This window comes from the organism of the source record quoted next, unplaced genomic scaffold, assembly GCF_019419815.1.
Source record: "Pyrus x bretschneideri cultivar Hongxiangsu unplaced genomic scaffold, Pyrus_bretschneideri_v1 Contig9, whole genome shotgun sequence".
NCBI classification, from domain to species: domain Eukaryota; kingdom Viridiplantae; phylum Streptophyta; class Magnoliopsida; order Rosales; family Rosaceae; genus Pyrus; species Pyrus x bretschneideri.
This window is the reverse complement of record NW_025999831.1, coordinates 7,219,221-7,291,309: the sequence shown is the minus strand read 5'-3', so window position 1 is coordinate 7,291,309 and position 72,089 is coordinate 7,219,221. Positions and strand designations below refer to the sequence as shown.

Below are 72,089 nucleotides of genomic sequence, written 5' to 3'. Positions count from 1 at the left end.
TTTAATTATATTTGATCTCATCCGTTGGATTCAATAAATCCTAGGAGACATGCCCGTGTGGGTGGGGTTCCGCTGGTAGTGCCCACACCATTTTTTGGGATTAGTCATGGGGGGAATTTGACTTTTGTTGGCTTTTAGCTTTTAACCCACACATTTAGCATGGGTTGGGTTGGGTGGGGTTGGGTTTTGGGGGGGGGGGGGGGGGGGAATAAAACCTAAAAAATAGCATTTAGCCAGAGTTGGGTTTGGTCTTAGGAAACACGGGGGATAGGGCGAAAATAGGTTGTGGGTCCCCACATGTCTCACATTTCAAAACAAAAATATCCCTAAACATGGAATTACCAATTTGCCTTTGGTATTCGATGTTTCGTAAAATTTTAATCGTAGCTTCAATTTCGATTCCGCTTGCGCCTACGCGTTCGTATTGTTGAGCACTTCGAGAATATGGTAAAATAGAAGCTTGTACACGTCACGAAATGCCGGTCAACAGAAGTCGACTATTTCGCTTCTAGTTCATTTCCGTCATTTCATTCGTTTAAAATTTATAAAATCGTAAAATTAGGGACGGGTTGTCACAATTCCCTTGAATATATTACATACAAACAACTATAAAATTATATATGTAGACAGAGCCATGGAGATAACTTTTGTTTATCTTGTTATGGATGAAGTCATATAACTCTCATAATTTTAAAATTTTGAAATAGTTTGTTTGCTAAAATGCCGAATTTGGCATGAGTTTATGAAATTTCCGAAATTGGAAATGACATGCATGTTAGAAACTTTTTAGACTGGAATAAGAAGCATGAATTTCCGATCTGATCCGACCGAAAATCAAGCCTATAGGTAAATCATTTGATAATGTATGATTTGTGAGTCCAAAGTTCCTGCTGTTGGTCTTGTGTGTGCGTTATTTTCTCTTTGCTGGTTAGGTAAATCATTTATCTTTCTCTTTATGAAGATATTCAAAGATTGGTAATGACTAAATGGTTCTTTCTGCAATTGTTCAATATGAGGCGCGCTAAAGGCCATCTCCAACCGAGGGTTGGCCAAATGGCTCGTTTTAGCCCTCTGGCCCTCCAAGATTCTCCAAGATATTAATATTTTAATGAACAGTACAAGGCCATATTTACCTCCGTCTCCAACTGAGGGCCAGAGGGCTAGATGGCTCGTGTTAGCCCTGTCACAAAAAACTGTCTCCAACTGAGGGCCAAAGGGCCATAAAGCCAAACATAATTTATTATTTAAAAACTACAACTTAAATTCAAATACAACGGCTAAGTGACGTCAGCTAGCCGTTGGATTTGAATTTTTCTTTTGCTATAAATAGGGTGGATATTGGGCTATAATTCACACAACTTTGAATTCAATCTATTTCAATTCAATCTTTTTCAATTCAAGTTTGCAATGAATTCCAACTTTGGATCCTCTTCGGATTCCAACTGGGGGTCCTCATCCAATTCCAAATTGGAAGCAAAATGGGCCCAAATGAGACGAGAAGATGAGGAGTTTGATGAAGAAGTTCAAGTAAGGCGCAACAAACAAAACATAGCAGCAGCTATGGTTGCGGCCATGATGTGTCAGCCAACTGAGGAACAACCTCAATGGGGTGGCTCTATTGTTGGTCGCTCTTACAAACCACGAAATAGAGCGATGTTGCATGCCAATCTGATGAACAACTACTTCAACCCAAACTCGGTGTACACAGAAGAGGATTTCAGACGCCACTTCCGGATGAAGCGTCATGTCTTCGAGCGTTTACTTCGTGATGTCCAACAAGTTAATCCATACTTTCGACAGAAGCGGGACAGAGCAGACCGCCCTGGTGTCTCACCTCATCAGAAGGTTACTGTTGCACTCTGAATGATGGTCTATGACTCCCCAGCTGATTTGATGGATGAAACCCATAGTATGTCTGAGTCTACATGCATTGATACTCTTCAACAATTCTGTGACACAATTGTTCAGGTTCACAAAGACTAGTACCTCCGTGAGCCAAATCAAGAAGATCTGAATCTGCTCCTTCGCAAAGCTGAAGACCGTGGGTTTCCGGGCATGATAGGGTCATTAGACTACATGCATTGGGATTGGAAGAACTGTCCCACCGGATGGCAATGAGGCTTTAGCGGAAGATCGAGAAAGCCAATTGTTGTGTTAGATGCGGATGCCTCATACGACACAAAGATTTGGCATGCTTTCTTTGGAGTCCCTGGATCCCAAAATGACATTACAGATCTTGGGCGTTCACCCCTCTTCAATAACTTGACGGAAGGTAAAGCACATCAACTTCACTACTACATCAACCATCAATACAATATGGGGTATTACTTGGCAGATGACATCTACCCAAAGTGGGCGACACTTGTCCAAGCAATTCCAAACCCTAGGAATGACGCTGAAAAGTTGTTTACCTTACACCAAGAGGCATACCAAAAAGATGTTGAGAGAGCTTTCGGTATCTACAAGCACGGTGGAAGATTATTAGCGAACTGGCAAGAGGGTGGAGTCGAGAAAATTTGGACTCCATCATGATGTCTTGCATCATATTACACAATCTGATAGTGGATAATGAGCGAGATGGGTATATTGATGGAGAGTCCGATGACGACTAAGAAGATCCAAATAGGTCAAGAAGGGCTCGTGAAAAAATATATGATGGGTCTAATTTGCCTTTCAATCCAAGAATTGGTAGTATCTCTATAAATGAGTACATGAGGTGCCATAGAATGATACGTTCTCGTGCCACAAACAAGTACCTACAACATGATCTTGTTGCACATCTTTGGGCCAAACGAAGCATGGAGTAGGCGTTTAAGTTTTATGTTGTTAAATGTTTTTTAAAATGTTGTTTAAGTTTCATGTTGTTAAATGTTTTTTTTTATGTTGTATAATTTGTATGTTGGTTAATGTTATTTCATATTGTTTAATGTTGTTTCATATTACTTAATTTAATTTAATGTTGTATAATGGCTTAGGAAGTTATAGGAAAAAAAAAATATAATTTAAAAAAAAATATGAAACAAATTTTGTGAAATAGAAGTTATAGGATAAAAATAGAATTTAAAATAAAATAAAGCAAATTTTGTGACATAGAAGTTATAGGAAAAAATGGAATTTAAAAAAAAAATGAAACAAATTTTGTAAAATAAAAGTTATAGGAAAAAAATAGAATTAAAAAAAAATATTAAAAATAGAAGTTATAGGAAAAATTTTGTAAAAAGAAATAATAATAAAACTATATAAAAAAAAAATTTCAAATGCAATGGCTAGCTGACGTCAGGAAAACTGAATTTTCTGGCCATCCCTCTAGCCCTCTCCAATTCCGTGGGACCTTTTCAGATTCCAGAGCCCTCTGGCCTAGCCCTCGGTTGGAGACGGTTTTCGGACTATTTTCGGCCTTCTGGTCCTTTGGACCATTCGGTTGGAGATGGCCGAAGAAACCCAGGTGAGGCTATTCAGTTTCTTTCATGATTTCTTTATTTCTGTTTCTTATTGTTTTTATTTTAATTCAGTATACCACAGCCCCAAACGTTAGTAATGTATCCATCGAGTATTATATTTGAAGGGAAATAATTTGCACACCCCATTTCCTCCATCTGCCTTCATTTCAAAACCAATTCTGTTGTGGGTCACGGGAAAACTATCGATTTTTTGCAAAATCTGCCACGTTTGAAACATTACATTCACACCATTTTAGACTTTAATTCATTTTCACACAACCCCTTAAGTCAAAATTCTGCTAAAAAATTGCTAACTTTACCCTTATGACTAATTACTTAAACAATAAAATGTTTTTGATTGTATAGAAAAATTATTAAAATAAATAAATAAAACATTAAAAATGGTAAAACGACAACACCATGAATTCCCCTCCTTCCACTCCATTGCGACCCCAGCCTACCCTCCTTTGGCTGTTTTCCCAAAACCACCACTCCAACTTCAACAACAAATTAAAAACCTGAAAAAATGACGTCGACGATTCGGTTAATAAATGACCAGCTGTTGCAGGTCAGATCGATTCATTTTAGACATCGTGTTCGCGTCATGGATTCTTGATCTGCTGTGCTCAACTTCATTTATACCCATTTGTTCGACCTGAACTGACAAGTCTAATCTGCTCGAATTAAGCCGCCAACAACCAAATTCAAACCCCCTTCCCAATTTGCACACTTAACACTCTTAACATCTCTAAATTTGGCTCCATCATCCATCTACTCCTGATCTCTGTCTTAATGGAATCTCTCTTTATCTCTCTGTCGGGATCGATGTGGAAGGGGGTCGAGGGAACGAGAGCGACGGAGGGTTGCGTTGTGGGGGAATGAGTATTGAGTTTTCTTTGGTGCAGTGAGGGTGGCACCGAGTTGGTTGTTCCCTATTTTTAAAGTTCAGTTTATTTTTTAAATATTTTCTTTTTTATATAACCAACTTTTGCCTATACACTTTGTGTGTATGAATACATTTTTTTTAGAAAATGAGAAGGAAAAAGGTAGAGAAAGAGAGAGAAAACGTGCGGGGAGTGAGCGGTTTTCGTTTTAGGTTTTTTTTAATTTTTTTATAATTTTAAATATTAGAGATATTTTAACATCACCTGTACGTGAGACTTCAATAAAAAACAGAAAAATTTGGACATGTGAAATTAAATTATTGCCCATCATTTTTTTTTGTATGATAGAAGACTAAGTTATCTTTTCACCCTCTTTTGGTTGACAAAAAGGGTTTCATTAATTAATAGAGATTATAAAGATTTTCTTTATTGTTTAAGTAATTAGTTATAAGGGTAAAGTTGTTAATGTATTAATTAGCTGCCTTTTAACTTAAGGAGTAATGTAAAAGTAAATTAAAATTTATAAGGATGTTAGTGTAATGTCTCAAACGTGAAGAATTTGTGAAAACTCAATAAACGTCATATGGGTGTTAATGTAACTAACCTGATTTTTTCAAAGTGTGTTCAAACTTATCCCGATAAAAAAGTTTCAAACTATTTTGATTTTTATAGTTATTTACTCAATTTATGTATTTTGAATCAACTTTTATATTATATTTTATTTATTATTATTTTTTCATCAAACAATATTATCTACATTAAGAGGAGGGGGTGGCCTCACAATGGGCTAGCAAGAATGTGATTCAAACTCGCATTTGACGAGAATTGAACCTAACACCTCTTATTTCCAAGCGAAGAGGAATACCACTACACCGTAGTACTTTGAATACTATTTGTTCATTGTTTTTATATTCACTTGAGTATTTCATTGTAAAAGATAAACATATTGTTTCCATGCTTCCTTTTTTATAACAATGCATTAAGCATTCTCCATTTGCTTTTCAAGGTCTTAAGAATTGGAAGAGGGTAAGTTGTGAAACGGAATGTTTTCTTCGCAAGCATGTAGGGCATTTTGTTTCTTATGACATCGAAGTTACATATCAAATATCAGTGCATTTAATTGTACAAGGAACATAATATAATCTTGTTTGGGTTAATATTTGAACATTGGGCTGCAAGCGTGAGAAAGCCCAATAGTGCCAATTAAAAGAAGATTTGCCCGAAACCTAGCACCAGGCCCATAGACAAATTGGCGCCTCCCCATTAATGCATAGGTCATGTGCCTATGATTTAAATGTCAAGTGATGGGGACTAACTCACAAGCAGCCAAAAAGTACTTTTTAGTGGCAATACAAGTAAAATGCTAATGACTCACTACCCTCCAAATGCTTTCGGGCAAGAGCAAGGTCACAGCAGTCGAGCTAATTTACCTATAAAAGGAGGAAGAGGCCCTAGAGACAAGGACACTCAAACAAACAAACATACAAACTCTGCTCTCAAGCCAAATTTGCATCCAAAAGCTGAAATCTACCCAGATTCAGTCTTTTTTAGTGACAAGCTATCTTTCTCTCTAGTTTAATAGCTCTGTTATCTCCCTCAATGGCGCATTGTCGATTCCCTTGTGTAAACTTGTTTACCATCCACCCATTTTTAGCATATAAACCCCTGTAAGAGAAGTGACTGCAAGAAGTTCAACCTTGACAGACAAGGTGAAATCTTGCCCGAAGCTCTTTGTTTGTTTTCTGAATTTGTAGATCTATTATGTAATGCATCCTCTAGTATGTATTCAAGTCATATCCACCTATTTTTCTACTTTAAGAGTCTCATTCACATTTGGATCTAGTTAGTTTAATGGATATGTTATCCTTAAAATCAATCAAGAACCAAGCAGACGGCTAAATGGCTTAAAGGGGATCTGGACTCCCTTCATTCAAACATACAAGACTATGAACTAAAAGTCTTTGGTCACAAGGCAAGAAAAAGAACTTAATGTGGACTTAACTCATCCATGACGATCCCTTGATAACAAGAAGTCCAAGTAACTTGGGGCGCAAGTAATCGAGTAAACACACTATTGTTCTACATTTGCTATACTGAGATAGCAGTGGCACGCCTAGCACTCAGTTAGTTTTGATTGCAAGCTTCAAGGCTTACGCCTAAGGCCCCATAAAGGCACTTTTCAAATACGGGCCACCCCAGTGTCTACCAAGATCAAGCATGACAAATCATCCAGAGGACTTTCATTCCCTGCAAGGAACAACTATTCTAGAAAGCACGACTTCATCCGAGAAGTTAGGAAGGAGGGTGACCAATGAAGATTTGCAAGCCACCATGGTGTAAGTGCTGAAAAATATGGAGAAGATTACTTTGGAAACCAAATGAGATGTAAGCAGACTTTTTTCTTTAGGAGGAAGTATGCAAAGAAGATTAGATCTAGAGTACTCTACTCCAAATAATGGTTATGCCAAGAAATGATGAGGGAAAAAAGCCCTGAGAAAGAACCAGTTATTCCCCTGTTTCCTTTGCTTGAAGAAAAGAAGGATAAAGGAAAAAACAAGGAAGGATCTGGAGCTAGTCAGCCAGTGTTGGAGGAAATCCTAGATGCGGAGTTGCCCAACCCCTTATTATTTTCACTATATAGTAGGGGGCAGAGCGGACAAGAAAGAAAGAAGTATGGGATGCCCCAACTAATTGGAGAATCCAGTCGAAAAGGTGAGCCCACCAAGGCAGATAAACCTTCTCCTTACAGGCCCTCACCATTGGCCAGTAAAGGAGGGGATGCCAAGTGGAGACAACTCGACCTAAAGAAGGAAACCTTCTCGGGCAATGATCGCAGCACGAAATGGGAAGCCCCACATACCCCATACAACAATACAACTAACCAGCATCTCAGAGATGAGTTAACTGAGTTAAGAAGAATGATGGCCTAGAATGCTTAGCCCCAAGCTCACCTGCTATTCAGGATCACCTACCAGAAGCCATACCCGGTATACATTGATGAGCAGAATCCGTTTCCACTCAACTTAAAGATGCTAGCGTTTCCCACTTTTAGTAGGGAGGATGACAATGTATCCTCTAGAGATCACATCTTCAAGTTCTCTAACCATTGCGTGGCATTTGAAGACAATTCTAATTATAAGTTAAGATTGTTTGGGAACTCATTGGTTGGCCTAGCATCTCAATGGTATTCTCGGTTACCTCCTAATTCTATTGCTAACTAGGGGCAAATAGAGATGGTTTTTCATGAACAGTTTTATAAGATGAAGCCCAAGATGTCTATTAATGACCTGGTAGAGGTGAAGCAATACGAACATGAGTCTACAGAAGACTTCATGATGAGATTCAAAAAGACAAGGATGGGATGCCAATTCCCTATCAATCATGCCCAACTCATATCTATTGCTTAAAGGGCATTGTGACTGCCTTTGAGGAAGAAGTTTTATGATGTACAGTTGAATAAGTTGCAAGAGTTGGTGATTGCTACCACAAAGTATGAGAAGCTGTTACTTGAAGAACAACAAGTGAAACACTCTTCCAAAACCCTCCATTTCTACAAAAGCAAAGATGCAATTGACCAAGTAGAGTTTGAAGAGGCAGAGCCAGAAGAGAGTGATGGCCATAGAATAGAAAAGATAGACATGTGTGCAACAGAGATGACTACTTCCTTCAAACCTTTAATTGTGAAAGGGTTAATCCAGCCAGTCAAGGACTAGAAAGTGGTGATGAATGATGGTGGATTTATCCCTATGAAGTCCCCCAAATACTAGAGTTATTCGTTTGATTTAACCAAGGCCTCGGAGATTTATGAAGAGTTGGTGCGAGCAAGAGTGATTGTGCCTAACAGCACCAAAAAAATGCCAAAACCAGAAGAACTAAGAGGGAAAAAGTATTGCAAGCTGCATTACACTTTCAATCACTCCATAACTAACTGTGTCTAGTTTAGGGATTGGATACAAGACTTCATAGTGAAAGGAAAGTTGTTGCTAGAGAAGCCATAGGCCAATATGATGATTGATGCAGATCTCTTCCTAAAAGCCTCAATAAACATGATTAATTTGACGTGGGTTGAAAAAGGGAAAATGAAGGCACCCGGGAAGTAAAAGCATAAATGAGGCAAGTTGACAAACTAACAGAAGGAACTATCAAGTTGCCTGAGAAGACCAAAGCAAACATAGTCAAAAGAATGGTGTTATGCAGCAGGTGTCAATGTGAATGTAAGTTGGAAATACCAGCATTAGGAGCTATCATTGATCAGGAGTTGATCAAAAGAAGAGAAAAAAAAGAACAAGAAGCCTGCAGAAGTATCTTGCGGATAACTGAGAGAAACCTCAAGAAATGTTTTCTAAAGGTTAGGAGGAGATTTTCAATCAAATGGCTTATCAAAGGTATTTAAAAATTATGAAGCCTCTGAAGAAGTGGACGACAGATAAGCCAAAGTACCAAAATGGGTAGACATAAAGCCACCCTAACCAAGCTATGCCGGTGGAGATGTTAGAAGAAGGGAAATGATAGTGAATCCAGTAAATGATAATGAATCCAGTAATGAAGAAGAATCCTGCCTAACTCGGGCAAAAATGGCATGTGGTTGGAAATAATGGGAGCTCGTCAAAGAAATAGGAGCCTTTATGATTAAGAGAGTTCAGAGGCAACACAAAGCTCATATGAACTCATTAAAAGTCCCTACTACCTCAGAAATCTCTGAAAATGTGAAGTTTGAGAAGATACCTCAAAGGGGAAGAAATCAACTTCAATGGAGAAGCAAGAATGAGGTAGATAGAGCTAGTAGCAAGACTAAGGGAGAAGGGAATCATGTACCACAAAACCCTCATCCTGGAAAATACAGAATCTTGAAGAAAGCTTAAGAGGATATGGTGATGATGCCAATACCAAGATGGAGCCCAGAACCCATATGTTTTGGAACTATCTTACCTGAGAGGGGGATACCTTAACCTTTGTTGATAGACACTCTTTTTCAAGTTCCAGGACAAATGCCAAACTTTGGCATAACTCAAGAAGAGGTGCTGCCTGAGCAGATGTTACCCGAAGAAGCACAAGCTTGGTTAGATGAATTCATGAGCCACATTGAGGGCAAGAAGAAGGACATACCTGAACCTAGCAACTTCCATGTAAACATGACATATGTTTTATCTGCCATGTTTTATCCCAAGCATGATCAACCTACCGCGATGGAGGGTGATTACTTGGCAACAGAACCTATGATGGCATATGTTAGTATTGAAGATGTAGGAAAAAAGGATTCGGGTAGCATAGGTTTACCTGAGCTTACAAAGAAAGAGCCCAAGAGAGTGTACTCAGATAGAATGATCTTCAGTCGCCCGAGTTTGACCCTAGCCAACCATCTCAAGCCTATTTATGTAACTGTTCATATGGAGGGAGTACCTTTCAAGAGGGTTTTGATTAATGGAGGAGTTGCAGTTAATGTGTTGCCATACAAGCAAATGAAAATAATGTGTAGAAGTAAGGAGGATCTCATCCCTACAGACCTAACAATTTTTAGCTTCTCTAGAACCATCACTAGAACTCATGGGATATTGCCCTTAAAGGTTGACTTGGGTTCCAAGCAAATTATGCTAGCCTTCTTCTTGGTGGACAACACTTCCACATATGAAGCTTTGCTTGGCTGAGATTTGATTCATCAGAGTCTATATGTGCCTTCCACTCTATACCAACAAGTAGCAGTTTACCATGAGGAAGGAGCCATGAGACCAGGATTTTGGGAAATGGTGGGGGTCGAGTCACGACCATTCCTCCTTACTACTAATGTTGCAGAAACCAGCTTTTACAATCCCAGTGTTAAGATTCTCCAATGCTTAGGAGTTGATAAGAACGGCTACCCGACTAAGGTGACGACCCAAAAGCTTCTAGAACAAGGGTTATTCCTCACCAAGGAAGAATAAGATAGACCTCATATTGTCCCAACTCCCTAACACTAGTAATGACAGAACAAAGAAGGAAGGACTAAGTAGTTGCAGTCAGGTTCTTAATCAAAATACTGTTGGTGTATGGAAGAGATAGAAAGCAAGAAAGGGAGAGTTTGGCTGACCAATAAGAGGAAGAAGCTTCTAGCAGCTAGAACAGAGATGAAGAAGAGTTTTTTGAGAAGGAGTTGGAAGCGGCTATACAAATGGCTGAATGTATATATGACCTGGATGGGCCATAAGACTTGCCTGAAAATCCAGAGTTAGTCGAGTTTCTGTGTGCAGAACTTGACAAGCCACCACCAAAGGTGCAATACCCCTTGGAGACCATTGATTTGGGGAATAAGAAAGATCCAAGGTCTATACAGATTAGTGGAGGATTGGGCAAGAGTAGTTAGCCTTCTGCACGAGTTCAAAGATTGTTTTGCTTGGCATCACACTATGATGACAGGTTTAGATTCAACCTTAGTAGAACATAGGATGCCTATTAAGGAAGGATAAAATTTGTAAAGCAAGCATCATGGAGAATGTCAAAGGAGATCGGGGAGAAAGTTAAAGAAGAAATTGAAAGGCTAGTGAATGTGGGATTTATTAGACCTGCTAAATATGTCTAGTGGTTGGCCAACATTGTATTTGTATTGAAAGCTATAACTAGAACAGTTTGATGTTGTGTTGACTATAGAAACATTAATGGAGCCACACCTAAAGATGAATATCCCATGCCTATGGCGGACTTATGTATAAATGCAGTTGCCAGACACAAAGTCCTATCTTTCATAGATGAGAATGCTGGTTATAATCAAATAAAAATGGCTAAAGAAGATATACACAAAATAGCTTTTAGGTGCCCAGGTCATGTTGGAGCATATGAATACTTGGTAATGTCATTCGGGCTAAAAAATATTGGAATAGCCTACCAAAGAGCGACGAATGCCATTTTTCATGACTTGATTGGCCACAACGTGGAAGTATACATTGATGACATCGTGGTAAAGTCTAAAACTGAAGAACAACATTTGGTAGACCTCAGACAAGCCTTAACAAGAATGAGGATCTATAAACTGAAAATGAACCCTAAGAAATGTGCTTTTAAGGTAAGGTCGGGCAACTTTTTGGGTTTCCTTGTTCATCAAAGAGGGGTGGAAGTCGAAAAAAATAAAGCTCGAGCAATAATGGAATCACCTCATTCCACCAATAAAGTACAACTATAGAGGCTACTAGGAAAGATCAACTTCTTGATCATTGCTAACTTGGCGAGCAAGATTTAGTCGCTAACTCCTTTGTTAAGATTGAAAGACAAGGAAGAATTTGAGTGGGGCCCACCACACCAAGAAGCTTTCGACAGAATAAAGGCTTACTTGGCCTCTTCACCAGTGCTCATGCCATTGCAAAGGGGGAAGCCTTTAAAACTTTATATTTCTGCCTCTGAAAAGTTAATGGGAAGCTTGCTAGCCCAAAACAATGAAGGTGAGAAGGAACAAGCAATATACTACCTTAGTAGAATCCTTATTGAGGTAGAGACAAGATATACACAAGTGGAGAAGTTGTGCTTGGCTCTATACTTCACTGCCTGCAAACTAAGGCATTACATGTTGCCTTACCACATCCATATCATCGCCAAGATAAATGTGATCATGTACATGCTGTCAAAACCAATGCTAATTGGGAAAATTGGAAAGTGGATTCTAGCACTATTGGAGTTCGGCTTTCAATATGTGCCTCAAAAAGCAATCAAGGGACAAGCAATTGTAGACTTCTTGGCTGAGCACCAAGAGTCTTAAGAGGAAATTATCCACATCCCAGGAATTTTGGAGGTAGTTAGTGTGTAAATCCTGCCAAGCAAAGCCTCCTCGGGCAGAGAAGAATGGATCCAGCAAGAGATAAAAAGAATAACTAGCCTCTGGATCATTCATTGGAGATTGTATTTCGATGGTTCTTGCACTCAAAACGCTGCTGGAGCTGGGATTATCATCATTGATCCCAAAGGTACTCACCACTGTTATTCATTCCTCCTTGATTATCAAGAAACTACCAACAATTGGGCAGAGTATGAGGCATTGATAATTGGTCTGGAGATCTTAATAGAGTTGGGGGCATATGAGGTTGAGGTGTTAGGTGATTCAGAATTGGTGATCAATTAGCTAAATGGAGAATACAAGTGCAGACACATCACCATGGTAGGTTACTATTTGGCATCTACACAGCTATTGAGCTATTTAGGCACTGAGATATCAATCAGCCATATCCTCAAAGAATTAAATGCAATTGCCAATGAGATGGCACAATTGGCTTCTAAAGCACAGATCCAAGAAAGGAAGTTTAAAGGGATATAGAAGTTCAGAAAAGACATCTCTCTTCTATCTTCGAAAGGGATTCAGTTTAGATGTGATGACTAAAGAAATAAAGATAGAAGATTGGAGGACACCTATTGTTCAGTATTTGAAAGATTTGTCCTTCCCTACAAGTAAGAAAAATAAACAACAAACAACTAAGTATGTTTTGTGGGAGAAAAATCTTTTAAAAAAGACTCTAAATGGACTTCTGCTAAAGTGCTTAGGCCAAGAAGAACCGATGAGGGTAATGGCCGAAGTACATGAAGGAATTTGTAAGGCACATCAGGCTTGAACTAAGATGAGATGGTTGCTTAGAAGATATGGCTATTTCTGGCTCGAGATGGAGAAAGACTACAAGGTTTATGCCCGAAGGTGTGAAGAATGCCAAAGACATTGACCTCTCCAACATATGCCCTCGATACCCTTGAATCTCGTGGTCAAACCATGGCCCTTCAGAGGATGGGCAATGGACTTCATTGGGAAAATTCACCCAGCCTTTAGCAAAGTACACACGTTTGTAATTGTAGCAATGGATTACTTCACAAAGTAGGTGGAAGCTTCAGTTGTGAAGACTCTCACTTCAACCGCAGTCAAGAAGTTCGTTGAAACCAAGATCTTACACAGATTTGGGGTGTCTGAGGCAATTGTCATAGACCGCGGGCCATCTTTTATTTCAAGGGAAGTAGATGAGTTTGCAAGTAAGTTCAAAATAAGGATGATTCAGTCTAGTCTTTACTACCCTCAGTCAAATGGTCAAGCAGAAGCTACCAATAAAGTCTTGGTGAACATTTTAAAAAGAATGGTGGCTGAGAGTTCAGAGAAGTGGCATGAGAAGTTAAGAGAGACTTTATGGGCTTATAGAACTTCCAAGAGGGCAGCAACTGGAACTACTCTTTATGCTCTAACCTTCGGGCAAGACGCTGTACTCCCTATAAAGATTAATGTGAGTTCTGTTAGGATTCAGAACTAATTTGGGCTACACAGTGAAGAGTACATTCAGGCTATGTGTCAAGTAGTTGAAGACCTAGATGCAGCCCGAATTAAAGCTCTAGATAAAATTCAAGAGGGGAAGAGAGTTGTTGCCCAAGCATACAACAAGAAGGTAAAATCAAAGACCTTTAAGGAATGAAAGTTAGTTTAGAAATCAAATTTTCCTTTAGGAGCTCAAGTTAGAGGCTTTGCGAGGTGAAGCTCAACTTGGTAGGGTCCTTTCATTATTAACCAAGTACTGGACAAAGAAGGATATTACTTGGCAGATGTGGAAGAAAGCTTATAGAAACATCCAATCAATGCTAAGTTTTTGAAGAAATATCACCCAACTTTGTGGGATGTTAGGGATTATTACATTGAAGAAGTATAAGCATTGCAAGAAATCTAAAGTCAGCTTGTGTGCTCATCATAGTTGAGTTTCAAGAAGCAAATGCAAGCCAAGTGAATTAAAGAAGTCATTTTCATTTCATTGAATGTTGAAGTTACATAAGAATCAGCTCAATAGTTTTACATCCTTGACTAGAGTAACTATCCTAGAATCCTGGTTGTCTAAGGTCGCTTGATGGTTGTTCTTCCAACCTCTCATGTTCAGAAGACGCCTATGTGATCCTTGCCTCCATAGCAGAACCTTCTTCCATAAGTCTTACCAAAGTCTTTGACGTTGATCCTGAAGTATACACCTATAATGATGAAGTGATCAAGAAAGCAGAAGCTATGAGGAAGTCTGGGCTTGTGGATATCAGTGCAAGAAAAGATAGCTTTATATCCACAAGTAGAATCTACCGGTGCGATTAAAGCTGCTCGGCTACTCCTTAATGCCATAGAAGTCCTAAAACGGAAGCTGGAAACGATGTACTTTTTTTAGGATACTTTGGGAATTAATTTCTCCTTGGGCATATTACTTTCAACAACTACAAAGACCTGAGAAGTCTTTGCAGGTCCCAATGAGTGCACTTCTCTCTCCTCGAAGAAGAGTTCAGTGTGCAGACCTGCCCGAGGGCAATGAAGGCCGTTGAGCAAGTGGCGCATGGTGGAAATCCCCTCACCAGTCTCACAGGGAGATTGCATTTGAACAACTTTGGGTGCCATTGGATGCTCTTGAGGATAAGATAAGAAGAAAATCAGAATTAGGGGGTAAGAACTGAAGAACGAGAAAGTATATGAGAATTCTAGAAAGTTATGGGAATTTGAGGGCTTGAAATAGCTAAGATACTTTGCCGAGGAGGTTAAGTGAGAATTATATAGTGAACGGTTACTTAATGGTGGAGTAAGTTGGTTAGTGCAAGGGTTTTGGTTAACTAACAGCCGCTTTAAATAGTGCAAGTCCTAAGTGAAGGCATATGATGGCTATTTAATCATTATTAGTGTCTTGGGTTGCAAACTTAAAATGATTAAAGGGGGCACTGTTTAGGTTAATTTTTTAACATTGGGCTGCAAGCGTGAGAAAGCCCAATGGTGCCAATTAAAAGAAGACTTACCCTATGCCCAGCACCAGGCCCAGAGACAACTTGGCGTCTCTCCATTAATGCAAAGGCTATGTGCCTATGATTTAAATGTCAAGTGATGGGGACTAACTCACAATCAGCCAAAAAGTACTTTTAGTGGCAATACAAGTAAAATGTTGATGACTCACTACCATTTAAATGCTTTCGGGCAAGAGTAAGGTCATAACAGTCGGGCTAATTTGCCTATAAAAGGAGGAAGAGGCCCTAGAAATAAGGACACTCAACCAATCAAACAAACAAACATAAAAACTTTGCTCTCAAGCCAGATTTGCATAAAAAAAACTGAAATCTACCCAGATTCAGTCATTTTTAGCGACAAACTATCTTTCTCTCTAGTTTAAAAGCTTTGTTATCTCCCTTAGTGGCGTAGTATCGATTTCCTTGTGTAAACTTGTTTACCATCCACTCATTTTTAGCATATAAACCCCTGTAATCACAAAGAGAAGTGACTGCAAGAAGTTCAACCTTGATAGACAAGGTGAAATCTTGCCCAAAGCTCTTTGTTTGTTTTCTGAATTTGTAGATCTATTACTTAATGCATTCTCTAGTATGTATTGAAGTCATATCCACCTATTTTCCTACTTTAAGAGTCTGATTCACATCTGGATCTAGTTAGTTTAATGGATATGTTATTCTTAAAATCAATCAAGAACCAAGCAGACGGCTAAATGGCTTAAAGGGGATTTGGACTCCTTTCATTCAAACATACAAGACTATGAACTAAAAGTCCATGGTCACAAGGCAAGAAAAATAACTTAATGTGGACTTAACCCATCCACGACAATCCTTTAATAACAAAAAGTCCGAGTAACTTGGGGCACAAGTAATCGACTAAACACACTCTTGTCCCATAAATGCACCTTTTAGAACTAACTCTGTCCTCTTCTTGCAGCACATCAGTAGGCAAGAGCTCAACTACACATCCAAAGTGCCAATCCCTTGGGGAGCTGTGCTGAGAACCGAAGAGCCCTCTCCGAAGAAATCTTTGCCCAAACAAATCTCATATAATGGCTATGAATACTCCACCACGGATCCATGTCTTAGAAGAACAATAGGATAATATATCAAAGGAATGTAAAAAGAGTGATGATGCTAGTGCAAAAGGTAAAAGTTCGCAAGAAAAAATGACACAAGAAGTTCATTTTCTTCAAGAGAGGAAATAAAATCTTTAAACAAATCAATTCTTTTGAAGAGGAAAGGCAACGACTAATCAATTTAAAATTAATAAAGAGATAACCATGACGATGCACATACACATAAAGGAAAAAAAAAAACATTTGAATAGATATCTTTGAATTATATGAGTACAAGAGAAAATTGGGATACAAAGAAAGTTATTGTTGATGATGTTTTTGCTTATACGGTCGATGTAGATCTGGTAAACGGCAATAAGGATTGTTGATGAATGTCAAAATCTAAATGATTGGCCAAAGTTGAAAAAAAAATTCAAGAAAAACTAAATTTCTTTGGAAAATGAAATGTATTTAGAGCATTAGTTTGAACATAAAAAATAATGAAGTTCGTTGGATAAGGTGTTTGGACATGAATAAAATGAGAAAAATAAAATCATGAGATACAAAACATGATTTGTAGCATAATCTTTCCCGCACAGACCTGAGATTGATTATAAAGAAATATATTCTCCTACGGTGGGAGCGATATTACAGTGATACTAATAGAGAGACTACTTAATGAAATGACACTAATAGAGAAACAGCTTAATGAAAATGATATTGACAATGTTGAAAATATGACAAGGAGTAGGATTGTATGATGCTGAGAAAGAATTCTAGCACCTGCTTCAACTTTCAAAGGAATAAAGAATCCGTAAAAAATACCCATTGAAGTACATGAGTATCCATTTTACTCTAATGACAAATCTCAAATTGGATAGTGAGAAATGGATTGCAAAGATGGAGTTGTACATCCAGTAAGGCCAGGCTAGGCCTAGGCCCATCCTCAAATTGAACGTGTATATATGTTTTGTCTGCAAATGTTAACAATAAAGATGGTTTGTAGTGCTTTGGTAAGTGGAGTATGACTCTTTTTTGGAGCCATGAGTTCGAAATTCCTTGACCCCACCTTGTGTTAATTTTTCTTTCCATCTAGTTCATATAAAATAAGGTCTATCCAATTTAGAAGAAGATTTAATTATGTTAAAGGGAAAATCTCATAGTAATAATTTTGAGTTATGAACTTAACTTTTTGTTCAAATCTTCCTTTTTTTTTATTTTTTTTATTTTATTAAAGCTCAAAAACAAGTTTTGTTCTTATAATATAATCATCTCAAAACCAAGTTTTCCTTAAAAAAAAATTAACAACAGATCACTCTTGTTTGATAAGTTTTCCATGCCAACAAAAAAAAAAAAAAGAAACTACTTTAAATGTTGTTCTACTTAATTATATTGCTACATTTGGTTTAATTTATTTTATATGCCTTAAAAGGTACATCCTGAGAGCAATTTATGACTCCGCCACTGTGTACACCATCTGTCTAGTCATAAAGATTTTAAAAATTAACATGTTGTAGATGCAACAATCACTGACATATAATCAGTGTTTTAAAAGGTTCGCCTTAGGGCGCACCTAGGCGGCCTCTGAGGTTGGGTGAGAGGGTTGCCGCCTCTGTTTAGTGGAATAGGTAGAAGGCGTTGTCGGAGCGCCGAGGTACACCTCAGGGCGTCCAAGTGTCTCTATTTTCTTTTTCTTAAAAAAAAAAAAAAAAAAAACCTCCCAAACCCAAAACGATGTCGTTTGGGTAGGGTATTAACTCTTCCCTCCTTTCTCTCTTCCTTCTATTGTGCTCTCTTTGCCTTCTTCATTTTCTTTCTCACGAGCGACCTTCGACAAAGTACAACTGCCGGCTTCGAGCAGCAGCCATCGCCACCTTTCGAGTAGCACCGCCATCACCCCACCACAACACCCAGCAACAACACTGCTACTAGCACACCCTTAAATCCTTAATTTTAAGGTTAGGGTTTCTGAAATTGTGATTTTGATTTTTGTTTTTCTTTAATATAATGTTTGTGTGTGTTCTACGACTGTGCGTCAACTCCTATAATTGCAATGGTTAAGGTTTTTAACTTTTTTATATAATGCCATGGTTGAAGCAGTGAGCCTACTTAAAAATATAACAGTGATGGCGTTACTCATGGTCCACATATTGTTTAGGCATTGAAGAATATGCATTGAATGTTTATTGTTTATTCAAAAATTGATTAATTATATGCATTGAATGTTTATTGTTTAGGCATTGAAAAATATGACTTCTACTAAAAAAGATTTTGCTTGGTAATGGACAAAAGATTTTGATCCTATCACCAAACACTTATATTGTGGTTATTGTAATCACATATGCAGGGGTTCAATTTCTAGATTCAACCATCAATTGGGTGGCGTAAGTTCGGGAATAATGAATAGTTGTAAAAAAGTCCCACCCAATGTGAAGGCACAATACTTTGCTAATGTTCAAGAAACTAAAGAAAAAAAAAAGAAAGCTAGCCATTACTTGTCTCGTGCACGGGTAGAGCCACCCCACAAGGCTTAGGTGGGCTGTAGGTGTAGCCTAGGGAGGTTTTTTTTTTTTTTTTTTTTTTTTTTTATTTTTTTTTATAAGTGTAGTGCTATCTACATAGTTATTTTTATTTCTCATATATCCTTCTCAGTTTTCAACCTTCGGATTGCATGTAGCCTATGTAGCCCACTCAATTCCAATACAGGTTATTATTTCATGTATATTGAGTAGATGATAGGTATTAAATAATACTTTTTATGGTAATAATAATAACTTAGTTATATCTTCCCTCCCCAATTCTATCCTATTCGTTAAAGAAAAAGATCATTTATCTTATGCAATTTAGCCTCAGTACTTCTTACTCATGAAAAGAAGAAGAATTTTCTTTTAGTTCACAATTAAATCCTTATCTCCACAATTCCTTATTTTTCGTTGTGATTTTTCCTAATGCATGTAGTCTTTGATACGTTCTTAATTGCTTTATTTACTTATTCTTGATTTATTGAGTAGGTTAATTATTTATATGGTCCTTGAAGTTGTCGGTTAGGGTTATAATTTCAAGAATTGTTTATATTCTATTGTTGTTCTTTTATATTGATTATTATATGATGTTATATAAGAAAAAAACAAACATATGGTTTTATGGTTCTAATTTTAGCTAGCCCACCCAAGAAAAAAATCCTGACTCCTCATTGGTTTCGTGGTGGCAAAGAAGAAAGTGAAAGTGTGGATATGAACTTGAGGACACATTATGTAAGTACTGGTAGTGGAAGTGTGAGTGTCACACCTTCACAACAATCCTATTCTTTTCTACCACCTAGGTTAAGGGGACCAATTGATATGTATGTTTCACTGAAAGCTCGTCAAGCCACATTGAATACACCTTTCAAAAAAGAGGAAAGAAAATAAGTGTGCTGAGAACTTGTGCGATGGTTTTACACTAGTGTCATTCATTCAATGCAGCAAACAATGAATATTATGTAAAAGCAACGACAACGGTATCCGATTTTGGTCTTGGTTTTAATGCTCCTACAAGCCATGAATATAGGACTTGGATGCTCAAAAAAGAAGTTGAGAATGTACAAAACATGATGAAATGACATGTAAAGGCTTGGAAGAGATATGGATGCACTATAATGTCGAATGGATGGTCGGATGGCAAAAGTAGGTGTTTAATTAACTTTCTTGTTAATAGCCTGCAAGGTACTTGGTTCTTGAAATTAATTGATGCATCGGCGTCCGTTAAAAATGGAGATTTGTTGTATGGCTATTTGGATGATGTTATTCAAGAAATCAAGGAGGAGAATGTAGTTTAAGTTATATCCAACAATACTTTGAACTACAAGAATTCGGCGGCATAACTTATGGAAAGGAAAGAAAAGGTGTGGTGGATTTCATGTGCGACTCATTGCATTGATTTGATGCTAAAGGATATTTCTAAGATGACATGGTTTGATGACACACTCACATGTGCTAGATGTATTTTAAAGTATCTATATGGGCATTAATGGGTACTAGCTTTGATGAGAAAAGTACACCAACAATTCGAAAATTCTTTGTCCAGCAATGACTATGTTTTGCCACTTCTTTCCTTATACTTTAAAGCTTACAAAAGCAAAAAGAAAATCTTGTTGCTTTGGTTTCCTTTCAAAGATGGTCAGAAAGTACATATGCAAAATCCCATGAAACAAAGTTGGCTTAGCATCATGTATTACATGATCGTGAGTTTTGGGGTAGAATTTCCTTTTGCATTAAGGGTGTTCTTCTACTTGTTTGTGTCTTGAGATAGGTTGACTCAGAGGAGAGACCCCCTTAGGTTTTATGTATGAGTTGATGGGTGTCGCAAAAGAGAAGATTGCAAACAATCTTAACAAAGTTAATGAAGTTTGTTATCATTAACCTTTAAATTACTTACCTTACTAATATTGTTTTTAGCGGCTTAGTGGGAGCACTTTGGGACTAAAATACCCAAGTTAATGAAGTTTGTTATCCGAGTTCTTAGCCTTACTTGTAGTGTGTCGGGATGTGAAAGGAATTAGAGCACATTTCAAATAGTAAGTAAATATATTATTAGTATTTTATACGTTGGAATGTGAAAGGAATTGGAGCACATTTCAAATCGTAAGTAAATATATATTATTAGTATTTTATGTGTCATTTTTGCTTACGATAATTTCACTTGAACAATAAAATTAATTTTTACATTTATTTGATTTATTTGTAGATTCATGCAAAAATGAGGAATAGGCTTGAACACAAAAGGCTTAATGCTTTACCATAAGTGAAGTACAATTTGGCTTTGCAAGACAAGTCCTAAAAGAAGTAAGATGTGTGATTCCATTATTGTGGAAGAAATTGCCTCCAATGACGAATGGATAATGGATATAGAAGATCTTATTCTTCCTAAAGATCTTAGATGGCTTGAGGAGAGTCATTGTACAATGTTGAGGCCATAAGGAATGTGCCACTCCCGGTTTATGAAGGTGGCCTATACATTCAAGAGCCTAGAGAGCCTTCTCCTCCTCCTCCTCCTCCTCCTCCTTGTCAGCCTACTCCTTCTCTTCACGAGCCTACTTAATCTCGAGGTCCTATTACAAAAGAAAATGGGTTAATGAATAAGCATCAAATCTAAGAAATTTGGAGTATGATTCAGAAGATTCGTTTGATGAATTGGTGACATACCCTACAAGTTCATCTAGACTTGGTAATGAAGAGGATGATGTTACCTTTGATTTAGATGAATGATCTCTTTGTTTATATTACCTTTTGAATGATGAATTTGGATGATATTATCTTTGAATGATGAATTTAGATGATATTATATTTGAATGATAAATTGATAATGGATGTTTCTTTTACACAGTATTATTTTTATATAATTATATGTATAATATATAAAACATATATATTAAAAAAATTTGATCCCGTGTGACATTGCCTTGGTTATCCATGAAAGGCCTTGCTTATGCCTTCGCCTTTGATACACTGCATATGATCTACATGCTTAATTGTACTTAGGAAGGCTTGCACATTGTGGGAACCTCCAAAGGGAAGGTATTAAGTTGTCTTTCTTATGACTATTAGGGTATGTAGACTAATTGCATGGATGCTAAGTATGGAATAAACATCCCTCATCATGTAGACGGTATTGGAACCCCGTATACTTCAATTGGTATTTTTTGCCGAAGTCTTTATTCTTCTTAAAATTGGCATAGGTACTAACATTCTTTTTCAACACCATACGGTCTCGCTTATTGTCGTATTTTTTGTGCTGCTTGTCTCGTAACGACATAGAGAACCATGGTGAGTTATCGTCTTCTTTAATGGCTTTGTGACATGCTAGTATAAGATCGTTTCCTTCCTCTATTTCTGCACAAGGTGTATGACACACCTTTATGATATCAAAATATTTTCTAGTATTAGATTGGATTTGTTGTTTCGTTGATTGGTGTTCACAGAGACATTTAATCAAATAGTGTGTGAGCATAAACCATGAATCACAAACAACCAGGCATGGAGCAATTGCTCGTGATTTTCGGGCCATGTTCTTGATTATTTGTACAAGGGAACTTAATTCCTACTTATTTTTTAGAGCATCAAGTTTGGGGGTATTTTTCTACCAATTTTGGGTTCGGGGCGTGACAAACACAGAGGAGACATTATTCCACACAAATTTCTAGCAATTGTATTGGATTGGTTCTCAGGTGTTTTTTCAAGACGTTAAGGATGCCGTGCTGGATTTGATATACAAAGAAATAATATTGCACCATCGATGATGCCTATTTGGAAAAAAAAAAAAAGAAGCTAAAGTTGGTACGAGTAAGGTGGTGTTATGGGACTGTGATGAGAAATTTTTGCCAAAGTGTTCCATGAGATGCTTGAGTATGAATCCACTCTACACTGTGACGCATTAGCGGCAAGAAAATGGTTCAATTATTGTAGGGGTTCCAACCTACAACGATGATTTCAGAGAGTGATGGTTTTGGTGACTATACCGCTTTCCATGGACCCACAATTAATAGACAGAATTCATATTTATCAACCTAACACCATTGTACCAATATTGCAATATAGGAATCAAATTCACCTAAACTACTATAAAAGCCCTAATAATACAAAAAAATTTATGGTAGAGATTCTTCAATCCAGGTATCTGTTTGAAAATATTAGTTTTAGGTTTATTTTATTGTTAGGTAATTTTGGTATTTTACATATTAGGTTTTCTTGGATTTTGGACTCTATAAATATAACTTGTAATTTAGTATGAGAAATAAGTTAGTCAAATTACAGTCCTCAGTTTGTAGCTGTCTTGACAATCTTTTTTATTTGTTTTTCAATTAATTAAATAATATTCCTAGTTTCATAACTTTGTTCGTTTTTTGTTGTGCGTACTTTGATTTTTCAATTGGATTAACATGTAAAGCAGGAACCCCATGGTGTGGTGCATCGTCTCACACAACAGAGGATAGTCATTCTATGTATAATATTAGGTGCAGGACCCTTATTTTTTGATTCATCTAGGTTGAAATTTCCGTCAAATTTTTTATTGAGGCCCTCTACACTCTATCATCTCGTGTATTACTAATGAATATTGTACTTCCTTTCAGAAAATCAATGACATTTAAATATAGGATGTGAACATGCAGATATTCTTGGAGTGCGTTTTTTGCTGACCTCCTAATCTAAGATAATCGCTACTCTATTCCATAATTGTGCCACGCGTCGATTTAACTAACCATTGTTACCTTATTACATCAATCATCAATTGATAGGATATATTTTAAGGAATAAATGGTAGGATTTTTTTCTTTAGGGAGCTTAATATACAAAGATAAAAACTTTCACTCCATTTCAAGGAACTCTACTAGTTTTTAAACATATCAAGGAGAGACAACATCATAAAAACAACTAAAACCTAGCCTAAAAACATGGAACTAATATTTTAAAATACCAACATACCCCTAAGGCTTTAGGAACCCAGCCTTAACAACAAAATTAATATGTGCCAAAACTCAACTCATCATCAACTATTTTTGCAAAATCAGTTTTGAAACATATGCATAATCAGTTTGTATAATTTATTACTAGAATCAGCTCAACCCGTTATCGACTATTTTTGCAGAATTAGTTCCACATGTCTTTGATCATTTTTGCAGAATCAGTTCAACTCGTCTTCGACCAATTTTGTAGAATCAGGTCAACCCGTTCTCGACCATTTTTGCAGAATCAGTTTAACCCGTCATCGACTATTTTTGCAGAATCAGTTTAACCTGTTTTCGACCATTTTTGCAAAATCAATTCAACCTGTCCTTCATCATTTTTTGCAGAATCAATTCATCTTGTCGTCGACCATTTTTGCAGAATCAGTTCATTCTGTCCTTGACCATTTTTGCAGAATCAGTTCAACCCATCTTCGACTATTTTTGCAGAATCAGTCCATCTCATCGTCGATCATTTTTACAGAATCAGTTCATCCTATTCTCGATCATTTTTGTAGAATCAGTTTAACCTATACACGACAATTTTTGTAGAATCGGTTCATCTCGTCTTCAATTATTTTTTGTAGAATCAGTTTCCAATGCACGTAGAATCAGTTTCAAATATATGTAGAATCAGCTTTGTAATACTTTTTTTGGTGGGATCATATGTCACCATGCCTATGTGTGGACATTTGTTGTCATCCATTTAAAAACTCACATATACACCAACTACAGTTTTCAAACTTACTTTGCTTAGTATTGTTTTTAATATTAGTGATTTAATAAAGTTGGTTACTTTTTCTATTTTAATTCGACATTGGACAGACTAATACATAAGAAAATAATAACAAAAAACCAATATTATCTTGAAAAGTTAAAAAAAAATAATTCAACCATTTTGATCACAAGTATCAACCACTAAGGAATCAAATTATTAGAAAAGTTTCTTTTAAATTGTGACTATAAAACCACTCCATTTATTGGATCTCTCGACAATGCATATTGCCTGAATATTGACCCAAACAAAGAGAAATTATTCTAAGTTCCAGGCTCATTAATTGACCTGGAGTCCACCAACCATAACTTAACACCTATTCATTTTTAACACCAACCCACCGCTTAAAGAAGAAAAAAAAACATTTTGGGGTTTGCGCCCTACTAGTCTCTCTTTCCTCTCATTCTTTGGGAAACTGAAATAACAAAAAGGGGTTTGCATTTACATTATTCAAAATCTATTTGATTTCAGAGTTATGCTGTTTTTTTCAAATCATATTTCAATTGGGCATGCATGGCTAGAGAAAAAGAAGCACAAGATACCAAATTCATAATTCAATATGAAGATTGGAGTTTCAGATGGGTGTTCATGGTGATAGGTGTGATGTGGTTGTTGGGTCAAGTGGGTGATTTGCAGAGTGGCAATGGCGAACGTTTGGATGTAGGTTGCTTGGTTAATGGTTGTCGTTTGGATGCAGTGGTGATTTTTACCCTTTTTGTTTCCTAGAGAAAGGAGAGAGGAATGAGAGATTGTGGGGCAAACCCCAATATGTTTTATTTTATAATTGTTAAATGGTGGGTTGTGTGGAAAATGACAGTGTCAAGTTATAGGTGGTGGAATTCCAAGTCAGCTAGTGAGCCGGATGAATTGGAACCAATATTTCTTAACACTATGTTTGGATGAGGGAAATAAACTTGGAATTTTGATAAAAGTTTGAATTTATAAATTGACATGCACCAATTTCCTTGTTTGGATTCATAAACATAGAAGTTTAGAATTTCCGTGTGGGAAAAAACTTGGAATTTGTGACCTCCAATTCACAAGTTTAAATTCTATGTAAATAGGTGTCATTTTTGAATTTCTATGAGTGAGAATTTAAAAATAACAAATTCCATTTCAAATTTCATTATTCTTTTAGATTAACCAAATAAGAAAATTCACAAATCCTAGAAAATAAAATTTCTTCATTCTGAAATTCCTTAGTAATTTTCAATTTCTTCATCTAAACAGAGTGTAAAAATATAGAGAGAATGGAGCAATAAATGAAGAGATAAAAGTGTGAAAAAGACTTTTTTACTATAAAGGATAATTTTGTAACTTACACTTTAAAGAAAACAAGGCAATGATGTCATATTTCACATGTATTAACTTTTTTCTCTCCTTGTAATGTTTAAAAGATGTTGTCTTAATATACAATTAAGTATTAAAAGTATAGTCTATGTGTAATTTTTTCTTTTTCTTTTTTAATTATGGTTAGTTAAACAGACACTGACACAATCCTACCAGAGAAATAGTGGTTACCTTGAATTAGGGGAGTGATAAATGGACTAATATTCTTGAATGTGAAATACAATCAAAATCCAGTTTAATCATTTTTCAGTCAATAATTATTGCCGAAGATATTCATACCAAAAATATAACAGTGGTAGACATACAACCATTTTTGTAGGTTTAAACTTTAACAGAAAGGGATCCTCTCCGGATCTCTTACACCAAATTCACTAAATTTTCGGATCCCTTCAACCAAATCCACCAATTCGAACATTTAAAATTTGATTTAACGGCTAAAGTTATTATAACTTTTAAAGGAGACTTATGTTTTTAGCCGTTGAACAAACTTTATATATATATATATATATATATATATATATATATATATCAAGCCCTTTATGCAAAGGGATTCTTATTTTTTTTTTTCAAAAAATAGGGATTAAGTATGGGGCCTACTCCACATTGAACTTCAACGATCCGAAACATCTATTTTGTAAGTCTCGATTCATAGATCATTTTTACAAAAATTCATATCAATCCGAAACCATTTGCCTATTTAATGATCAAAATAAAATTTCATTATTTCTTATATAATAAAGTTTTCATTAATTATTTTGAACCCAATTAGATGTCTTAAATATTTTCGATTTAGCTAATATTTTATAAGGATGATCTATGAGGTGCAACTTAAAAAATAAATAGTTCGGATCGTTAAAATTCATTATAGTATGAATCCCACAACTAATTCTCATTTTTATAAAATAAAAAAAAAAAGAAAAGAAGATTCCTTCTCAGGCCTACATATATATATATATATATAGAGTTTTTAATTTGTATCGTTGTCGCATGAGTAGCACCAGCATCCAACTCAGCGGCCCCACCAAGGGAGACAAATTTATGCTTTTCTTGATGGTGTAGTCATGCATGCATATGTTACTGTTCCACCAGATCAATGAATTTCCTCAACACTTTGATCAATCATTGGTTTACTTTGTTGTTAGAAGTTTTTCTAATACAAGCAAAATATTAGGAAAAATCAATCAAACTCAAGACTTCAAGTGACAGGTGCACGGGTGAATGTTGTTTTAAAAGCTTAAGCTACAAAGTGCAATCAACAATAGTATATTTCTTCGACAGATTACTTCCACATCTTCCAAGGTAAGTTTAATCTATTTATTTGTTCATTTATTTATTTTTCTCTCAAATTATGGGAGTGAAAGTTTTGAACCATTGTCATATTTGTTTCTCATTATTTTGTATGAGCTGGATTATTCTAATCTTGATGATTAAGGTTTTCGTCTTTAATCCATTAAGTCTCAAACTAAAACCTTCTCATTCTCTTACTCAGTGGCAGAGCCAGTATATGAACAATTTAAAAAACTTTATGAATATTTGTTTGTGTATTGTATTGAACCCTTAGGAACAGTTAAGGCAAACTAAATTACAATCTCCTTCTCTTACTTCTTCAATTTTCTTCTAACATATTTGTCTTCACGTTCTCTCTTCTTGTCTCTATTGTGCACACCATGTGCTCGATGAAATACCTTAGTTGTCGAGCTTTGGCAGCCTTCAACATTACTCTACAATATCTTTCATCCACCCTCAAAAAATCTCTACAAAATAATAGTTGTCGACATATCTTGCCATAAGCTACCGACATATGATAGGTGCACAACAACATGGCTCAATAAATTTTTTTAGTTAATATTATGATCCTATTATTAAAAATTCTGATTCCTACACTTGCTCTAACATAAAGTTGTGCCATCGTTTTTAATAAAAAAAAAAGAAAAGAATTAAAGGTCATTCCAACCAAGAACTTTTAATAATGTGTCACAGTTGTTTATCACTATAAAGGAAAAGATAAAGGGAATGTGAATAGTCAAGTCAATTGCAATAGTATGCATTCAAGTCAAGAAATCAAAGTCCACAACCTCAACCATATCATTCAAACTCAGCTGTTATTCATATCTCTTATTATTTATTTATTTATTTTGATTGCATACCTGGATTTTAGAATCATGTTAGAAAGTTCTGAGAACACCAATCCCTGGATTCTTTTGATTGAGTCATCTCCCAAAACAGAGTCTGCAAAAACCTTTCTTTCCACCAAAATCGTTTTCTTTCTTCCTTTCTGAAAAGAAAAAACAAAAGCAGAAACAAAACAAATAAGAAGAAAAGCAGCTAGATTCATATCAGAAAACTTGAATTCCGTCAAGGGAAAAAGAATGGATGATAAGCAGCTTGAATTTGGAGCTGATTTGGGTTCCAGCCAAATGTGTGAGAAATTGTCACCATCTGTTTTGCAAAACCAGAATGGCGGACGCCAAGGAGAGCTGCTGCTGCAGAAGAAGAAGAAGAAGAAATTGAAAAAGTTGACATCAATCAAGCTCTCCAAATCACCAAGCCTGAAGCCGTCCCGAAAAAGATCCAGCAGTATATCCAATCACCATGTATCCTCCACTGATGGTTCTTCTGATACAAGTACAGAAAACCTACAGGCAAGTCTGTTAAATTCTTGATCTCTTTTGTTTTTTTAAAGCATAATATATGGCGAAGAGAATAGAGGATTAGGCGAGCGCAACTACACATATGTTGAATTCTTATTGCTTTTGCTTACCAATTAAAATAGCTGGAAATTGAAGATTGCCCTTCTTTTTTGTGAATTTTCCTGTTTTGTTTTGTGTGTAGAATTCAGCAAGAACATTAACGAGACGGTCTAGTTTTAAGCCTGCAAAGAATTTGACGAGAATTTCCAGCTTAAAATTTAGAAACCCTTTGATGAGGAAGTGCTCTGGAGGAACCCAAATGAATAATATTAATCTCAAGAAATCAAGAATGTCTAAGCTTGCAAGTTCTGCCTGCTCAAATAAATCTGCCATGTCAACCAGCGATGCAGAATCATCATCTCCAAGATCCGTTAATTTAAAGCTGAAAACTTTTTCTGGTCACAATTCAGCTTTGATGACAAAACACTCTGAACTCTCTAAAGTTCCGGAATTGAGAATACAAAGAGCTACATGTTCTTCGGCACTCAAAGGTTCCAAGTTGCCTGAAATTGGGTATCATGAGGCAGAGGGAACTGAATCTGAGGGGGGTTCGGCCACCAAGGTTTGTCCATTCACTTACTGCTCACTTCATGGTCATCGCCACACCAATGTACCCCCACTCAAGCGCCTCATTTTGATAAGGAGGCGCATGTTGAGGGCTCAGAGGGGAGTGACACGGGCAACTCAACCGTTAGAGAGAGTGAAAGGGTCTGGCAAAACTAAGGAAGATCAGACAAATCACATGGCCTGCAATGGAAATGGCGCAGTTCATAAAACGAATGCTTTGGTGTCACTCCCTGCAGCAGATGGTGTAAGTCCGGAATGTTGTTGCATTGGTACAGATGTGGAAGCCACCAACACACACCGGAAGGAAGAGAAAATTGCTGCATCTAATTACAATGAAGGTGTTCAATCCACTTGCACAGATGATCCCAGCAATAGTGATCCTAAATTATTTGGAAAAAATATGGAGGTCGATGATTGTGCAACTGTCAAACTACCCAATAAATTGGAAAGACCAATCCCTCAAGAAGCTGTGCAATCAACAAGGAACAATGAAATCTCTGCTGCTTCTGATTCTCAAGCTTTGAAGGAACAAAATGCAGGTAAGGAGGACCAAAGTGGAAGTAAGCATGCAAAGGATCAGAAATATATCCGAATGTGGCAGTTGATGTACAAGCACGCTGTAAAAGGTGTCACTCCAAATGTTGATGACCAGATCCCTCTTAATGGAGCAGACAAGGAAGAACAACTAGAAGGTGCCAACACCATCTGCGAAAAGGACAATTTAAGTTTCTCTGAAATAGATGATCATACAGCTTTCGTAAATCACAGCGCGGGAGGCGAAACTACTGAGATATGCCGCCATGATGCCATTCAGCTGGTGCAGGAAGCATTTGATAGCATTCTTCTTCCTGAAATTCAAGACTGCTCATATGGTGATGAATCATTTACTAGTGGCGTCAGCTCAGACTGGGAAGCATTAGAACAGACTACGATGAGAGTGGGGAGCGGAGGACTTCAATTGCCACCAGTCGTTCGTCTGAGGACAGTACAGCACAAAATACAAAAGAAGCGAAAACAGCGGCAGAAGTTGGAGAGAGGACTGACAAGAAAACACCCAAGAGCTGGAGCAGTCTGAAAAAATTCATTCTCCTCAAGAGATTTGTCAAGGCAGTTGACAAGGTGAGGAACCTCAATTACCCGAAGCAAAAATACTTGCCCTTGGATCCTGATTCAGAAGCAGGAAAGGTCAACCTAAGGCAGCAAAAGACAGAAGAGAGAAAGAATGCCGAGGAGTGGATGCTTGATTATGCACTTCAACAGGTTATATCTAAACTGCCTCCAGCTCAACAAAGAAGAGTAGCATTGCTTGTCGAAGCTTTTGAAACAGTTCTCCCGTTTCCAGAAATTAAGAGTAGCCAGAGGTCCAATGTAACAAATTCCACTGAATCAAATATTCAAGTCTGCAATGGTTTGTCAGTTCAAAGTTTTATTCATCAAGGTGAAGAGAGTAACTCGAGAACATCTGCCGGAATCTTGCTTGGGAATGTGTCATGTCCAAAGAAAAGTTTCAATGAGTATCCAGATCAGGTCATTGATTTTCAAATGCAAGAGCAGCAAAGTCAAGTGATTTTTTATAAGCTCAGGACAGACCACTGTTTTATTCAAACCACGCCAGATATTACTGTTCCTGAGACCACTGGTGAAGATCAGAAGGAGAATCAAATTGTTTCTGTAAATGCTTGCTATCGGGATGACAAAGTCATTGACTTAACCAATTTTGCTTCATTAGAAACCAAAGATCCCTGGTTATGTGATGATACCTCCTTGAAGCGAGATGAACAAAGTAGGGTCATTTGTGATGGTCTCGTAAGTGAAGCAGTACAAGAAGCCTCCAAGGAAGTTACTTCAATCACGAGTTTGGAACTTAGCAACCTCGGTCCCATATTCGAAAACATCAAATCTGACACCAATAAACTAATGGCCGACACTGCTGAAAAATCGAATTCATCTGAGGACCAGAGCACTGAAAATCATGTGGACTCAACAGCAGATAACACGGTGGTCTCTTTAGCTTCCATAGGATCAACTGAGGAGCAAATGGCAGCAAGAGAAGAAGTGGGTGGGGTAGCAGATGAAGCCTGGTTGGAAAAGCAGAACTATACGAACTTATGGTTCTTAGTGTATAAGCATATGGCATCAACTATCGATGCAAAAGATGGAGACGAACCACTCGAAGGAGCTGAAGAGGAACAAGTAGACGACGCCAACACATTGCCCGAAATAGATCAAGAGAAAAGTCACCATGAAGACAACAAAAAGGTTGAACTCCACCACATTGAAGCAATCAAGCTGCAGGTTGAGAAAGCGATTGATGAAATTGTTCTTCCAGAGAACCAGGATGAATCCGATGATGATAAATCAAGCACTAGAGGATCAGGTCCAGAGCAGGAACCCCCAAAAAATAAAGTTGTCATAGAAGGGAAATCTTTCATGTCGAAATCCACCAACTCTGCCAAGTTTGGTAATGCTACCATTCAAGAAGAAAATTCAGTCACAGAGGCGGAAGACAAACCTGCCAAGAAAATGTCGAAGAACTGGAGCAACCTGAAAAAAATTATTCTTCTTAACAGATTTATCAAGGCCATGGAAAATGTAACGAAGTTCAACCCACAAGGGCCACGATATCTGCCCTTCGAGCCTGACCCAGAAGCAGAGAAGGTTAATCTAAAGCATGTAAACATGGACGACAGGAAGAATTCCGAGGAATGGATGCTTGACTATGCCCTTCAACAAGCTGTTGCCCGATTAACTCCAGCTCGGAAAAGAAAAGTATCACTTCTTGTAGAGGCTTTCGAAACAGTCATTCCAAACGATGGAATTCCAAACCCATTCAAGCCACAAGTTGCTCACTGACTTCAGGTAAAAGATATAATCAAACAAAGCATTACATTTGTTTTCCTAAATGATCCAAGTTAATCTGCGGTATATAGTAAAGCTTGTTGAGCTGCTCTTATGTTTTGACGAAACATGTCAGTCTATCTTGAGCTCGGTTCTTTTTAAAATTGGTTCACAAAATTTAGACCCTTGAACGTTATTGGTAGATGCTCACCAGTCTATTTTAAAACATTTTGCAGGTATGGCCAACTGGAAGAGGGGTGCATGTCCATGGTAGCAACCTCAGTTTTTTTTATTGTTATTTTTTTTCACAGTTAAAATTGTAGTTTATTGCATCATATAAAAGGCAGAAGTGCACAATATACAGATGTAAGTCATCATCAAATGTTCGTAGTATCTTTGAAGCTATATGTATGCCGGAACATCCTTTGAACTAGTTTCCATAGTTTAATTCAAAGACCTTTCAGAGATCTCAGTACTTGTTTACGAGCTGAAGTTTTTGTTGTGTCCGTATTAGAAGAAGTTGATGTATGCTTGTATGTGACCCCTTTCGCTTCAACCTCTATACCTCTATTGTAGCTGAACCACTTTGGAAGCACTTGACAGGTTTCTGCACTTTATAATGCTTTTTTTTGGCAATACACCTTGGAATCTCGTCCAGAATGAAGGCTCGTATGGAGAAACCAAGGGCTCTAAGAGAGGACGTATGCTTTGAAAGACGATTTTTTTATTGTATCCAGAATCAATATAAATTGCCCCTGCTAGAGCCTCAACGATATCAGCAAGTACCTACATAAAAGAGAACTCTTATGAGTGTTTGAGAGCAAGTCTTAGACAGTATCCTTCAATTCAGATATCTTTAGTGAATGCTTGTTAGACAGACATTTGTTGTAACATGGATAAAACCATAAAAAGTAAGAAAGCATAGGCGAAGCACCCTAAGTTTCCGGTCCTAGAATCGCTAAAAAAATGCAGCAGAGGAATAATATGAGCATGATGATATGCGTTAGAAACCAACGTCGCTGAAGTATGTCTCAGATTTTAATCCAGAAGTTGATTCCGTAGACAGCAATCCGAAATTGTTAACAGTGCGGTCAATATTACTGTGGACTATGTCCGAAGCAAGAATGTGCTTGTGTAATCCAGCCTTCACAGCAGATCGTGCATAACACTCATTGTTCACAGAAGCAGACCTCAGAGTAGTTAAAATTCCTGGGGCCATCATCTCAGGATACTTATCGTAAAAATAAGTAGTGATCATATAATCCAACACCGCATCACCAAGAAATTCTAGCCGCTGCACAACAAAGAACGTACATCTGAAAAGTTAGGATCATCTAGTAGGACTTGAAAGTAACAAATTGCCTAAGAATTAAGTGCAGCGTAGACTCATAGAAATTGTTCTGATGATGTGCACTAGCTGAATAAGCTTGCTGCTTTCGGGACTAAACTTTTGTACATACCAGCTTCCACATTACAGACAGAATCCAGCAAAATTTGAAGTGACAAAAACTACAGTCGTTATAAAAAGTAGATACGCATGGAATAAGTTTCATCCTCATCACATCATTGCACGTACCTGGTAACCTCCGGGAATATAAGAACCATGGCTTAATGCTTCCATGAGAAGAGAAGGATCCTGAAATTTATAGTTGCCAAGCAATGACTCTAAATGTCCAACATCAACGGGAATCTCTGACTGCACTTGTAAGTGCCTCTCATATTGTATGTGGTCTAAATCCACCTTTATACCAACCCAGTTCATGAAATATATGGCATCTAGTTCACCACCTGTGCTAAGAAATGCACCGATTAGTGCCTCAACTACGTCCGCAACAGTTTTAGCATCAATCTTCCTTGTTCCCCCAACATAGATGCTTCTTTTATCAAAAAGCAACTTCTTTTTTAAGAAATAACTTCCACAATATTCTCCAGGTATAATCCATTTTTTTGGATCAAAAGTCTCGTTACGAATAAAACCCTACAACACGTAAACAATGGCAGATTAGTCAAGCAGTAAAGTTTACAGAAAAAAGTTCTACAAGCATAGCGGTAACAATTTGAATGCAGCTTTCAGAAAAATTCATGAGGATAACAAGATTATAACCCAAAATGAAATGATTGAAAAAATAATTGTTACCGAAATTTTACTGTCACATCCAAGCTTGCCCAGGGAAAGATTAGAAATTATTTTTTCCTTATATTCGCTAAGGAGGCCCTCACGATCATTTTGACAGGTTTTGAAAAACTGCTGACTTGCAGCATACTTAAGAAAGGAATCTCCAAGAGTCTCCAAGGATTCCAAATCTAAGTTCTCTTGGCAACCTTGTGTGGTAATAGATTCCAAGACCTACAAAGAGAAATTTAACAGCGAAAATTCAGAAATCTAGTACCTTATCAATACATAAATGGTTCATTAAATATAGGACAATACCCTTCTGAATGAAAAAATGTAGTATACCTTAATGGTTGGGATAGTAACATTTTGCGGCAAATGATCCAAAATCATCTGTTTCAAGTTGACAGCGAGTAGTAATGACTCAAGCCGATGCATGATGGACGGAACAAATGAGAACGAATATAAATTGCTGATTGATATAGGTGACATGATTATAGTGCAAAGTTCTGGCGGCAGTTCAACGGATGCATGACTTGATTCTGCAAGGAAGTGACACACATTAAGCTTCTTATTTGATAACGATTAATTATGAGATAAGATTGGATTAACTTTTGATTCTGCAAGACTTTGTGTCAAAAAAATCAAAATGCATTCTCAACGGTATCAATTCGATTTCAACTAACAATGGAATAGCAAGTTAGCAACCATGTGCATTTTCCTCTAATCAATATATGTATGTATATGTTTTAGAGGTGGATTATGAATTATTGATCAATTTTCATCCACTAGGAAAGATTAAAGCAGAGCAGAAAACAAACAGACCTCTTTTTCTCTGTTGTCTGGACCACAGAAGATAATTTTGTACCCGAAAGATGCATCTCCCATTCAGCAATAACTGTTGATCAAAACGCATGTTGATCCCATGCCTGCAGCAAGGAAACCATCCGAGTTACTCAAAAATAGCTTGCATATATCATTTTAATCCAACATAAACCGAAACTATACCGAATACTTCATGATTTCTTTTTCTTTGGAAACGCTTGATCCTTAATGCAACAAGACATGCAAATACAAAAGAGGTAACAAAGAAGAACATACTTTGCTTCATAGTAGTCTTTGTAGGTAATAGATTTGTTGTGCCTCATTAGTGAGTTTCCAGTCAAGTCATCCAACAGGCCAGTGATGCAATACAGTCTATCGGTATGAGGCGTATAGACCACGGAATTCTGGATCCTGCACGTACAAACCATACCATTTTTGGTATGTAGTGGAACATGGGAATTGTTGTTTGGTTGAGGACAATCTACACAAACACAATTCTCAGAATCTTCGTTACAATGGGACGACATAGACATAACACTGTCTAAATCAATGATGGAAGCTCTCTGGTGTATCCTTGCTGCTGGTAGCAAAAGGTAATCAATCGATTCAGTCTCATGGTTTTGTCCCAAATGAAATCTTTCTAAAACTTCCTCCAACTTTTTCAATTCCTGATCCACCAGAATCCGAAAAATTGTGATTTGGAACCTTCTGCAAGCAAGAGCCTGGCAAATAAAATTACACAACCAAGATTAACCATTGATATATTTTTTTTATATCATGTCATTTATCACTGAAAGTAATAACACACTGGAAATCGTACCTGCTCTGAACATAGATTAACATCTCCTGCATATTCAAAGTTTACTGTTAAAGGACCCCTTTGAACTTTTAAGTCAAAATTCATATTTGCAATGGTATCCCAATCAAGTTTATTCCTTGTGCCAAGTACGATATCACTAACTGGAATATCGCAATCAAAATTCTGCTTCAGCTTAATTAAGTAGCAATGATACATTACACTAGCATCATTTGAACTAGGTGGTTTGACCAGCTCGGCTGGAACATAACGAGGTTGTTCATCGTCACGCCCTGCAAGTATAACACTTACAAATTACAAATAGAAAAAAACAAGTTGTATGAATCATATATATAAATTTGTTAAACAAAAATGGTTAGAGAAGTTACCAACTTATGGTACTTACCAGATAATAAGTTATGTTTAAAACTAATTATAAGAGGCAATCAAGGTATTGAAAAGGTAAGAGATGTTACCAAGTTCTTGTGTGGCTTCTTCCACACCGAGAGGATCAGCAGATTTATTTCCGTCTTTCTCCATGTTCGCTTCTCACTACAACATTCACCAAGTTTCCAGCAAAAATAACTAAATCAGCAAACCTATTTCGCTAAATAGCAAAGTCACACAGAATACTGGAGTAACTAGACTCCAAACCGCAAAGGCTCATTTGATAACTATTTCAGTATTCAGTTTTTAGCGTTTAGTTTTCAATAAAAATAAAAATAATAAAAAATTAAAAAAAAACAGAAAAGTTGTTTGCAATTCAGTTAAAGTTAAAAGATTAATAAAACAGGAACTACAAATCGAAAACGAAATAGTCATCAAATAGCTCAAATGATAAACCAAATTTATCGATTCCCAAATTGCAAAGTAATAAACAGAAAGTGGGGAACTCACAGAAACCGATCCGCGCAGCGAGTAAAGAGTGAAAGTAGGAAGCACAGAGAACTGGAGCAGTGTAGGTAAATGTAAGAGTAACAAAGAAGTGTGTCTAAATGTAAGAGTGTAACAGACTAGTTTGTCTTTAAAAACAACTGATGGAGCTTGAAGCTGCAAAAGCCTAACTGGATTACTTTGGAATTTCACAAGACACTGGATCGGATTCTTCGGATGATGGTGTACTATATATAGTAATATTTAAAATCTTGGTGAGGAAGCAACTTCCTCTGTAAGTTCGTATGGAGTCAAGTCAGTGATGAGAAAAAAAAAAGAGCACCGCCCACTAAAGTTCTTTTGGGTGGAAAAGAATAAGACACTGCTTTGTGGGTCCGTTCATATGTATTTTTTTATTTTATTTTTTTTTGAACAAACGATATCATCTACACAAGGAGGTGAGGGAGTGGACTAAACCTCAGAATCAGCTAGCAATAATGTGGTTCAAATTCGTCTTTGGCGAGAATCGAACCTAAGTTTCAAATTCACATTTTACGAGAATCGAACTTAAAATCTCTAACTTACAAGTGAAAAAGTATTTATCATTAATAGCCAAAATTTAATACTCAATTTCATAAATGTCACTTTTTATAAAATCTTTCAAATATAGCATAAAACTCACATTAATAGACCTAAATACCCTCAAAATCCAAAACCCATTTACACAAAAAAAAAAAAAGAAAAAAAAGCTAAAACAGTTAAATAGAGCTTCCGTCCATTGTTGTTCAAAGTGCAAGGCTGCGAGGGGAGTCGGTAATATCAAACTTGTGCAAGTTAATTTCTGATTAATTTGTAACTCATTGAACATGGAAGCAACTCAACCGCGCCAAACTTGGAACTCTTCTTACTCCGAGAAGAATATAATTGCAAAAGAGTTCATAAGCAGATGAAAACTCCTGTAAAATTCTTGAACATAACTGACTTGTCCGAATATAGAATCGATGGTCATCCATCCATATAACCAGCAAATTACATTCCTAAGGGAAAAATTGCCTATTTGATAATATAATGCAAGTGACTAGATGATTTTTTTTATGAACAACTCACATTCAACAATATTATTCCCAATCAACAACTCACATATCAAAGTTTACCAGATGATCTTTTTTTGTTGAGTTATTTGTGTTTTCCTATATAGCTAGGCAATTGATACATCATAGACAAGCGTCTGCAAATTTTTATTGATCTCCATTTCTTTGACTTTTTGTTGAGGTAAAGTACCATATTCATTCATAGATAATAGGAATTATGTAAACATGAGGATAGGGTGCAATTACATGGGTCTTGATAAAAATCTTATTAGGGATTTCAACCTGGATGAAGGGAAAAAAAGTGTCCCGCACCAAATATGAATTCTATCCTAAAAAAGAATGTCACAAATTATATTGGGTGGTTCTTCAAACCATGCTCGTTCTGCCTCCAAAAGCAATCCGAACCATGCTAATCGATGAGCCACCCAATTTGCCCCTCTCCGTGTATGCAAAATCTTCAAAATTGGGAGTGATCATAGATAATAACGCCGTTAATTACTATACCAAAGTGGAGGTTATCATCACGGTCCTTCTGGTTTATGGTAGCAAGTACAATGGAAGAGTCCCCTTCAAATTAAATCGCTTCAACTCCCAGTTCCATGGCCAATTCCGTCGCTGTATGTGCAGCAAGAACCTTCGCGAGTAGTGGCGAAGTCACACCCTCCACCTTCTTAAGGCATATTCTACTCCATTTTCTGTGCATAGGGAACATATCTTCTTTCTCACTTCTTTCGACAATATCTCTAAAATCTTTAAAGTATGAAATTGTGTTTGAATTTTCTTTCATATAGAAAACCCACACATACCTGGATAAGTCATCAATGAACATCACCGTGTACCACATCCCACTTATCGATGGTTGCTTGATGGGCCCGAACACATTAGAGTGGACTAACTCTACTGGTTCTTTTTTTTTTTTTTTTTTTTTTTTGTGTGTGTGAACCATATGGTAGTTGACATTCTTTCCTATATTGGCATCATGCACAAACCGTGTATGTTCTCACTTCAAGTTAAGGTAGCCCCTTAAGCATTGACTTCTTTATCATCACATTTAGCTTGTGATAACGTGACCCAAACTTATGTGCCATAAATCTATTGTCTCATTCCTCCTTATCTTGTCTACACATGCAGACTCTACTGACATTATAGACTAACTCTAATCTTCATCCCTCCATTGTTAGCATTTTCTAGATCTTGAGGTGTTGGTACACCTTCACATCTTGCGAACCAAACATGACATAGTAACCTGACGATGTCAGCCACTAAAAGCAAATTTTTCTTCATACCTGGAACATGGTAGACATCTTGGAGTGACACTTGGTTAGTGTTGTACTAGGGCACAATTATCATCTTACCGATGATAACATCGAGTCTCTTGCTGTCATCACCAAGCGGCCTGCCTTGTACTCAGATAGATGTCGTAACTTTTTCTCATCACCTGTCATGTTGTTTGAGTAGCCTGAATCCACAATCTAATCATTCTCGTGGTCAATCAATCATGAACTTGTTGCTGTGAGAGCTACCTCGTATAGCAAAAGATGCTTCGGCGTCCCAATCTTCCTCAAAGTTTTTCTTTGTTTTGGAAGTGGCAACATTACTCTTGATGGATGTTTTGTTAGACCAACAATCTTTCGCCATGTGACCCTTCTTTTCATAGTTGTAACATTTGCCCTTAAACCTTTTATTCTTCTTGGACTGATCACAGTTGCTGTGATACTTTGGAGCTCCCCCTGGTTGAGAACTCCATTCTTTTTGGTGACTTGCTAACTTGTGACTTTCTCTTTTAGATTCACCACCAATGTGTTGCTTGAAACTACTTTTACTTTTGTTGATGTAGAGCGCTTACTCCTCACCTTTGACGAGACCCCTTCCATTTGCTTATCCATATCTTCTTGATCGACAAACAAATTTTCAAACTCAGCAAGTGATGGTTGAGTCGGCCACCCTTGTATAGTGGCAATGAAGCCATAGTATTCGAGTATCAAACCATAAATAATAATTATTTTTATCTTGGATTCTATCTCATGTCTGGTTATGCCACTGATAACAGCTCATTCTTGAGAAACTGTAGCCTTATGTCATTCTTTCTTGAAAAGAGCGTGGTGAATGTGTCCCATGCTTCTTTCGGTGTTTTGGCTTTTCTTATGTGCTCCAACAATTCTTCTTCAATTGTGGTCTTCAAGGCAAACATTGTTTTTCCTACTTTGATCTTCCACTTACGCAAGATTCCATTGGTGTCTTCTTCCGATTGTGTAACTTCATTATTGCCAACGACCTCCCAAAGATCTTATCCTTGTAGATATGACTCATGCACATCGCCCACGTGTTGTAATTTTTGTTTTAGATCTTTGTTATTCATCCAACTACTTGAAGATCACCCATCGTGATGGCAGAACTTTGATACACCAAAAAAGATTAGTTAACAATCTTGCAAAGTACTGAACTTCTCACGATTCGCGAAAGTGTTAGAGAGAATTAGAGTACACAACTCTATTAAAGTGTTAGAGAGAAAACAAATTACTTGTATTACACTCACAAAATATTACAACACACAAACTCTCAAAAACACAATTTTAGAAGTTATGGCACTTTCTCACTTTCTAGATACAAACTCTAAACCACTCACACTTCTCACCAAGACCTTATATCTAACTCTGACACTTAGAATGAAACTCACTTCTTGGTTCTCACTTCTCTCTTGGTTATTGGTTCTTGGTTACTTGCTTCTCTTGGTTCTTCTCTTCTCAGTTGATTCAAATGGGGTCGATGCCTTCTTCTTTTATAGGCATGGATGGAACCTTGGAGAAGCACAGAAATATTTCTACCAACTGAACAACATGGTAGAAATATCTAGCTAATTCCACTAACCTCTTTTGCTGGAATTGTCTAGAATTAACTACACTAATCTTTTTTGTTGGTGAAAACCTCAACATTGTTCTAGACTTTTCTTAGCTCACATTATTTTTCATGGATTGGGCCTTTATTCTTTGGGCTGGTGTGGATATTCAACACTATTGGCCTCTAGAAGTACAACTAACCTCTAAGTTTCCAACCGCGAGCTACAATTGACAATGAATCTTGTCACTAATATATATAAAAGGACGTCGAAAGTAATTTTGGTCTAAATTTCAAATGACTGTCGAAAGTCATTTTTTATTAACCTTGCCTATGTATCAACTTTATCCTCTACTGCAAGTCCATTAGAACAATGGATCCTCACATTCCTCACCAGCATCTCGGGCTAAAATTTTAATGGACTTGACGATGATAGGGGCAACAACGTGGGACAAAATTTGATTTATGGGTCAGGTTGAGTCAAGTGTCTTTCGGATGGGAAAGGGAGATCTAGTAAATCTTTTAATTAGTATGGTATCTTATTGTTTAATTAGTAATTGATCATGTATAATTTTGTAGGTTACACCAACTTATCTTGAGGACTTAAATGATTATGATAATCTCGAAAATCTTCATGTAAGTGACTGTGTCAGTGGAAGTGATTTTCCAACTCAAGAGACTGAACAGGAAGAAAGTAGTCACTCTGTTGAAGCATTCAATAAAGTGAGGTCCTTGCGGTTACATAAGTTGCCAAGTTTAAAGCGTGTTTGGGAAACGGGTGGTTCACAGCCAATGTTCACAGGAAGCAGCTTCGGAAGCTTGAAATCACTGCAAGTCGATTGTTGCAACCAGTTGGAATATTTGTTTTCGTCGTCCATAGCCAAACTTCTTGTCAGTATAGAGGACATAGAAGTTATGAACTGTGAGCAAATAGAAGAAATCGTTGCAGCAGAAGAAGAATCTGATGAAATAATTACATTACCTAAAGTGAAGTCCATCAAGCTTGAAAGCCTGCCAAACCTCAAGTATTTTTGTGGTGAAGCTTATACTTTGAAGTTGCCGTCTTTGGAGTTATTGAAGGTTATTAATGTGCAAAACTTAAGGCTAATTGCTCCTAAGCTTATTGGCACACATAATCCCCGATTGCAAGTAAACACCGCGTTAGGACAGGCTGAATGGATGGGCGACCTCAATGCCACTCTAAGGGATATTTACGATTCAAGGTATGCATTAATTTAAAGTTTCCAATTAATTTCTAGTCACATGTGTGCATATGTGCACACTAAAGTGTATTTAAATATATATATATATATTTTTAAACTCGATAATATTTGAAGAAAACATGTATCTTTTATTTTTAATACATGAAAGGATGAAGCTGACGGAATTCTAGGCAGACACCACATATCGATGATGTCAATTCATTGCTTTAGAATATGTGTGAAAATAGTTTTCCAACAAATATCAATTCATCTAAACTGATGAGAACAAACAATCTGTAAAAAAAACCAAATTAGCACACAGGTACTATGAAGTGGGCTCCAATTATTTCATGAAAACAGAAACATAATTTTCGACTGGGTTTTTATCATAAAATGGAACTTGAAAGTGATTTACCCAATCAATGTGGTCTTTGTCGATCAAAGTAGTAATTGAAAATAAACGTTGCAAATCAATGTGGTTATTTCGTTATAATTCCATTAAAAATTCTGTTATGTGCTTATATGACACATAACAAAGTCTTATAAGTCTAATTAAATATTACTATGTGGATTAAAAATATTTAAATAATAAAAAATAATTTTATTTTTGAATAATTAAAAACTAAAAAAAATTGATTTGAGAATTCTACGGAGCTCGACTGCCTCGACAACGATGGCAGCAACATTGGGTTCCTTCAAGTACAATTTCCAGGAGAAGAGAAAGCGATTGCTCTCCAGAAGGACTGCTCCTACTCCGAGCTGGGTGGCTTCCCCCACATCGAGGAGCAAGACGCGTCGTTGGGATTTCCCCGCTGCTGCACTTTCCGATCAGTCTCCGACCGAATCGTCGTCCGGTGCTAAACCGTGCAACATGTCTCGAAACGGGCGGTTCAGATGGTTTTGTGTTTTAAAAGTTTGTCGGAGTGACCATCAACTTCAAGTAGAGGTCAACGGTTTTTAATCCTCATTCGGCTGAGTTGCTAAAATCTAGGCACGATCCTAAGGTTGAGTCTTTCACCTTTGCGGATACGTTTGAGGTTCTCTAAGTGTTTGGGTGGGTAAATTCCTAATAGGTAAGCTTTAATAACTAAGTTCTCTCAATGATGTCAAAGTTGTTCAATACGAAGCAATGAGAAATAGGTGGTATTAGCCTTGGTTTGGTAAACATTCAACTTTAGCTTTTATTCACAGTTTTGGGTGAAAAAAAGCCAAAAACACGAAGCTGCAAAACCCAGCTTTGAAAAACTGGTTTTTTTTGCTTGCCCAGCTTTTGCGCAACCCAATTTCGCAAGAGGCAGTGAGGCCTTTAATGAAAATTTTCAATACCCAAAATGGCCTTTAGCAATTAAATAAATTATACATTATACCCGTTGACTTCATCATCGACCCTGCCACGTCTTTCTTCTGTCCTCTCTGACTTTGAGCTTCTTCGGATTTCTGGGACATCAGCGGTAGAAGGTTCATTGGATTTTTGGGTTTTGTTGAAATTCAGGTCCTCTTCATCGGATTTATGGGCTTTGTCAAAATCTGGGTTGCACAAAGAATGCTAGATTTGCACCTTTCTGCTTGACACCCAAAATCTCAATGGGAAAGCCTCGACGCCTTTGTCGCTAACACCAACGGTAAGTCCTGAAATCGGAGTTCATCCATCTTCGATGAGTGAAGATGAAAGGCCACTTGGGTTGGACCCAGAAAGAGCTGAGGACATGCTGAAAGCTCAAAACTAGGGAGACGAGTGGAAGACGACCAAGTGGTGGTAGTTGTGGGTAATAATGTTAACAACGAAGCCTCTAACACGGATGGAACTTTCCCACGACTTCTCCTAAATCTCCGTCAAGAGAGCAGGGATTGTGTTTGAGGGATTGCGATTGGTGTTGCTACAGTGGTGGTCTTCGATAAGGGAATGGAATTTGTCGGCAACCCAGCCTTTCTTAGGATATGGCAGAGAGAGATCGAGAAAGGAAGATGAGAGAGGAAGTGGGAGGCGGAAGAGGAAAGAAAATACAGGTTTTGTGAAAGAGGAGAGCCAAACCTTGGAGAAGAAAATAGAATAAAAAGTTATGATTCCATAATAAAAGAAAAGATAAAGAGTAATAGTTGTATAGTAGATATATTATAAATGTTGGATTATATGTTGAATGTTGGATTATGATTTCTTGTTAAACGTTGGATTATATGTTTAAGATAAATTTTATAAATATTTTTCTTTTAAAAATAAAGTATATTTAGTAATTCACCTTTATTTGTTAAGAAAATTAAATTAATGGCACATCTAGTATTATACCCTTTTTGATCATTTCACACAGTCACAGTTATTTTACATAAAAGTTTACCAAACACTATAATACTGCTTTTTTTTTTCCCAAAGAACTTTTACAAAAAAGTTTACTAAACATTATAATACTGCTTTTTTTTTTCCCAAAGAACTTTTACAAAAAAGTTTGCCAAACACTATAATACTGCTTTTTTTTTAAAAAAAAAGTTTACCAAATACTATAATACTGCTTTTTTTTTTTTTTTTTCCCAAAGAACTTTTACAAAAAAGTTTACCAAATACTATACTACTGCTTTTTTTTCTTTTTTTTTTCTTTTCAAAGCACTTTTACAAAAAAGTTTACCAATCACTCTGCTGCTTTATTTCACAGCTGCTTATTCTCACAGCACAGCAGAAGCAGTTTTTTTTCAAAGCACAGTAATACCAAACCAACCCTTAGAATGGTGGATTTATGGTGTACTCCACTTCCCACTTCGGTGGTATCTCAGGTAAAATTTCAGGAAATGACGCCATATGTATATGTCCTCGAAACGTACCATACTACTTTCTTTCACTACGCCATGTACTAATAGCTTTTCACATCTTTCTCCATACTCAATTTGCTCTTACACGGGGAATCTAACTAGTGATTCAATTCTATTGTTTATTAGTGAAAGTGACCACAAAGATGAATGGTCTGAAGGATAATTTGTGAAAAACATGTTCATTTAAGCAACATCAATAGCATGCAATTAACATATTAAAGGCGGAATCATGCTTGTATGCACTTAAAACAAAACATTTACCCATGAAATTCAAAGCCTAGTAGATAGGTGAATCAAGACTCAACTCAAAACAAAGTGAGTTGAGAAATCAATACCTTTGTAGATTCCTCTTTGCATAAGCAAAGGCTAATCACCCAAAGAGAGGGCCTTCATTCCTTGCATCTTGGATCCATGGATTTGGATGGATGAAAAGGTTTCTCCAAGTTCCCAAAATTGAGAACCTCTAAGTCTCCACACCAAGGTATATTGAAAGAAGAAATGAGTGATCTAGAGGAAGTAAGATTGCTAGATTTTCCCCTCTAGATTGGCCGAATTCTTTGAGAGCAAAGGGAGGTTTATTTTCTCATCTTTACTCCCTAGAAAACCCTTAGGATGAAATGGCTATAAAGATGTCTTTATACCACCTCACAATGGAGTGGCAAACTTGCAATTAAGCCAAGTTCACTACCCTCCTCTAAATGGCCGGCCTATGGGGATTAATTGGGCTATTTGGGCCTTTGTGAATCATTATTCATTAAGTTGTCATACAACTTAAGTCAATGGGCTTGACGTTCGAAGCCCATTGGGCCTTAAGGTCCAAAACTATCCCGAGGTCTTCAACGAACTTATTCGTTTGATTAATAATCATATTAATTAATCCTTGCCATAAATAATTAAACCATTTAATTATTCTTACTCATCTCCGTTGAATCTTCAAACTCTACCTTACACGGTGTACGATCCATTAGGTTCTTTTTAGCGAGGCAGTGGGCGATTCAAACTCTTTCAAATCGATTGTGAATTGAAACTTACTTTCAATTCTCCCGTTAATGATAATACACTTTTAGGGCTTCCACAAACCATGAGTGACACCTAGCAGCATATCATGGTTACCCAAGCTAATCAGAAGAGGTGGAGAACCTATTCAGTTTAGGATTACAAATGCAATACGGTCTTTCTCTAATACAATACTCTTGACCACATTGTTTGGATTGATAGTTTATTCATGTCTACTATCCAATGTGAATCTTGTGCTTATATGATTACCTTGAATGTGATCTGGAACGCATTCCAACATCTCATTCATACTCTAGCCAGAGATTCCAAATCATATCATAGAGTATTCTCCCTCAAACAGTTTGAAGGTTAGAGATCCCTTGTTGCGCATTCACTTGCCTCCATGGCTAAGTGGCTTAACCCCGACGATGCCGTGGACACCCTGATAGAGTGACGTTGACATAATCAAAGATTAAGGACCTAACCACAAGACAACTGTGATGCCTCAGGTCAAAAGACTAATTTGCATTATCCCAACCATGAGTTCTCATGTGACATGAATATGAGAACTCTTCGTTGATCGTGTTCAGTGAACTCATTCTCTATTGAGCACCTACGTACTTGTCTTGATGTCACACACACCAATGACTCGAGACTAGTCACTCTCCCTGAGAGAAGACATAGCACGTACTGATCTTAACGGACTGTCAATGCCCAATTGACAATCCTATGATCAGGAACGTTTAGGATGTGTCAACGAAAGAATGGTCTTATGAATCTAACTTCTTTAGATCGCATTCTTCTAATCACATATTCCTTGGACTTATCGTTTAAGCATATAACATTTATATGAGACGGCTCAAACAATAATGTTTGCCCTTTAAACTACATTAGTTTGAAATGTCCGTAAAGTATCATCATATGATTGGTTTTAGGGCACATTTCCAACAATCTCCCACTTGCACTAGAGCCAATCAGCTTAGTCATCATTGATGATACCTCTTCTGTAATTCATTTCATAAATGGCTGAGTAGTAGGCCTAGACAATGGATATCTATATGTTATCCATAGAAGCAACCTTGAGAATAACGACGTCACCATTATACATGATTCTCAATCATGTGGTTCAGTCTCTCATTTGAGTTCGGACCTTGATGAGACCTTGATTCCCTGGCTTGAGCTATCGCCCCATTAGTGTCATACACTTTCTGGTTGGAACCGAATGAAGAGTTCATGAATGAACTTTCCCATCCAAACAACAATGTTGTAAGCTTCTATATGGCAATATATTTTGCATACATGATGGAACACATTAAAGTCATTTACTTTTAACGTTTCCACCCAAATATCTCTTTAGTCATAATAAAGAGATATCTTTTTATCATTTCATTCATAATGAAGGGATATTCTATGATGGATTAGATTCATAATCTAATACATTTACGCTTCCATTACGTTACTCTAATTCTTCCTCATTCTTGAGGAATCCATCCTTAATATTTCTTAAATACCTAAGGATTCACTTGACAGTTGCCATGGTTCTGATCCTGGGCTTGCACTGATATCATCTTGTACCGTTCTAGGTACGACTTATATCAATGTTTTCATACAATATGAAATACATAAATCATCTTTCTGCGTATGCATAAAGGATTCTATTTACGCATTATTTCTTTGGGAGTCAAAGGGTACATTCCCTTTGAGAAGAACAACTTCCTAGTCTCACTAGAATTGTCATTCTAATTGAAGTTTATCATCATATGAGAAACTTCCTAGCATCTCTTGTCTATTTTAGGGATTGATATAATCCAATTATATCTTGAAATCTATCATTATAGATTTCCATCCCATGTATATAGACTATGTCTCCCATATACATTCTATCATTATAGAATGTTTAAAGTCATAACTTTAACGATGAAGAATTCCTTTCATTTTCAAAATTAATATATATCATGTATATATATTCAATTTAGGAATATAATCAACTCCCACTAATCTTTTGTAAACCTAGTAAACAAAACATTCTTTTACATCTTCATGAGAAATCAAACAATTGATCTTTTCTCATAAGACGCTTATGGCTCCCACTAGCTTGCTAAGATCCATGATGGATGAATCTCTACAACTAACATGTCTTAGAAGTATATATCATATATATATATGGGTAATTGATAATGTCCAACGAACTAAATCTTATTTATGTTCATTCTTCTCCTAATGGAGAAATACATTATCTTACGATGCTACTTTCCTTGATATTTTTCAAGGAAATTAATCTAAAGTGTTACTTTTTCCTTGGATCAAATCTAAGGAGGTAAATACTTTAGACGTCTTACTCATCTACTTAGATTTCTTGAATTCTTTGAAACCTTTTGCAAAGTATTCGGACTTGTGTTTATTCAAAATAAACTATAGTCCAACCGAGAGTGATCTTCGGTGAATGTCATACAACATGAGTAATATTATGTTGTGGACAAGTGCCACTAACATCTAAGTGAATTAACCTCAACAACTTTGTGATTCTTTCTTCTTTCCAAAAGAATAAAGATTCGAACATTTCGCCTCTATACAATTTTAACAAGAAGGTATTGGATCCGGATCTAACAATCCAAAGCATCCATCTATGACCAACTCGTAACTTATGTTTTAGAGGTATCACAACTCAGTTGGGATTAGTCACTACCTTGCAACCTTTTGGGTTTTAAGCATCATCGTATTCTAAACAGTTAAACTACCACATCATCTCTACTATAGAGACAACCAATTAAATTACAATAATCTAATTATTGATTAATAAAGAACAATGTTTTTGTCAAACAAAACATTTATCCATCTCTACTATAGTGATGGATTTAAGTTCCTTAAAATTGGAATGTAAAGACAATCTTTAGTATTTTCCAATTTCTTTGGTAGTTCATATGAGGAAGTAAGTACAATCCGCTTTCGCAGAGATCTATATTCGATTCACGTTTGGAATGTGAAGTACTTTCTCTTCTCTCATTAATCTTCTACTTCTTATTAGCACACTTTTACATCAATTGTAAAACATAGTTACTAATACAGAATCATGCATTCAAGTAGAAGAACCAACTGTTGTGAACTTTTCAAGAACATTTTACAACACCTTCGAAAGGTGTGTTCTTGACACTTGCAAGACATTTCTTGCAAATACCCCTTCCAATGTCCATCCTTTCATAAAGAAAGTTTGTTCCCTTGGAGTTATTTTGCCTTCTTCATTTGACTTCCCTTATGACTACAATAGTCATGGTCCCTAAACTCCCACTATCTCTCTTGAAACTCATTTCAAATGTGTTATACACATCAAACGATTTGGAGAGCGTGCGGTTATTGTTCACTATATAGTTTACAATAAACTTAGTGAACCATTAGGATAGGGACACAAAGGTAAAGTCCTTGCCTAGTTTCCGTCTCGTTAAGTGGTTTAACACTTCAACACTCAATGATTCAAAATCATCATAAGTCCATATAAATGGACTATTTTTGTCAACCAACCATTATGTTCTAAACATAATAACAAACTCTCAAGAGTTGTTCAAGGCAACTCTCATTTCTTCATACAACAATTTGTAAGTGAAGAATCATGGCACATAAAGTGTCCATGCCCTTGTGCTTACTTCTCAAGTTCTTTATTCGTGTAACAAAGAGACAAGCACTAAAGTTTGTGTTGATTAAGGGTTGTTCAAAGCAACTCTTATTTCTTCATACAACATTTGTATTTGAAGAATTATGACATTAAAAGTGTTGTCCTTCTCATGTTAGACTTATCTAACATATTCTTCCAATGATACATTATCAATAGGAAGATTGTGAGGATGAGACTACTTAGTTACATCTACAAGCCATTAAAGACAATCTATAGGATTGTAGAACTAAGTCCGGAAATTAAAGCGTTTGGTTTTTCTTTGTCAAGTTTTGGATAGCGTTTGCAAATATATTGGTAAACAAATACATAACGAATATAAATTGATTGATTTTAAGCTATTTGATTCGGGTCTTTAAATCAATTAACACCACCCACTATTTTTGGCAAATTCCATATCCCTCATCGGAATTCGAGAGTTTTGGAGGAAACTCTTAGTAGGGTATGGGAGGCTCACCATTACCAAGCCCACCTCACTATGATACGATGTTGGTTAGCAAAAATAATGATGAGAGAATAACACATTACTCATTTACAACGTTTGTAATTACCCATCTTGTTTGGCCTCTAGAGAATGTTGCCTCACGATGATACGATGTTGGCACTATTGCACTTAGTTAAGTTATTCTCACCATGCTTAGTTCATGTAGGGGTTCAAGAATAACCTCACGATGATACGATGTTGGCTATCCTCGTTGCCTACACTCACCTCATCATATGCGTATAGACTCCTCCTGAGTGTAAGCATGCACTTTGTACTCCCCCATGATAGGGTGAAGCTGGTGTACAAGTCACAAACGATTGGAGCCTACCACGGTGGAAGGCCACGAAGAGATATTCAAAGCATCTCTCGCTTATCAACTTAATATTGATTTGTTGAGGGTTTTAGGTCTCATCACATATAAACATACATTTTAATCTAATTAAAACATTTTGATCCTATTACAACTATTGGTCCATTTGATTGATTTAGTTGTATATAATACTCCCACTAAGCTTTTAAAACGGTTTTTAAAGCAAGAGTATATGATACTACTAACATAAGGTTTGCATTCATTGATGGACTATATAGTTGCCTTAGGGCCTTAGGATGACTATGAACCTTTGATTCGATTCAAACACGAGCCTAGTGTTGAATCTCGGTCTAGGGATGGTGATTGATTTTAGTTACGCGTTTAATCACATTAAGGCGTGTTGTCTTATTGGGCGTTGGACCCAACTACTCCAATTTCATGCATATCGAATAAAACAAGAAAGGAGTACTTCAAAGTAAATAAGAGCTTATGCTCTTTTACAACAATTGATCAAATCAAATTACTTTAAAGTAAAGAAGAGCTTATGCTCTTTTACAACAATTGATCATATCAAATTACAACCAAAATTTAATCTACACATTCCCATGGTTCAAACAAATTTGAAACGGCCTTTCACATAGCTCAATTATCGTAGGCTAAGGTTCATAATCACCCTTTCTTTAATTAATTAACGCTTTTAACTAATTAAACTTGAATGCAACATTTTCATTTGGTTTTTGTATCCATAGAATTGATTTAAATGGAACTAAATATAATGAAAATCCAATTCTCATTAAAGAGACAAAACAATTTTTGTTCTCATTCTATTTGGGCCATTTTGCAAAAACACAAACTTTTGGGTCAAAATACAAATACACAAAAGTATCAAAACTTTATTTAATTGCACAAAAGCACCCCATTAGAGGGGTGGCCGGCCATAGGATAGTAACATAGAGATTTTTGATAAAAAGAATTTTGTAAGTGGATTTTGGTGGGTGAGATTAAAGATGGTAGGGATGGTTTGAAAAGAAAATATACCTTTGATATAATTAAAAACATTTAATTATTTCTTACCAACAAACATCATCCATCAACTAATATTCAAAATTATATCTTTGACATAATCATCACCCATTAACTAATAATCAAAATTATATCTTTGACATAATCATCACCCATCAACTAATAATCAAAACTTTATGTAAAACATAAAACTTTTGAATCAAAACTTCAAAACTTTTTGTTCTTGATAAGAACTTCAAGAAATATGAAGAACATACATGAAAACTCATAATAGCTCCATGGATGTTTTCTTTCATCAAAAACTCAAATTTTCACAACTCAAAAGAGGGTTAATATCCTAGGGTACTTAGGGGTTCCAAAAAGCACTTTAAAACCATTTTAACAAGCCTAACATGAACCCAAAAAATCACCCTTTGGATTTGGCCGAAAATCCCAAAACACTTGGCACCAACTTTTAGTTCCATTATTCATGCTCATATGAACTACATCTACAACATTTGAGATGGCAAATTTTCTAACAAAATTTACATTCAAAGAAGCAAGAATAAAGCTTGTAACAATTACAACATTCAAATCACAAACTATGAACTACAAAACCCAAAAGGATTCACCAACTACTAGACTTAGGCTCTGATACCACTTGAAGGATAATTTGTGAAAAACATGTTCATTTAAGCAACATCAATAGCATGCAATTAACATATTAAAGGCGGAATCATGCTTGTATGCACTTAAAACAAAACATTTACCCATGAAATTCAAAGCCTAGTAGATAGGTGAATCAAGACTCAACTCAAAACAAAGTGAGTTGAGAAATCAATACCTTTGTAGATTCCTCTTTGCATAAGCAAAGGCTAATCACCCAAAGAGAGGGCCTTCATTCCTTGCATCTTGGATCCATGGATTTGGATGGATGAAAAGGTTTCTCCAAGTTCCCAAAATTGAGAACCTCTAAGTCTCCACACCAAGGTATATTGAAAGAAGAAATGAGTGATCTAGAGGAAGTAAGATTGCTAGATTTTCCCCTCTAGATTGGCCGAATTCTTTGAGAGCAAAGGGAGGTTTATTTTCTCATCTTTACTCCCTAGAAAACCCTTAGGATGAAATGGCTATAAAGATGTCTTTATACCACCTCACAATGGAGTGGCAAACTTGCAATTAAGCCAAGTTCACTACCCTCCTCTAAATGGCCGGCCTATGGGGATTAATTGGGCTATTTGGGCCTTTGTGAATCATTATTCATTAAGTTGTCATACAACTTAAGTCAATGGGCTTGACGTTCGAAGCCCATTGGGCCTTAAGGTCCAAAACTATCCCGAGGTCTTCAACGAACTTATTCGTTTGATTAATAATCATATTAATTAATCCTTGCCATAAATAATTAAACCATTTAATTATTCTTACTCATCTCCGTTGAATCTTCAAACTCTACCTTACACGGTGTACGATCCATTAGGTTCTTTTTAGCGAGGCAGTGGGCGATTCAAACTCTTTCAAATCGATTGTGAATTGAAACTTACTTTCAATTCTCCCGTTAATGATAATACACTTTTAGGGCTTCCACAAACCATGAGTGACACCTAGCAGCATATCATGGTTACCCAAGCTAATCAGAAGAGGTGGAGAACCTATTCAGTTTAGGATTACAAATGCAATACGGTCTTTCTCTAATACAATACTCTTGACCACATTGTTTGGATTGATAGTTTATTCATGTCTACTATCCAATGTGAATCTTGTGCTTATATGATTACCTTGAATGTGATCTGGAACGCATTCCAACATCTCATTCATACTCTAGCCAGAGATTCCAAATCATATCATAGAGTATTCTCCCTCAAACAGTTTGAAGGTTAGAGATCCCTTGTTGCGCATTCACTTGCCTCCATGGCTAAGTGGCTTAACCCCGACGATGCCGTGGACACCCTGATAGAGTGACGTTGACATAATCAAAGATTAAGGACCTAACCACAAGACAACTGTGATGCCTCAGGTCAAAAGACTAATTTGCATTATCCCAACCATGAGTTCTCATGTGACATGAATATGAGAACTCTTCGTTGATCGTGTTCAGTGAACTCATTCTCTATTGAGCACCTACGTACTTGTCTTGATGTCACACACACCAATGACTCGAGACTAGTCACTCTCCCTGAGAGAAGACATAGCACGTACTGATCTTAACGGACTGTCAATGCCCAATTGACAATCCTATGATCAGGAACGTTTAGGATGTGTCAACGAAAGAATGGTCTCATGAATCTAACTTCTTTAGATCGCATTCTTCCAATCACATATTCCTTGGACTTATCGTTTAAGCATATAACATTTATATGAGACGGCTCAAACAATAATGTTTGCCCTTTAAACTACATTAGTTTGAAATGTCCGTAAAGTATCATCATATGATTGGTTTTAGGGCACATTTCCAACATGGTCGAGAATGTATTGGTTACCTAACTGGGTAATATGGTTAACACAACTATGAATTTACTATCTTAATACAAGGCATGCTCCTAAGTTTCCACGATTTTAATTTCTTAGGTTCAGGAAGTCATTGTTAATCAGTCTATCAATCGCGCCGTTAATTAACACATTTATGATATTTTGATATTGTTTTTTACCTTGAAATTGTAAACCAGCATTTTGGCATAAGGGTATCACTCCCAGATACTAGTACCTGTGTCCGGTATTAGAAATCATACTGCTTGAATACTGGTTGATAGCTTTTGGATGTCAAACAATATCGTCAATTAGTAACGCCATAATAGGTTGATTACAAATTAGAGCCCGCTCGGGTAAATGGTTTCGAATGATTGGTACGGAACTGGTCCTATAGGGTGGTTCATTACTTCTAAGGAAAATTCTTATTACTTCGGGGATTTCTACTGACCGTAGGTATAACGACTCGTGCACTTGTGCTTATGCTCGTCGAAATGACGAGTACAACATCGAAAGGAAATCTGAGAATAGTGTTGGTTGGAATGTCCTAAGGCCAGAAAAGGAATTTGCTAATAACTTACCTTAGAATGGACTTAAACGGAGGTTGATCTTCCTCCTAAAGATCCGGAATGATAACTAGTGCATTTAAGAATATTAGTGCTATTGGGGATCAAAAGTGAATGTCCCCCAGAAGTTTTTCCTTTGAGTGCTACCACTTTAGCACCCCATTGTCATTCAAGACATTTCTGGAAATTTCGACGAAAACTACAACTTCGTAGGAATTCTAACCAATGGTATACTTACGGATGCTGCCAAGGAATCAAAACTATTCTTGGTTTCCTATCTCGAAAGATTTGATAGTGATGACGAGATAAAAAAAATAGTGGAATTGATGAATAAAGTCTTTAGTGCTACACAATTACCAGTAAAATAGCCCTGCCTCAGGGCCACAAACTTGTCTCAAATCTACATCTTTCCTCGGCAGGGAAAATCTTCGCTTAAAGTTTAAAGGTGTCCACCAAAATGATGTTCTAGAATGTCGATAAGTCGTCTAAGTCCCTCAAAACATAGAAAAGTTAACACATTTTTCATACTTGACGAGGTGACAAGATTCGAAAATTAGGATCAAGAACCAAGAATGCTTACATCATGCGTGTGATGAATGCTGCCCAAACTTATGCTTTGATACCAAACAAAAACACGTTGACCCGGAATATCCACCTGGACTCCAAAATTGAGCTGTGCAGGCCAACACCAGGAGGATGACGAAGCTATAAGGTGTAGTGATGTGGAAAATGAAAATAAATTTAAACCTAAGTGCCTAAATATAAGAGTGCGCTTGTGAGTGGGAATAAACCTATTTCACACATGATGTCAAACCATAAGTAAAGTACAGTAGAGTAGGATGAGAATTATACCATTGAAGGTAATCTTCAATAATAAGATTTGCCAAGAATCCTCGCCTATATGAAAGTACAATTACTACAATCTGGAGGGGCGAAAAATAAGGGTGAGTGGGCCTAAAATAAAGTTTTGTAAAAATCTTTTCGAAAACATAATCACCCATCATCGTAAAACAAGTATAGTTTCCAAAATATAAATACTACGTATGGTAAGAAAGCACTTACCGTAACCTACACTATCTTAAGATTCAATACGGCACAATATTTCGTAAGTAAATGCATGACGTCCGTAATCACATATTCTCGCATAAATAAACATATCATATCAATTGCTCATCAACACATGCTGACACACGAGTTCACGTAGAGGTATTCTGACATGAACTGGACTGGGTGTAACAACGATATGCGCTCTAGTACTGCAATCACATAAAGACTGGTACTATGCGCAGCACATACGAGTCCTAATTGCCTATAGCAATCTAGGACAGGATTGGCATCTACAATGGATCCAAAGTGAGTGTACGGTGCATTGTGTAGATACACGTGAAAGACTGGCCCTAGCATGGGCGAGCACTAACACCGGTGCAGCAAACGATGAGCAGTTAACACAAATATAATCATACCACAATGATTCGATAATTCTAGCCAACATAACATTATTCATTGCCATAAGTTTAGCTAAGGCATCTCGTAGGATTTATAATGATTTCCTAATTCTCATCGTTATGTGATTTTCTATAAATATTAATTTAACTACAACATTCATATAGAAAATTCATTATTACATGTATATATGGAAACTAAACATATATATATATATATATATATGTATATATCAAAGAAAAGACCCCCTCACAAATCATGTCGTCGAGTCAAACCTACCTCGTAGCATCGAGAGTCCTTACGATGCGTTTTGCCTGGAAACGAAACCATTTATGTAAATATATAATGTATAAATGTGTTTTTCATACATAGTACGGCTAATAAAAATATTTAAAATGATCGAATTTCGAAAAATGGAGGGTGGATTCGGGTTCGGCACGTTGAGAAACCTAAGAAGAGACCCACACTGTGGCTTCCCGCGTGCACCCACATGCCTTCCTCACGAAACCTGAAGTTTTTGCAGGTTGCAGGTCTAACTTCCTGAGCTCCAAACGAGCTCATTTCTTAACCAAATTTGATGGTACAAAAACCAACTTCAAGATAGAAATGTAAGGAATCGATCTATACCTATTGGAAGCCCAGTAATGGTCGGTGCTGGCCAAGAAATTGATCTGAAAGTGGTCGGATGACCACGATTTACATTTCCCAGAAAATTGGAAAATTCTCCCCCTCGTCCAATCCGCACCAATCCTTACCCAATCACATACAAAGGTTACAAATTGTACCTAAACATGTTTAAAAGGAAAAATGAGAAAGATTTCGAGACTTACCATGGTTGCACAATGCTTATATACACAGAGAATAGAGAGAGAAAGAGGGAGAGAGAAAGAGCGTCCCTTAGCATTTCTCTTGATAATAAACATCCATTCATCAATTCATCATCATCACCATCGCCAATACCAGCCTTCGAACCCAGTACCTCGAGGAATCATGCTAACGACATTAACCACTAGGTTAGGAAGAAGGCCAGTGATGGTGGTGCAGTGTCATTGTGCACGATGAGGGTAGAGAGAATTTGAGAGAAAGATGCAGAACAAGACCGAGACAGAGAGGGACATACCATGGTTGTGGTAAGGGTCGTCGGAGTACGGCGAAGTTGTGGTGGTGCAGTGCACGGCAGCAGTGACTTCACAGAGAGAAAGATGGTCAGTTTTAGGGAAGGATAGAAAAGAGATGGCTGAGAGGGTTAAAGGGAGAAAAAGGTGATGTGGCAACCATGGAGTGGATGAGTGAAGTGAGTCAGTGTTAAGAATAATAATGAGAGAGAGAAAGATAGTCCCGAGAGAAAGGAGACACGAAAGAGTTATGGAGGAATGGGGCGTGGGCCCCACATGTCTTAGAAAACAATACAAAATGTCTCTGAACATGAAATTACCAATTTGTTCTCGATATTTGATGTTTCATAAAATTTTAACCGTAGTTTTGATTTCGATTCCACTTGCAGCTACGTGTTCGTATCATCAAGTACTTCGAGAATACGCTTAAATAGTAGCTTGTACACGTCATGAAATAGCGATCAACGAAAGTCAAAATCTAGCCTCTAGGGCATTTCGTCAAATCACTCTTTTAAAATTTATAAAATCGTAAAATTAGGGACAAGTTGTCACATGATATATTCTTCAAACTGAAAACATGGGTATGTTCTTCATAACCACAAAAAACAATAAATATTGGCTTGATAACATTAGCAAATTTATTCAATAAAACTTTAATTATTAGATAATTGTTTTAACCTTAATTTCCTTTTGGCCCAAAATGGTGTTATGGGTTAAAACTAAAAAATTGTGCAAATTCTAGCAAAAGTTATAGGTTTTCTTTAGTGGACTGGCCCACTTGCGAGTGGAAGACCAGCAATTGAACAATAATCGCGCAAAGGATGCGTGCCACACCCATGTAGGTTGTGTTGGCCACTTGTTGGTTGCAGTAAAGAGCCCAACGACTCCTTTTCAGATCCTACGACCACAATTTAAATGGGTCGTTGGTTATCTAGCGGACTATATTTAATTTTTTTGTTTTATATTTATAAATTTGTTTGAATCCAATGGCTGAGATCTAATATGATCAAATCTAACAATAAAAAAAAATTGAACTTACTGTCTCCAACGGCTAAAATAATTAAAAAAATTATTTAATTCAAAATTCTCCGAAAAACTACAAATACCTATGTATTTGTTCAAACATCAACACAAAACTCACTTTTCTCCTACAATTCTTCTAATTTTTCTTTCTACCATCTTCTAATTTATTAATTATTGTTTCTATTAACCATGGTTTATTAATTATCCAATTTGTGTGCACTAGACAAAAGACTTGACTATTCATATGTGTCGGTTTAGTGATTTTTCAATAATTATTGGAATCTAAATATATTTAGGTTAAGATGTTCATAAAATTAAATAAAGGTAGTCGACATAATTTTTTTTTTTTAAGTTACTTTGAAAAAAATTAGCCTAAATTCATTCTTTAATAATCTAGAGCTAAAAATTTAACCAGACGGATTGGAGCAAAAAAAGTTGTTTCTGAGTTAAAATTTAAATTTTATAGGCTAAATTTTTTACATTTTAACACGAGGGTTAGAGATGGTCTAACTAGAAAAATACTAAAAATGACCAAAAATAAAATTTTATTACAATAAGCCACCTACATATACATCCAATTTTTCTCCACAACTCAATTTCGTAAAGAGGAGTGATTTCTCAGCTCAATTTTGTTCGAGCTCAATTTTATAAAAGAAAGTTATTTCCACGTTTTTTTTTTCTTTTGTTACATGTAATCCAATATCCTAATGGATATGGTATTAGGTTTCTACCCATGAGTCAGGTTTGAAACTCTTCCTTCTTCTAAATTATTATAATAGTTTCAAACACTTCCTCTCCCTCTAATATTAGTAAAAAGAAAAAAAATTAAAAGAAAACACTCGTTTTTATCAAAAGGGAGTGTAGAAATGAATCTCCTTTCATGAATTCAAGTTTCAAAGAATAGTACACCCCTTCCCTAAAATTCCACACAGTTGGAGGTAATTATTTCCTTTCATAAAAGAGAGGGCTAACTTGTAATATCTTCCATAATTTCTTGTACTTATCATAACTCGTCTCACCTTTTAAAATTGGGAGTTTTAATGAAAAGTCTGCGGTACTGTTCACTTTAACGAAAAACCACATTTTTACACTAAAAAGTCAAGTCTACTACTATTCACCCTTTATTTTGTCCTTATCGTTAAAACTCAAAGTTTTCAAGTCATTTTCATTAGTTTTCCTTTTAAAATTCTGTTCAAGATGATTGACCAATCAGATTTTTTTTTTAATGTAATAAAGATCATATAAATGAGCTGATAATGAAATAATTAACAAGTGATTGTTTTCATTTTTCACTTTCATTCTGCTTGTGAATTGGTAAAATCGACCTAAAGGAGGAGGCGAATGAAATGCACTTGTTTGGGCTTGTTAGTCAGAAAGGAGGAGAAGAGACCTAGGAGCAACGTACTGCATTACAGACTTCTCATCTTCTTCCTTCTCTGCAAATTCCAAACCGAATTCTCTGAAACTCACGGAAATCATCGGTTTAACATATGGGTTATGGTCGAAATACACAATATACCAATCCAATTCATGAAATATATGGCAGCTAATTCACCACTCGTCCTAAGACATGCACCAATTAGCAGGGGAATAAATTTGTAATGAATTCATCTTCACAAGATTTGAACTTTAAACCTCTCATTGAAAAGTGAAGACGAATATCACTAAACTGTAATTCTAATTGACAATATCTGCCCTTTGAGGATTTTGGTTGAAGGTGACGAGTTAAGCTTTGAGTAAGACTAGGCGCAGTTAGGGTTAGTTCAATTTGGGTACAACCTGTGGACCAAATCACACATTGTGGTTTGTCTAAATTTCAAATCACAACGGAACCAAAATGGTTTTAACCCGATGATATCGATTCACCAATATTGGCGTGATTTGGTTCAGTTTGCATATTACCATGCATTTATTACCAAACAAAAATTTCCGAGAGCTATTTCGAAATACGTATTACAGAAAAAAGTTAAACTTATTAATTTAAAAAAAAAAAAATCATCATCAAACTGTCAACACTTAACTTTAAAAGCTCATAACTTCAAAACAGTTAATTTGATAACTTAACTCAAAATCTCATACCTTCAATCTCATGTTGGAAATGTCCCTAAATTATTCATTCAATCTATGTGGAAAACGACCTTACTTGAGCCACTATACTACAACAACTTTGTACTTTTACAAGTATTTTTAGTATTTTTATCTTTATTTTTGCAGGTGGTAAAAATCCTATCAACCAACTCTCCTAGTTGCAACTGACAAGAAACCAACCAATTTTCCTGTTCGACTTCTGGTTAGAGAGGTTGTCGGTGAACGGTAGACATGACCGTCGCATGTGGCAAAACCTTCCTTGATCAAGACTGTTACTCGACTTGTAACAGTACATGATCAAGTTCAAGTTGGGCTCTACCTGGTGATGCTCCATCTAGTCGACGTACATGTTAAAGAAGTAGTGTGTAGTGCTCGAGTTCAGGTGGTGAAAGGCCAGACCCACGTGGACTGCAACCCTATAACCCTATAAAAGAATGAAGGAAGAGTCGGACGCAAGACTTCAAGAGCTCAGAAGAAAAATCCACCCAACCATGCAACGGTCGGCTAGTCATTTCTCCCGGTGCCAGCCCACGGAGAACGACGTCGATCGGAATGCGATACCGACTCCTCATCTCCTTTAACCACGGTTGAGTCATAGCACTAACACTATGGTCAATGTTGTGGTCCAACACATCGGAGTAGTAGGGTCAACCAGAACTCCGAGGCGGTAAGAACATAAGGGCTCCTAGGGCCCCTCTCTATATGTTGATAGGGATGAGATTCCCCCAATCATCCAAGTCTAGTATATCTACCAGAGGTGAAGAAACCCTCAAGTAATCGGAAGTGTCGAGTGAATCTTCATCTCCCTTCTCTACAGTAGGCGCTCGATCTGCGTCCGACTCGAGGTCCCCTTCCTGGTACCCAGAGGTAGACTCATCGCTAGCAATAGAGGATTATGAATCTTTTATGTCGATCAACAGCGGTCAGATTGCTGGCTGGTGTATAAAATTACGACCCAAGCCGACTGACATATCGCCCCCGAGCGCAACGGCAGCAACCTTAAGATCATCATAATCAATGCTCTTGCAGCCAAGCGAGCGCTCGTAGTCAGCAATTTTTCTGTCATCATTTTCCCAATTTGAGACACTTGATATAATGCACGCTCGGGATCTACAAATATGCCCAGTCTTAGAAGGGTGAGGTAAACACAATTATGCCCTAAATGCTACAGGTCCTAAGGCGCTCGACAAAACTAAGAAGGTTTTGGCATGCTTACAAAGGTAGTAGATCGTACCTAATCCTACGTAGCTACCTGAGTTTGCCAAGGTTGGTCCCCGTCGGCGGGTCATGGTACTGATTTAAAGGGATTCCCTATTTGTAGCCGTTAAATAAAAATCTAACGATCCATGATGATTGATGAGGAAGATCCTCTCCATTAGCTCAGAAAAGGATCCAAATCCCAGGAAACGAACCTGTTGAAAGATCGGCGGCAGAATGTCAGAGATTTCTGGAAGCTATCAGAAGTCACTATATAAAATGCATTATATAGACACGACCGGATGATCCCGCTGTCCAAAGAGAGGCACCCAAATGATTAGATGATGACACGGAATGTCTCGGTAGCTTTGTTTTTGAACAGGACGAGACGTGAAATGAGCTTACGAAGCCATGCCTGTTTGAGGTTCATTTAATGCGAATATGCGCCAATTCCACCACCAACTAGGAATGACAATTTAATCCGTCAAATTCGATCTCTATAAGTAATCGATTCAAATGGTTCAGTTTTAGGTATAAAATTTCAGATATTTTATGGATATGAATAACCGTCGGGTAAATTTTTCGGTTTTAGGTTTAGTTATGGTTATTGGGGTATCTGTCCCAAACTCATACTCGAAACCAAACCATTTCTTCTATAAATATTTATTATATGAAAATGAGTTGTTAATAATCATGCATTATTAAATATGAAGTTAATTATTTACTTTTATATCATTAATAATAGGAATTATATGCTTATAATTTTTAAGAGTGTAAATGTTTTCATGGTAATAGAATTTTTTAATATTACTTATTAGATGCATTGTATCAATTGTATTAATAATAGCAATTTATTTAATGCCTTTTTTTATTTTTTTTAATATTCTTCATTTAGTTAATAATATAAATAAATATATAAATCTCATAATGGGGAAAACCGTTTCTCGATCAAAAATCCATCACCCGATGGGTTCGGTTATGGGGAAAACTCGTTCTGGGATTCTATGGGTTCGGGTTTGGGGATGACACATCCGAACCCAATCCGTCTCGTTGCCATCCCTACCACCAACCCAGCCCATCTTTTTATTGTTGTCAACTAATCTTCCCAATATTCGATATAACTCTATCAAATAACTTCTGTGAATGCTATTCTAATCTAAGTGATGTTATTCTATGTCCTGTGCTAGAAAGCATTACTCTTTTTTTCATTCCAAATTCAACAATACGACTGATACGACTAATTTTTCTATGTGCTTCTCTTATTACATTTTTGTATCCCATGTTCCTTGTATACGATTTGACACTTCCTTATGAAAACATCAATTTTTATTTGGGTGTAGACATGTACTCAGCAAGCACATATTCCAGGTTGGCCTAATCTCCCACCTTCTAATTTGGAGACCAATGGAATTCTGAACCGAGCGTCAAAATTCTGACCAGCATGGTCCTCACTTTAGATATTTTACAGCAATTTCGAAGTGTCATCTCTAGGTCCCGATGAACATTTTCAACTCTCTTCTCGAGGAAGAACTCTTGGGCAATGAGTTGGCGACTTGTTAACGTAAGGTTCTTTCCAACCCCGACAAGCCCACTAGAAAAAAAAAGGGCCGAAGGAATGCAGGCCCAAAAGAATACAGGCCCAAAGGAACACGACTACAAGGTAGCGTTTGGTACGCAGACGGGACGGGACGGGACGGAACGGGACGGGACGGGACAGAACAGATGTTCTGTGTTATGTTTGGTACGCGCAGGACGGAACAAGACACTTGTTCCGTCCTGCGTTTGGTAGCACATGGACGGAACAGAACCAAAAGATTAAAATGACTAAAATATCCATTTTAATCCAAACTGGAAAAAAGCAAAACTATAAAAAACCACACGCAAATAATTTTAAAACAACTGCACTCACACAGTTTATATTTTTGCACAACAACAATAATGGTTTCACTTGTTTTGAGGACTAATCAGCACCATAACTCCTGTACTTCCCTAGTAGTCTTCTCTTTCACAACCTAATCTTTTCACTATATTTCAAATGCACCGACAGTTTCTTTGCAAAGGCAAATCCTTATATTTTATCAATAAACCATTAAAAAAACGTAAAACAGAAACTCCGAAAATCAAGAGTAGGGCTTGAGAGAGAGGAAAGAAAATCCTATTCCCTAATAAACTCACCCACACAAAAGAGGACCTTAACTGGGCAGTTTTCAGATGTTTGTTGGTTGTTACAAAAAGAAAAACCTAACTCGAACTTTCACAGTTTACAAATCAATATTTATTAAGAAGATCATATTAGTGGTTCATAGATAGAGCATATGAGTGTTTTGTCCTTACAAGAAAAGAGTCCAAATCTTGACATCCCTATACCTATGTCATCCTCCTATAGAGAAAAATTGGTCTCGTTTATCGTTTTTCAAAGATGAGAGTACATTTCTACGAATTCTGTTATATCTACAAGCTCTTGAACACTGAATTGGTCCCTTCATTAGGCCTAATCCAAACATTTGATCTAAACCTAGCACTAAAACGTCATGAAATTATATTTAACCACATAAGCCAGCTTTATGTCATCCTTCTAAATTCATAATAATACCAATTCAGAAATTGAATTGAATGGGAGATATATACCAAATTAGGTGTTTTAGTGAATCAATATTCTTCAAAGCAAACAACCAACTGCTCTAAGCAGATGTATAATAGCAGAAAGCCTGCTCTACTACTAATAAACGAACCAAAATCAACCCAAAATCCATAGCAAAGAGGCCAGCTAATAAAAGCCTGCTCTACTGCTCTACTACTCGATACCCTTCTCTTGGTTGCTGGAGAAAATGAAATAAAAAGATGCATTGACTGCTAAATGATTGTCAGTGGCCAAGTCATTAGAAACAGGACAGAACAAAAAACCAAGCATAGTCAATCCCTAGATGCCTGTTTGTAATATTTTTTACTGGGTTGTTATATGAAGCAAAATTTTGAAAATCAAAACAACTTCAAATAGTTTTTACTTTTTAATTTTCATTTTACGTACCATTTCATATACATTTTTCCATGTATATACTATAATTCTTCATTTCTCAATTTTCTCATGCGCGTGTGTGTGTTTATGTGAAGTTCATGCATGTGGTTTATTATTTATTTTGCTAAATCAGAGAATATTATTATGATTTCATCAGTCCTGTTTATTTGAAAGTGATATTTATACTTTTAACTTAACTTGGATAAGCTTCACTTATTAATAATACCCAAGTCTAACCAAAGAGAGAACTAGAAACAGTACTGTGAAAACCCGCAAGTGTAGCAGTAGTACTTTATTAGCAGGAAAAGAATGATCAGTCAATTAAAAATTAAAAAAAATCATATAGAAATGGTTTGTCGGTGTCTTAATTTCCTTGAAGCACGACCCTTAATTTGAGGTTGAAGGCCGGCTAGCTCGAAACATGTATACCAGACAGCATTAAACAAAATTCCATACGAGTGAAACCCCAAGATCCCACTCAACACTAATTCTTTACCCTGTCCTTTTCCTCTTCATTCGAAACCGACAATTCGACATTTGAATTAATAAACTCCCCTTTCCTTCTCTGTTGATCTTAGCTAAACCCAAAATGCAAATCCTCCGTTCAAATCGCAAACCCATAAAAATATTAAAATCTGAGAGAAACCCAGAACCTAAAATCAATTAGAATCGACTACTAATTAAATAATAAAACAATTTTCTTAAAGCAAACCAACCAACATAAATAACCCAGAACCTAAAATCAATTATTATCCAAATAACCCTATCACAAGATTTTCTCCAAATTAGAATCGACTACTAATTAAATAATAAAACAATTTTCTTAAAGCAAACCAACCAACATAAATAATCAAAACCAAAATTATCTAATTCAGCTGGGAAATAAACTACGAATCCATAAATCCAATAATTACCAATCCACATTTATTGTAAACAGAAATAGTTTACAAATGAAATCAGGCACTTATTAATACTGTAACTGACAAACAAATCTTGATTTTGTGATCACCAATTCAAACATTCAAGTTACCCAAAAATACAGAGGAGAGAGAGAGAGAGAGAGAGAGAGAGAGAGAGAGAGAGAGAGAGAGAGATACCTGAGGACCACCAAGTTCGCAGAGCTGCTACACGGAAGAGGACGAGGAGGAAGGTTGCGAAGGGGACGAGGAGGAAGGTTGCGAGGCTGCACAGAAGAAGATGAGCAGGAAGGTGTTGCGAAGGGGAAAAGGATGCAGAGGTGAAGAGAAACGGCTGAGAAGAAGAGATTTTGTTTTTAGGGTTTGTAAACTGATTTTGAAGTTGTAAATTTTGAAAAAGACCAAGGGCATTTTTGTCTAAAAATATTGGAAATTTCTGTCCCACAGACGTGGAACAACACGTTCCAGGGTGGGGGTGTGGAACAAAAAATCATCCAAAATCTGTTCCGTGGAACAGCGCATTCCACTCATTTTAGGCGCACCAAACGCGGGACGGAACGCCTCGTCCCACTCTGTTCCGTCCCGTCCCGCGTACCAAACGCGACCCAAAGGAAAGGCAAAACCAAGTGCTTTAGGGAGCCTATGACCTCCCAATATCTTATTAGTTGTCAAGCCGAGCGTTTTCCCATAAAGCGCCTCCTGAGCACCAAAAGGAAAGTTGGCTACTGACAGCTTTAAGCAATGGGGTCCTAAGAATCGACTGAGTGGGTTTAGTTAGATGTCAACTCTAGGCTGTGTGGTAGCCAGATAAGGCAACAAAACTTCTTCTCTTTGAGGCACAACTTTTTCTCTTTGGCACACTAGCTCTATCACCAACTGCTGCAACCTAAAAGATGTCCCGGTTGGAGAAGGAGAGCTAGATGAAGAAAAAGTCCCCTCGAGGTCCAGAACCGGACTTGCTCCTAAGCTGCAAAATTCTTCTCCTTTCTGTCGACCAACCTCGTCCATCAGTAACTATAAAGACACCTTAGCATCAAGTATCAGCTTTTCCATTGACATGTTTGGTTGTTGCAGAAGAAAGGTTGGTGAGGTACTCGTCCTTCTTCTACAACATAAAAGCTTACAAAAAAAATAAAATTAAGATTATCTATCATAATTTAAATACTTTTTAGTGTAATAAAATTTGAATTTAAAATGTAAAACAGAATACTTACATAAATGTCATCAACGACCTAGTTGCCATTACTGGCATGCATATCCTCAAGCCTCCCCTTCATGGGAAATGCAAACCCTTTGCACGTTGTTTCTTAACCTAGTAAGAAATGGGTTGAGAACCATAGTGATGAAGGTACGGCTTCGCTTCCCGGTTACCCTTGCTTGCTGCCACAAAGATATGTCGTCTTCAGCTTTGAGGACGTCTGCCAGAGCAGGTCACCATCTTTGATGCACCAGAAGTACTGAGCCCGACCATCAACTCGATAATGATCACTTGGGTGGTGCTGGGTACCCGTTTGAACCCTAAGCAGAGGCAGATCAGTGGCCAATAGTGATCAACTGCGATGACATCTGTGTAAAATAAAATACAATAATTTCTACAAATTAATTTCTTTGTACAAATTCTTTTCTACAAATTTAATTTCTTTTCTAAAATTTTAAATTCTTTCCCAAAGATTTAATTTCTTTCCTACTATTTTCACAATATTACCTATTCCCTATTTCCACAATATTCACTATTTTCACAAAAATCACAATATTCACTATGTTCACCATATTACTTACTCTCTATTTTCACAAAAATCACAATATTCACATAAGTCACAAAATATGCACAATCTTATATATTCACAAATCCTACCAATATTCATAAATATTCACAAATTCACAAACTCACAAATCCTACAAATATTCATAAATATTTACAAATTTACAAATCCTCCAAATATTCACAAAAATAATAATATTCTCTATTTTCACAAACCACATAAGCCCACCATCCCCATCCTCCTAAACCCCCTAAACCCACCCTTGTAACCACCCACCCCGTCCTTCGTCCACCACCCCACACCGTCCCCCACAGCCCACTACCGTACATCCACCCCGTCCCCACATTGTCCTTCGTCAGGCAACCTTTTATCCTAGTGGCAAATTTTTCTGACAAAAATTTTTAGGTTGGCCTGACAAATTTTAGGAGTGTTGCTCCACGATATGTTTACCCAATGACTTGTACCTAATTCGTCGGGCAAATGTAAAAAGTTTGTTTATCCCCTTACTTTTCTAATTTAATTTCAAGGCTTATTTTTAGTTACGCCTCCTGAAACTTTATTTTGATCTTACTTTGGACCCTGTGACTCAAAAGTCACCACTTTATTCTTCAAAGTTCGTTGAACTTTGACTTGTATACTCTCTCTTCTCCTTGGATCTTATAGGTCGCCTCCTAAAATATACGTGGGACTCAACACCTAATAAGACTATGTCACGTGTGCAATAAACTTGATTATAAATTTCTTTTATGCATTAACATTCAACAAACAGAGAATATTAAGTTTAAAAGAAATTGAAGAGATGAAAAAAAAAATTGAGTAGCCTAATGGTCCCAAATCAAATCCACATAAGAAATTAAAGATTTAAGGCAACGTGGACCAAATTTTGAGTTTTATAGAGACGACCTTCAAGTTTCATGAGGCAAAATGGGATCAAAATCAAGAAGACAAAGTCGAGCGAACTTTGAGTTTCAGGGAGTGAAGTGGTGACTTTTGAGTTATAGGGAGTAAAGTGAGATTAAAATCCAATTCCAGGGGGTGTAGCTAAAAATAAGCCTAATTTTAAACACTCTAAAGTTCATCGAATCTGATGATCAGATCAATTCCGTATGTGATTTGCTCTCAATTACCGTCTTACAGAAAAATCATCAATATCAGTGGTCATATAACTGTTAATTGTGATTTTTCGTTTGTAGCCGTCTAAGAATTTCATTCCCTTGCCTAATCCTTGAATGTTTGTTTGTTTGTTTGTTTGTTTGTTTTTTTTTTTTTTTTTTTTTTTGTGATTTTTGGCATATGCTATTTCGGAATTCATACAAACAAGTTTGACAGTTGAATTGTTGAAATTAGTTTCTTAAAATGCGCATCTTGTCCAAATAATAGATTCAACAAACAATGTCACTTTTGGTGGTACTGTCCGGGCCAAGGACCAACTTCACGTATATGTTCACATGCACCGTTTACATTCACTTTAGATCCAAAGTAAATGCTAATGCATTAGGCAAGTAGGGACTCGTATGCAGTGCTTAGTGCTAACTTCATGTGATTGTAGTAATAGAATGTAAATTTACAGCCGACCTGTTAATGTAGCTACTTTTTGCATAACCTGTGTGCTTACGTAGTTTAATGACCATTCCTTACTTTATTATAAATGTTGTATACGTACCCCGTATCCTTGATATACTATATTTGTTGGGTACTATACAGTATACCTTAGTAGTAATTTATGTTGAAAACTATACTTGTTTTACAGTGAAGGGTTACAACTTTCATAAAATGACGATTTTACAAAACTTTAATTTTAAAGGCCTGCTCACCTCTATTTCTTTGATCTGGATTGTCTGCCCTTCCCATCCCATACCCTTCCCATCCTCTTCTATTTCTGTAGTCACGATTAAGTCACATCAACATTTTATATTGATTTTTTTTATAGAAATAATAAGACAAAAAACAATAAAAATATAAAATGTTGACGTGACTTAACCGTGACCACAAAAATAAGAGGGAATGGAAAGAGTATGAGATGGAGAGGGTAGACAATCCAGATCTTTATTTTTCACCCTTCTAGGACCTAGGTTGAGCTTTTGAGGATGAGGAATCTTAGCCTTAGCTGACATGTACTTCTGTCAAAGTTGGCAAACTTTATCTTCTATAATAATATCTATTCTTTAGAGGATGCAAGTGCTTCTATTTTACTGCACGTATGCTCTAACATTGTTATTCTGTAATAACGGTTCCACCTGCTGACTTGCACACTCTTGTTTTATTTAATTCAAGTTTCATTTATTCGCACTTTATATATCAACTACACATTATAGTTTCATTATCTTTTTTGGTGTCGACCATCACATCTAGATGTGAATGTACACGTGAACATTTTAAGTTGGAATGTATCAATAATTTCCGTGAAGCACTCTTTTATATTTATTCTCCATCGTTGTGGATGACATTGATATCAATGAAAATCATCAAGTTTTTTATTTTTTTATTTTTTTATTTTTTATTTTATTTTATTTTTTTAATCCCAAAGAAAATCATCAAGTTATAGTATTGCTTATTAGTATATAGAATTATATAATTTGAACTTTCTTAAGTTCATGGATAGTTTTTAGCAAATTAGGAAGGGAGAAATAAGAGAACGAAACATTAGAAGAGGTAACTCATCAGAGAGAATCAGGTCTCATATTACTCTCGTTGCAAACACCACACTAGTAAGATTGTCAAATCGTAGTAACCAACAACCAAATAAGTCGATGCTTCAGACCAAACTCTTTAAAACAAACAGAAAAATCCCTAGAGTCTAGAAGATATTTTCTTAAAAATAAAATTCTAGAATATATATAACAAACATTAACCTCAGGAGCTACAAGATATTAATAAAGGGAATAACTAATTAATCCATATTATCAAGAATTTAAATAATATGAGTAGACGTACGTAGATGGCACTTCTTGTTATTTATTTATTGTTTATTCTTTTTATATAAACCTATATAGCACTTGTTGCTTGCAACAGCATGTGTGGTTATCATTTGTTGAAATCCTTCATGATTCTTACAGCCTTACATACATATCGGAGGATGTTAATACCAATTAACAAGATTAAAGCTAACTAGTGATGAAAACAAACCAACGCGGCAACACTAGCTAGTTATTCGTCATTGCTGCGTGCTACCGTTTAACATATAACTTTGTATATAAATTATGACTACTTGGAGTGCCATAGATGCTTGTTAATTACCATACCATCATTTGATTCATAAATTAATTTTTTGAACCAATTCGATCCATCCCTAGCTCGCTTGATAGATCTCCATAATTGATATGTACGTAGATTAGGGTTTAGGCATAATTTGATCTTTCTCTGAAATCTGTCCACCGTACTTTCGCTTCTGTGTGTATAGAGAGAGGTATAGAAAGATACAAATTGCTGAATCATGAAGTCTCTTGAAGATTTGTTGGCGTTAAACGTAACGCGGGACCATCAGGCCCTTGTTTGCATCTCGCTCCCTCCCAACATTCATTCAAGCGGTTATTGGAGAAATTCTAAGGTAGATGATGAATCACCCTTTTCTGCTTCTCGTCCATTGAGCGTCAAAAAACTCTCAAGTGCTACGTTGTCAGTCCTCGAAGAGCAAATAGCTTTGGCTTTTTTCCTCACCCAGTTCCTTCATCTCGCTCTTAGGTGCTTTGGAATCCCCATCTTTGTCACTCAGATGCTGGTAAGTAGACATATCATCATCCTACATTCTCGTTTGATCATTTATTCTCTTTGTTTAATTCTAAGCATTTCAAATTTAACTTTATCATAGTTAAAGTTTCTTCTAATTTAATTTTATATATAATTATCCAATATGCTATTGCACGTACGTACGTACGTCGTCTAATTGATTAACTATTAATTGTAAGTAATAATACATACGAGCCTCCAATTTGTTCGAAGAGGTCATGATTATCAATATGCATGGTTTTGTTATATTAATGGTACGTACGTGTACGTGTATATGTTTGTGCAGGCAGGTATAATCCTCGGTCCAGGGATGTTGGGGAGTATATGGCCTGGATACGAAAAAGTCATGTACGACATTGTGAGTCAGGACGTGATGGGGACGTTAACGGTGTTGGGTTACTGCATGTTTTTGTTTCTGATGGGAGTGAAAATGGACATCGGCATTGTACTTAGAACAGGGAGGAAGGCCTTGTACACCGGGGCTGGCTCCTTGCTAGTGCCTTTATGCATCGGTCTGTTCACTCTTGGAACCCGAGGTGTTTTTCTTAACTGGGAGTTAGAGCAAAATGACTTACAGGCCCTTGCATTAGCCGTAGTCACAAACGCGCAGACTTCATTTACCGTCATTGCCTGCCTCCTCGGGGACCTCAAACTCCTCACTTCGGAACTTGGCCGCTTAGCACTCTCCTCGTCTATTGTGTCTGACATTTTGGGTTTGTCTCTTCGAACTGTTACCAAACTGGTGATGAGCACTGGAAAGGAGGGCGGATTTTTTCGCAACACAATTGCCGTGCTCGGTTATATCCTTGTTGTTTACTTTGGGGCACGCCCTGCTATGTATTGGATCATCAGACAGACGCCCAAAGGCCAGCCTGTTCACAACGGCTACCTTCTTATCATCTTGATTGGGGTCTTATGCTCAGCCCTATTTTCGTTCTATTTTAATCAATATCTTTTCTTTGGCCCTTTCGTTTTGGGCTTAGCTGTCCCGGAAGGACCCCCGCTCGGCTCCTCTCTCGTCAAGTGCTACGATTTCATGGTGTCCGACATTCTTCTTCCACTCTTTGTAACCTCCAATGTGTGGCTCATGAATCCCAAAGACATCAAGTTTAAAGGAAAATTTGCAATTCCTAGTCTTGTCCTCCTCATTGTGTCTACTCTCTCCAAATTTGGAGGCAGTTTATTAACTGCACTTTACTGTGACATGCCTCTAATGGATGCTTTGGGACTCGCTCTCATAATGTGCTGCAAAGGTGTCGTGGACTTGGGCTCCTTGAGCACCGTCACCAAAGATATGGTATCTATCTATCTATCTCTTTGTCTGTCTGTCTGTCTGTCTGTCTAGCTATCTAAGTCTAGAACAATATTGCTACATATTTATACCACATTTATCGACCACATTGCTAATTATCTCTCCAATACATGCACGACTCACCTTAAACACTAATTAAAGAGGTAGTCAGCAATATGGTCCAAATAGCAGCGCTCATTTATATATCATCTTATATTGCCTATTTGCTTTCTATAATGTGCAATGTACTTGGTATATCATCTTATATTGCCTACTTGCTTGTATGCAGCCTTTGAATGAAGAGATTTATGCCATTAACGTACTTGGTATCCTAATGATCGCATGCGTTGTGTCATTGCTTTTGAAACACTTCAACATATCCTCAAAGAAGTATGGAGGATATGAGCAAAGAAACGTAGCGTGTTTGAAACCCAACTCAGAGCTCCGCATACTTGCATGCATTCACAAGCAAAACAACATTTCAGCCGTCATCAATTTTTTGGATGCCTGCTGTCCAACTAAAGAGAGCCCCATTTCCCTTTATGTCCTTCACCTCATTGAGATGTTTGGCCAAGCTGCCCCTATCTTCATTTCCCACAGAATGCAAACCAAGACACTCTCCAATTGCTCGTACTCGGAGGACATGCTTCTTTCTTTCCTTCAGTTCGAGCGGGACTTCAGTGAAGC

At 36.8% G+C, this 72,089-nt stretch overlaps 3 protein-coding genes across 4 annotated transcripts in view; 2 read left to right on the top strand and 1 right to left on the bottom strand.

Moving 5' to 3' along the window:
- The first annotated feature begins 27,614 nt into the window (after positions 1–27,614).
- Positions 27,615–32,276, top strand: LOC103933968 (calmodulin binding protein PICBP). The gene is given in 4 exon segments (XM_048576687.1): positions 27,615–28,351; positions 28,542–29,892; positions 29,895–31,825; positions 32,041–32,276. Coding segments are annotated over 3 exon segments (3,549 nt in total). The 5' UTR covers positions 27,615–28,078; the 3' UTR covers positions 31,820–31,825; positions 32,041–32,276.
- Positions 32,103–36,713, bottom strand: LOC103933969 (endoribonuclease Dicer homolog 2). Of its 2 annotated transcripts, none has more exons than XM_018644160.2 (10): positions 36,436–36,712; positions 36,015–36,090; positions 35,563–35,831; positions 35,019–35,464; positions 34,743–34,846; positions 34,263–34,459; positions 33,942–34,151; positions 33,381–33,782; positions 32,820–33,098; positions 32,103–32,590 (listed from the first exon to the last, which is right to left on the bottom strand). In XM_018644160.2, exons 2-10 carry the CDS (start codon positions 36,076–36,078, stop codon positions 32,372–32,374), a joined length of 2,190 nt encoding a protein of 729 aa, XP_018499676.2. In that variant the 5' UTR covers positions 36,079–36,090; positions 36,436–36,712; the 3' UTR covers positions 32,103–32,371. The 2 variants fall into 2 exon arrangements, 1 of the variants encoding a protein (XP_018499676.2); XR_007255440.1 differs by having other exon boundaries at positions 32,449–32,590; positions 32,739–33,098; positions 36,436–36,713.
- A 33,105-nt stretch (positions 36,714–69,818) lies between these two features.
- LOC125473523 (cation/H(+) antiporter 4-like) overlaps positions 69,819–72,089 on the top strand; it is a 2,995-nt gene continuing 724 nt past the window's right edge. Inside the window, exons 1-3 of the mRNA XM_048576433.1 lie at positions 69,819–70,103; positions 70,398–71,408; positions 71,692–72,089. The exon at positions 71,692–72,089 is cut by the window's right edge and continues 724 nt beyond it. Coding sequence (XP_048432390.1) covers positions 69,819–70,103; positions 70,398–71,408; positions 71,692–72,089 — 1,694 coding nt within the window. The remainder of the gene's footprint in view (positions 70,104–70,397; positions 71,409–71,691) is intronic.

Coding starts and splice junctions, on each gene's coding strand:
- LOC103933969 (XM_018644160.2), bottom strand. CDS start 36,078: ATGGAGAAAGACGGAAATAAATCTGCTGATCCTCTCGGTGTGGAAGAA. Junction 35,465..35,562: donor TTAATCTATGTTCAGAGCAG/GTACGATTTCCA, acceptor TTTATTTGCCAG/GCTCTTGCTTGCAGAAGGTT. Junction 34,847..35,018: donor AAAGACTACTATGAAGCAAA/GTATGTTCTTCT, acceptor TCCTTGCTGCAG/GCATGGGATCAACATGCGTT.